We start from the raw sequence: 69,347 nt of genomic DNA, 5'->3' as shown, positions 1-69,347 counted from the left end.
TTCCATGCCGCCGTCGTGATGAGGTTACTCGACGTTCTGGAGCAACTTCGTAGTCCAAGGGACGAATTCGGCGAATTATCCTATACGGGCCAAAACAACGACGAAGAAGCTTTTAGGATAGGCCGCGCATTAATACGGGAGTCCACAACCAAACTTGGTGTCCTGGTGCATACTGGACGTCTTTTCGTCCCTAGTTGTATCGGTCCGCGTCGGTTTGCTGTTGCTGCTGAATGCGCTGTCGCGCCAGCTGCCGTTCTTCTTCAGCTGTTTGTGTGAAGTCGCTGACGTCATGGTCATTTTCGGAGATCTCATCTGCAGATAGCATTGCATCTGCAGTGCATCTAAGGTTGTGGGGACGGTTCGACGAAAAACTAGTTGGAAAGATGTCATCTTAGTCGTCTGTTGCACAGCGGTATTGTAGGCGAACGTTGCGTACGGTAGTATCCTTTCCCATGTTCGGTACTCCATGTCCACGCATATTGACAACATATCAGTCAGCGTTCTGTTTACCATTTCTCTGCGGATGATATGGGGTGGTTTTTCGGTGACTGGTGTGCGTCAGTTTCATAATGGACTGTGTCAAATGGTCATTAAATATGGTTCCTCGGTCCGTGATGAGAACTTCAGGAGCGCCATGCCGTAGTACTACGTTAGTGACCAAAAAAAATCAGCTACTTCAGTGGCCGTTCCCTTGAGAAGAGACCCTGTCTCGGCATATTGAGTTAGGTAGTTGCAACTACGATCCAACGATTTCTTGATGACGATGTGGGAAAGGGGCCAAGTCCATTCCCACTTGTGCGAATGGAGTTTCCGGTGACTGTATGGGTTTTAGGCGACCTGCTTGCTTGAATGGTGGTGTTTTACGTCTTTGGCCTGCCCGGCAGGTTTTTACGTAGTGTTGCATATAATTCAATAACTTTGCAAAGTAAGTACTTCATGCGAATGCGTGCGAATGTTCTGCTCACTCTTACATCTCATACTGATGGGCCGTCGTGGCAGGCTTCTAATATCTCGAGTCGTGACTTTGAAGGTACGACGAGCACAAATGTCTCTGCACTATGTTCAAAATTTCTTTTGTACAGGGCATTATTTCTCAGGACGACCGACGACAAGCTGCGGACAAAAGCTCATGGAATTCGACAGGATGTCCTTCTAGGTAGTCAATGAGCGGGCGTAACTCCGCGTCATACTGCTGATGCTGCGCCATTTGTGATGTGGCAGCTCCTAGGAACGGGTAATCCTGTCCATTTTTCGCAGGTCTATATTCCGTGAATTCAACCTGTGTGCGTGAAAAGCAATCAGCATCACTGTGCTTGCGACCGGACTCGTATACGACCGTTATGTCGTACTCCTGCAGCTACAGACTCCATCTTGACAGCCGTCCAGATGGGTATTTGAGATTCGCCAGCCAGCACAACGAATGATGGTCGCTGATAGCTCGAAACTGTCGGCCATATAAGTATGGTCTAAACTTGCTGATGGCCCATATCACTGCGAGGAATTCTTTTTCTGTCGCTGAGTAGTTCACCTCGGCCTTCGAAAGTGTTCGACTAGCATACGCAATGACTCGTTCCTCTCCATTTCGCCGCTGAATGAGGATGCCACCTAGGCCTAAATTGCTTGCCTCTCTGAATAGCCTCTCTGAATTGCTTGCCTCTCTCTTGTTGTATAGCATGTAATACGTTATTGCACTCATTCCTATCTTGGCCCTGTAAAGGGCTGATAGTACGTTCAAATAAAATGAATATCAGTTTCGGCTTCCTCGTCAAAATGAGCAAGACCTGAGTGGTTCGGAAGACGCTTTCGGAGCTAATTGAAAGCAATCTCCTGCTCATTCACCCAGACGAAAGGCACTTCTTTTTTTGTTAGCCGCGTTAGTGGCTCGGCGACCATTGAAAAATTTTGACGAAGCGTCTGTAGTAGGCGCAGAGTCCTAAGAATCGCCTGACAGCCTTCTTGTCGGTTGGCTTTGGAAATTTTTCCACTGCCGCATTCTTCTCAGGGTCCGGTGTGTAATGCCTTGTGAACTGACGACATGGCCGAGGGAAAAATGCTCGCGAAAGCCGAAATGACATTTCTGTGCTTTTATCGTAAGACCTGCTAATTTAATAGCTTTCATCACAACCCTCAGTCGTTCTACATGCTGCTCGAAGGTGACAGGAAAAAAAAACACATCGTCAAGATAAACGAGCCAGGTTTGCCATGTCAGACTGGTGAGCACAGCGTCCATCGTCCGCTGAAATGTGGAAGGTGCGGAACAAAAGGTTAACGGAAGCACATTGAAATCGTATGAGGTTTATATGAAGTGCGTAACTCGTATGTGTTTTTGTCTGTCTGGCGTCACAAACGCCGTATTTTCACGATCTCGTTCGTCCACTTCTATCTTCCAGCACCCACTTTCGAGGCCCAGAGAGGAAAAGAATTTGGCATCTCGTAGTCTATCTAGAGTGTCATGGATCCTTGGTGATGGGTACACATCCCACTTTGCGACGGCGTTCAGCTTTCGGTAATCAATGCAGAAGCGCAAGGTCTGGACCTTTTTCTTTACAAGTATCACAGGCGACAACCACGGGCTTGCCGATGGCTGAATTACGTCGTCTTCAATCATTTCCTTAAGTTGACTTCCGATGGCTTCTTTCTCTTTTGGTGACACTCGGTAGGGATGCTAGCAAATAGGCCTCACCGATTCGTCGACAATTATTCGATGTTTGTCAATAGATGTCCGTCGCACTTTGTATGACATTGAAAAACATTCGTCGAATTGTCGCGTGAGGTTCTCTATTTGCTCTGTTTGTCTGGGCGGTTGACCTGGTTCGATGTCGATGGCTGCAAGGACAGAATCCACATCTTGGAAATTTGATGGTGAAATCTCTGGAATGCTCAGGGCTGTAACTTGGACGAAGTTATTAAGGCTGGCAAGACTGTTTTCCTCTTCGACATGTTGCACCTCATTTCCAAAATTAGTGATGCAAACGTTGGCACATCCGCCACACAGCTGAACAAAGCCTCTTGCCATGCAGATCCCCTTTTCAAGTAGGAGACTGGTGTTGCTGTCTGAAATTCCTTCGTAGTCACAGAAGGCCTCACTCCTTACTGCGACGGCTACGCTGTATCTCGGAGGAAGCATCACGTCGTCATCGGCAATGCAAAGGGCATAGAATTTTTCTTCAGCGTTGAATGCTGCGACAGCGTGCTTTGTTGAAAAGCAAACAAATGACTCCCGCAAGTTGATTACAGCGCCATTATCCTGCAAGAAGCCCATGCCAATAACCAAGTCTCTTGAGCACTCGCAAAGCACGATAAACTAGCGACGTACGTGAAGCCTCGTTTTCCAATTCTAGCCGTGCAGTTGCCCGCCGAGTCACTGAGGTGTCCTCCTGCGGTACGAACTTGTGGCCTTTTCCAAGGAGTCAGCACTTCCTTCATTTTCCTTGCAAGCTCACTACTTACGACCGAGTAATCTGCACCTGTATCCACTAACGCGTTCACTTCGTAAGCGTCAACAAACACACGTAAATCTGAAGCAACGTCGCTCTTACAGTACTGGTTTCTGAGTCTCTCACCGTCGTTTGGAGTCATCGATGGACTTTATCTTTTCGCGTCGGCAGCGGCCTTACCTCCCGAGGTCGCTGACTCTAGTTTTCCCGACGCGGACTCTGTGAACAGTGTCTTGGGGAGCTTGATAACGGACGTGTGTTCGGTCACCGGTACCTCAACGGCGCTGTTGATCGAGGTTGGTGTGGCTGATAGGCGTGTTCGGAGCTTTTACGAGTAGACAGGTACTCTTAGAATTCAAATGAACGCTCCCCATTTCATGGGCAATGTGCGTTCACTGGAAAACCACGAAGTCCTGCCTGGCGATAGTGGCGCATTCTGCACAGGTGGCCAGCCTCACCACAGTGGTAGCAGAGAGGTATTCGGTCAGGAGTGCGCCATACATCAGCCTTCCTAAATCTTCTCTGGAGTGGCGGCAGCGTATTTCGAGGCATCACACTGTTCATAGAGGAAATGGCTGCGGCATCAGCACGCCCGGGAGTTTGCCGCAGCACACCGACATATGAGACGCTCGGCTGGCACACTAGTGGCGCTTGGGGCTGCGCACTAAGCTGTGGTCCCCTGACCGCCTGTCTGACCTCTTCGCGAACCACGTCTGCCAGCGAACAGAGCGTTGGAGCGTTCTGGTCAAGTCGTGCCCTCTGAAACTCTTATCGCACTACAGATCGCACGAGCTCCCGTATGGCCTCCAGGCTGTTTCGGAAGACGGCTGGAATAGCGTCTACAGAGGTGATGTTCATTCCTCCGTCGCACATCCTTGATCGCTGCTACAACGTGCTTTCCATTGTTGTCGGCTCAGAACGAAACTCCGCGACGGTGAGCGGCGGGCTAAGAGTCAATGACTTTGCAAACAGTTCCTGTTTTACGCCCCGCATTAGACGGCGTAGTTTATTGTCCTCGCTCATGTTCGCACCAACTTGGCGGAACAGGCAGGACATGTCTTCTACACACATGGCCACGCTATCATTGTTCCGCTTTTCTTGCTTGCAGGGCAGCTTCGGCCCTCTCCCGGCAGTCGGTACTCGGGTAAGTTCAAGCAACTCCCAGCCGGAAAGCATTCCACGACACAAGTGTTGCTTCGTGGTTTTCAAACCACGTTCGTGCGATGTCCTCTAACGTGAAGTAAAGCTTTAGCTTGCGCTCTCCGTTCCATCCATTGAACTCCGCGACGCACTCAAAGTGTTCCAGCCAGTCCTCTGCGTCTTCAAATGTGTCGCTGTGGAAAGGCTGTGGCGTCATTGGTGAGTTCACTACGATGTGAGTTGGCGTGATTTGAGTTGTCATCTTGGTAGCCTTTGCGTTGGCAGCTGCTGACGCTCCGATAGAATCTGGCAGATGGAAAAACTCGGGGGGCTAACCAGGTAGGCGACGACTGCTGCGTTGCTAGACAGGAGTCAAGTCGACGGGTCCGAGTCGCCGTGAGTCCGGGCTCCTTCCTCTGACTCGAGAAGGGCTTGAAATCATACCCCGCACCTCCACCAGAATTGGAACGCACCGTTTAGTGACGGCACTTTAATCACTTTACGTTGGGTGAACTTGCGCCCGACAAACAGCTAAGCGAGACTCTCACTACAACGGCCACAGTCTTTTCGCAAGAGTTCGGCACCTCTTCTTCTTCCCTCGTGTCCCGCGCTGATGACGCGTTGCTCCGACCGCACGTGCATCGTGAGCCCGTGTTGCCCGCTTCACTGCCGCTATCTTTCGCAGGTAGCAGTAAGAAATTGTACGGGCGCAGGAGGCAGCTGGCGCACGTAATTTGAAAACATCTTGTCTATCATGCAAGAAAGTGCTTAATCTTTCCTTTTTGCGTTCATCTAAGAGCTCCAAATATACAACAATTACTTAAATTACTTTTATAGATATCGAAGTATCATAAAACACTGTCAATAACAAAATACAAAGTGGTGTCCCCCAGGGCGTCTGTGAATGAGCCCAGTGAGCGCGCGGTGCAGCGCGTTTTTGTGGATGCAAGCCACCCCTCCTCGCGAGCCGCGGCAAGTGGAAGGCGCGTAGACGCGACCTTGCGCACGCCCGCAAGCGTGCGTACGGTCTCGGCTTAAGCACACCGAGTGTTTTCGCATTCCGCCCCCATCGAAATGCGGTCGCCATGGCCGGTATTTGATCCCGCGACCTCGTGATTAGCAAGCCCAACACCACAGCCACAATGGAACCACAGTGGGTTCGGAGCCACTTCCTATGCGAATCTCGAAATGCATTTGAAATTAAAGTAGGCTATTTCATAAATGTTTTGCCACAAAATCACTCCAATGCATTCAGCAGAGGCGAAGTTATTGGCAATCGAAGGTCGTCTATGATCCCGTTCGCGGTGCATCCGCTCCGTCTTCAATGCCTTCAATTGCGAAGGCTACGGCAGAGCGGGGCGTGCCTACAGGGCTCCCTCCGTCTACATAACGTCACCGTGGTGACCAGTCCAAATTACTTTTTGAATATTCACGTAGACGCCACTAAACTAACGATTTTGACGCCTACGACGTGCCAGACGCGGTTGCCCTCAGCGAGATGCAGTGCGCTCAACCAGCGGACTCATCGTGGCACCCAGCGGTGGCCGCGCTATCTGCGCCACGCAGCAGACCGCAGCTATGGGCACGCAACTGCAGTGCGCGTGCGCAGCGCTTGCTTTGTGCACGTCAGCGCTGGAGTGCCCATTCGCGCTCGTATGCTCCACTTTGCCCGTGCTACGTGGTGCGGACTGGCTTTCTCCTGCACCAGCTTGACCGAGGGATAGCAGCCGCATCACACTTGCGCATTTTGAAGCGCCATCAATACGGAGCGAGGTCTGCCGAGGAGTCTAACCAGAAGCGGTGAGAAGCGGAGCGCGCGCTGGCAAGTGCGCGTGCGGTCTGAATCTAAGTTTCGCGTGGTTCGAAGCTCGTCGAGTGTTCAAAACTAGTCGAAACTAGTCGAGACCGGACGGCTACGTCACCGATAAGCAGCGTGGCCACAGTTTAGCTCCTACGCGGGCGACCGAACTTGAGCTGACGATAGTCGGCTTCGTCTGGAAGCACGACATTATTATCGAAATTCGAAAGCATACGTTGGCTTACTTCAGCCTCTTAATTAGACTGCGTCAATAGATATACACAGTAGCAGTAGGAAGAAGTGCACCAATCTAAACGCCTGATGTCAGCTATCGGCCAATAGCAGCCACGTATGGGAATCTGCGATGTGACGAAATAAAGCGTCCTGAAGAGAGTGAGGAGCAGGCTTCTGTTGAAAAGATAGCGTTCGAGAAAAATTTGATTAAGCACAGCTCTTGTGAGTTGCACGCGTCGCGCACGACTACAAAATTTGGCTGACATGTTTCACAACAGCGTATGCTATCCGCCGACTATGCTTTTTCGCCAAGCGCGAGGGGAGGTGCAGGACGCCTTTAATATAGTAATATACGGTACTTCGCATTGCCCCATTGTTCTAACATTCACTCTAACAACAAAGCGAAGGCGAGCGACACCTCTGGCGGGAGAAATGTTCGTCCCAAAATTTATTTTAGATTTCTCGAGTACTCCTCAATGTAGCCACTTAGCGTTGATACAAGAGAGCGATTGTACTCATTCCCATTCGCTAAAAATTATGTAGAAATGTCGACGAATGTGTCAGGTGCGTAATTTTATTCGTAGCCGCTGCAGAATGCGTTACAATGTTAGCTTAAGTTAGGTTCAGTGCTAGACTCGAAATGCTCTGCGCATTTTCGAGGCACTCATTGTAATTACGGAGCAATTCATTGTCTCTTTATTGTGAAGTTAGGGGCGCTGGCTCTTCGCGCGAGAAAGTGTAACCGCTGGCTCGAAGAAGGTACAGAAGTTAAATATTGGCTGCACGAATTGCAATGAACAAAAAGCTAATCCTTTCTTAACTGCTTACGTAAGGTGGAACGTTGAAGAGCATGTCAAACGTCGTTTTGTCTTCAGTAACGTAAAAATTAATTGTAATGAATTCTACAAGTTTGCGTGCCACACCACGGCAGCAAAACTGTGGTTAACGAAACGAGCGTTTTATTGGGCGAATTTGTGCCCTCAAAAACAGGCTACACTCAAAGAAGGATGGTAGTGGCGAACACGATCGGCGGTCGTCGAAAATCTGATCAGCGGGTCAAGCGCGTCCGCTTTTATACAGCAGTCGTCGATTGTTCCAGACTAATCGTTCGGACCCGCGTGCCTTCCACAAAGTTCTACCCCATTCGCGTCACGCGATGAAATTAGATAACACAACGTTCGGCGACAACAGACAGCCGGATAGAAGCATCGATAACTTTCCAGAAACTTCGGATACATGCAGGCGTGTCCGGCGCTATGTGATTACATTCGTTAGGCGGCGAAACGTGGTCGCCCGATAAAGATAAGTACACGTGTCAATATGATTATGAAGCACACCAACTTGTAGGGCACTCCTGATAAATTTTGAGTACTTGGTGTTTTTAACGTGCACCTAATGCAGAGTACACCACTTCTTTTGCATTTCACCCCAATCGAAATGCGGTCGCCGCGACCGAGATTTGATCCCACGACCTCATTCATAGCAACGCAACACCACAGCCACTATGCCACCACGGTGCGTTTCAGTAACGTGGCTGCATGTAGCAGCACTCGGCTTAGTAAAACGATATTGCACCTCATTGAGTAGTGAGCGCGTTCAATTTACCCGAAGATATTATGCACGTGGTCTTTTTCTTGCTAATACAAGATGAAAGCAGCCGCAATGGGTTGAATACACTAATGTGAACACCAGGATTTACAGGGTTATCCGGGATATTGCAAGTGTCTCAAATGCAGAGTTGGACAGCGTAAAGTTCTGCTGCCTTCTACATGTAGCGAAACTGGCCCTTGGACGGTAAGCTGAACGATTTATCGAAGTATACGGTACACGAAAGAACTCATCAGGATGTTTGCAAACCCAAAAAACGAAAACAGGACATAGAACAGCTAAATAAAAGCTGCTGCCAAGCAAGACAGGGAGGCAGGAAATGCTTTCGTGGTCAATATTTTGTTCGTACGTGCCGGCACCGCTGGCAACAAGCGATCGCGCCAATTCCTCTAGACGCCTTGCTCTCGAGTACAGCTGGCGTGGTGCAAAAACTACAAAAATATGATCACGCAGGAAAACATAACCCGCAGCACAAGCTAGAGAAAAAAAAAGAACTACCTCTCTAGGGACATCGAGAGGACGATGAACACTCCTAGCACCAGCTCCCTAATTTATTAAAATGCTTTTCTGGACTCGCGCAGAAACGTTTCGCTCATTTGTATGCAGCGCAAATGCATCAGCCAGCAAACGCCCCTCTTCGCTGCCTCTTCTCAGACCTTATCGCTGTTCCCGCCGTTGGCGCAAGAACCTCAGTTTGCAGCTTCTCTACGGTAACGCCAACGCATTTGACATACCTGCATTACCACGTTACATCGCCATTATGGAATGATCTTTCAGATAAAATGCGAACGGTCAAGATGTCGAAATCCTTAAAAAAGATGCTGGATACGCTGCTTCTTCAGCACTGGAAATGCATTCTTGTCTAGGTATTGCTGTTTGTGCAGATCCATAACTTTATGGATCGTTTTCAACATTGTATAAAGCTAGATTTCGTTGTACATTTCTATGCATTTTTTTTACAACTAAAAGTTTGTCTTTCTTTATTGGATGCTGTTTTGACCGCTCCTTGAAGAAACAAATGTATATTCCCTACCTTCGCCCCATACAACATGTTCCCATGTCGGAACCATTGAGGTACCTGTATAAAACAAATAAATGAATAAGTTAACGTTTATACGCCACCTCCAAAGTGACGCGACCACCATCTCTTGATGCCTTATTTCTTTGGAGTAACTGCTGATCATTTCTGCAAGCAATAGGCAACGCCACAAACTTCACAACACATACAAGGTGTCTCAACTAATATTTGCTGTAGTTCAAAAATATACCAAAGCACTCTGGGAGAACACGACCAAATGCATGTTGATGGCTATTGTATGAAGCAAGTCACATTGTGTTCTGCTTAACTGCATATTTAGTCTAGATTACCTAACCAACTTCGCGAGTATTAACTTTAGGGCAAGACTTCCCATGCGAAAGTTGTAGAAAACTCCCAGAAACATCTAATTCAGCAACTCTGAACTTCCTATTTATTACGTAATTATTTTTGCTGCGTTTAAAGAAAGCTCCCTAAATATGAAAAAAAAGTTTTCGGGAGCTATCTTAGGATGAATGCTGACGTTAATGTGGTTAGCATTGAAGCACGATATTGACACACCTTATTCCAACCACCGAAACGAGCCATCTATCAGGAGTGTGGGACGCCGGACTGCTTTCTAAAAAAATTATGGGGCTTTACGTGCCAAAACCACTTTCTGAATATGAGGCACGCCGTAGTGGAGGACTCCAGAAATTTTGACCACCTGGGGTTCTTTAACGTGCACCTAAACCTAAGTACACGGGTGTTCTCGCATTTCGGCCCCATCGAAATGCGGCCGTCGTGGCCGTGATTCGATCCCGCGACCTCGTGCTCAGCAGCCCAACACCATAGCCACTGAGCAATCACGGCGGGTGGACTGTTTTCTCGCGCTTCCCCTTGGACACGCTGTGCCATCTAGCGTCGCCGCAGCAAAGCTGTGTCACGGCCATTTATTCGTAGAGTGAAAGTCTTTTTGCCGCGTGAAACCACTGGGTGCGAGCCGGTGTATCGCGCCTCAAGCGCACGACGGAGAAAAACGTGCCTGCTCACCCGGCTACTGCGGTGGAAAAATGGTAGTTTGGGCCGATGCGCTCTCGTAGGGGTGGCACGGATCTGCGACATGTTTGCCAGGTCGTCTACGTATGTGGCACGACAAATGCTATCAGACGTGTCTGTGGAACTGGGACAGATCATTTCGGCCAGGAGGCGAGATATGTGCAGTAGAGAAGGTGAAGATGCGCACACCCAACGTCTTTTTTGACAGCAGTTTCTAATCCCACAAGAAGCTGGAGAGGTGGCCTATTGCTCCAGGGCCCTGGGGGCCATGAGCGCAGCTTTGAGCTGGCGTTGAAAGCTCTCAACAAGACCGTTCCATTGAGAATGGCACGCCGTTGTTCTCATGCAGGACGTACGAGAAGTTGTGTCAGCTGTCGGAAGTAGGCTGCGTGGAATTTCCGACCGCGGTCGGTCACAGTTACAATCGGGGCTCCGAAGCTCGCAGTGCATGTAGGAATAAGTGCGGCAGCAATAGTTTCTCCCCGTCACATGGGTTCGCTTCGGGCCAGCGCGCCAATCTGTCAGCGATCGTCAAGATGTACCAGAACCCTTTAGAGGGCGACAGCGGTCTGAGCAAATAAATTAGGATCATCGCAAAACGTGAATCTGAGGGAGCAAATTTTCACAATGGGGTAGGGAAATGGCGAAGGATCTATTGACAAAGTAAGCAAGTGTCGGCGCTCATACCGGGCCACACCTAACGTCTCGCAACGATATGTTGAGATGCGTGAACACCGGTATGTGTTAAGGGATGCAGCTGGTTAAAGACCAGGTGATGCAGGGTGATACAAACGTATGATCGTGCGAGTACGGTAACTGTGTCTGCGTCGCATACGATAGTGCAATCATAATTAGGGATGTGACCGCCTTAGGTTTAGGGATGAGGACTGCGACGAGTGGAAAGTGCGAAGCTCGTGGTGTTGTTGCTACATGTCGGGCAAGTTATGGAAGGATGAAGCCATCGGTTTGTGTAATAGAAGCCGGCCGACTTATATAGTGTGAGCCAGGATGATGTGTGCGCCTCTGCCGTGTCGAGTACCAGTGCGAAATTCAGCACTAAATTCCAAATGTAGCACTTGTCGGGGAGAATAGATGGTTCTGGATGACTAAAATGCGCGAGTTAATGGCTAGTGATCAACTAAAATAACGAATTGGCGTCCTTCCCAGAGATGGCGGAAGTGATTCCCGTTAACGTAAGCGGCGAGCAGCTCTCCACCAAAGGCGATGTATCCCTATTTGATAGGGAAAGTTTTTCAGAGAAAGAAACAACTGTTTTCCTCTGGCCGTTAATTAGCTGTTCAAGCGTGCTTCCTACTGCACAACCCAAAGCATCTGCCATGACGCTCGTAGGAGGATCACTCCGGGTGGACCAGGAAGTGGCTGCAGAAAAGTACTCCTTTATGGCGACGAAGGCAGCGTCGGCAGATTAAAACCACTTGAGGGAGGTTCCATGCTTTAGGGGCTGTGGACCTGACAGTGCAGGACAGCGGCGCATTGAAGAATAAACCTTCGATAACAGTTGTCGAACCCGGGAAAATCACGCAGTGATTAGGGAACCGGAAAGCCTATGATGGCTTTCACTTTATCGGGAAGTAGACGAATGCCGTTGCTTTCGACCACATGACCAAATAATTTCCCAGAAGCGTACGACGATTTCGCACATTTTGGGCTTGATAAATAGGCTATGTTCGACAAAACCCTTGAAATTAAGGCCATGATGTTTCAGATGCTTGCATGAAGAAGAGCTGGCGACAAGAGCGTCATCAGCATAGTCCAAAACAAAGGGCACGTCGCGAAGACTGACGCCCAGAAAGCGCTGGAAGCGGCGCGCGCTGTTTCGTGGCCCGAAGGGCATGCGCGTGAATCGAAAAGGCGAAATAGTGTGACAATAGCTGCCTTATGAACATACTCCGGTGCCGCAGGGATGTGATGGTAGGCTTTCTAGATAAATGCACAGTTTCGAGAATATGGAGCATCGACGTACGTTGATGGCAGAGTCTTGTATTCAATAGTCGCCAACCACCGTTCGAATTCGACCCGCCACCAAGAGAACCAGCGCCCATTCGCTACATATCGCGCTGCAACATGAAGACCCAGGGTTGCCCTAACCACTGATTTTATATGTGCATGCTGCTTGCTATTTTACGTGTTTTATCCCTTCTCGGAGAAGCGCTTCGCATGCTCACTGTAAGATGCGCAGCACGACTTTCCGCATTCGTATCCCGCAGGAACGCAGCTGACAGCCCAACGCACCGAACGGTGCACTTGTTTGCATTGGCAGGTACACCGACCACTGCTCGTTCGCATGAGATATAACACTATAGCCACTCATCGGTGGCATCAAATATTGTCAGAACATATCAAAACAGATAGATTTTGTGCGTGTAAGCACCGTTGCATCACTCTGAATCGCAGTGATATGAGCGACCACACAACTTCGAAAACAGCAAGCGGAAGAGTAGTACGAGAGCGTTATGCTGCCTACTTAGCATTTTTTTGTATTCTCTTCATGCACACAATATATTCTGTAAGGTGGACACAGGTGATGACTTTGGGGGAACGCGCAGTTTTCTCGTGTAAACGCCGATGCCAGTATAGACACCGTTGGCAGCTGAACTACGCGATTGTTTACGCTGCTGTATGAAGGCGCGTACGCTTACTGCCCATTTCGGATACGAGGCAAGCAGTGCGCCTCGGAAGCTAAATAATGAGTCTGCATGACAATATGCAAAAATGCACCCATGTTTGTAGTCGCATTTAATTTAGGGAGGTGCCGGTGAGTGCGGCGGGCAGCTTAACGTCGAAAACAGCAACGTATTGATGTCGATACTGCTCCGTGTCGTGGCTGCTCGCTTTTCGTGTGTGCACTGTACGAAATGAGGAATGCTTTATTTAAAATCCGTATGGTCAAAACTGAAGTGCAGAAGTAGTTTTATACATCCTGATGGCTTAATTTGCTTCATTTCAGTCGCTCAGGCCCGCCAGCAGCATACGCATGAACTACGCGACTGTGACCTTAACCTAGGCGTAACCTTGGCTGAACGCGATCGGCATCGGCTCAAACTGTGTGTACGGATGGCGAGGGCTGAAATTCGTGCAGCCGACGTCTGCAGGGGACACAACTTCGCGCGACAGCAACTTCTCACGCCTTGCGCCAGCTCGCGATCGTCGATTCCTCGACGCCGCTCTCGTCACTGTCGTCTGCATAATCCCGGCATGCTCTGCATGCAACACTCCTGACGTCATACACAATGTGGCTTGTAACTGAGTAGCAGGCGAGGTAGGGTGTTGGAGGCAATTAATTAAATTCATTTGTAAAAACCTGTGCAACTCTCAAACCTAATTTTTTGAAGACATGACGGAAGTGTTCAGATGAACGTACCCAATGAATTTCATCGACATCAGTTGACATAGAAAAATCGCCGGAGTGGCCCTTTAAAGTTGCCTGGGACACACTGTATGATGGAAATCCACGGTTGTCGAGCAAGAAGGATGGATGGTGCTGGGAACAATACCAGCGAAGAGTCGACCATGTACACATCATTGTATTGCTACTATAGTCGACCTTGTAGTATTGGGTAGACGTTACTCAAAGGCCCGCGTTACATGGCCACCCCTCCTAAGTTGTATCCATAATCATAATTCTCGTGCGGGGACACCCTGGTGATCGAAGACGCTCCACCAGCTTCGGAATTTGTCTTTACCAGATTCAATAAATGTTTGGTAATACTAGTACTACAATTTCAAGTGGAGAAGACTGCCTCATTACCATCGGCACAGCAGCAGAGAAGCTAAACCACTGCATCATGCTGGTGGTGGTCTTCCGAATGATTGTGGTGCAAGTCTATCAGATGGAGCATTCGCGGTCTTCCACTTTGTTTCTTTCGTTTCGTTAACTAAACCTTTTGCCCAACAGCACAGGGGATGAGGTGCCCATCCCGACGCGCCACGGTGGCGCAGAGACTATAGCTTAGCACAACGTCTAGCTTTCCATTCTCGACCACGGCAGCACCATTACGACTGAAGCGGGATTCACGAACGCCCGTCCATATGGATTTGCGAGCCCACTCAAGGGCTCCAGGAGGACAAAATTAATCTGGGGCCTTCACGGTCACGTCTCCAGCAACCGACCATGTGCAAATTCGTGTGCTCTATAATTCTGAATGCGAATGAAATTGTTTGTGAACTGCACCCACTTCCCGGGAGAGATAGAAATAAACATTCGTCCACATTGAGGCGGGTCGTCTTCCTCGCAGCGCCCCGTTGGCTCGCGCCACTCCGCGTGTCCGCTGTGTCGGCTCGGCGTGATGCGTTCCTTTGTAACCTTTTCCACGCCAATGTTGTCCACTGGGTAGGTGGCACTAAACGCATTCCACTCTCCAAATTAACCAACATGATTTATAAAACATATCACCACGAATTACACACCCATCATAAGAAATAATGTTAATCGCAATAGCGAAACTTCTTTTTTATTTAGTTCTGCTACTTCTAGTGAAAACCCGCTTGACCTCGACTGCCTAATATTTGTGCAGCCTCACCGCGTCTATCTGTTCTTTCCCTCGGCAGTGATTATCACCCTTTACTGTCCGGATTATGCGCCAGGCTCATGGCGTTACGCAATTCGCATGCTCGAGAAGCAAGTCTCACGAAGCGTTCTTCATCCGCGCGTGCTTTCAAATACACCAAAGAAGAAGAAGAAGAAGAAGAAGCAGTTTTATCGGGACGAGCAGCACCACCGTGTCAGGGCAACAGCTTTTTCGCCTAAAAGAAAATCGACTAGCGTCTCGGCTGTGCCCTTAAGGAACGCATCTCAGGGACATCGGTGAGTGCTGGAAAATGCAAAGAACCGCATTTATAAGTGAAGAAACGTTTTCGTGGAACAAGTATTCGCGAAGCTCGGCGCTGGTATTCTTAAGCCTCGTTGTCACGCAGGTGTCTGCCGCACTCGCGTACTACTTTCAGCGGCAATGAAGGAAAGGCTGCGGGGGCGGAGCTTCTGCACATGTGTTACTGCGCTGGTCGGGCAGAAACGCTTTCGGTTTCTTGGAAACAGCTGTTGAATGAGCGTAGCCTACACGTGCGACAGTTTCACCATTACTGAATCGTGCGTTTTATACTTCATATTATTAGTACGTAAGATTTCTGTGTTTTCTGTTTCCTAGCTTAAAGCTCACGCGAATGAAAATGTGCGACTGTATTCAGAAGCGCCTTTACTTCTACACGCTACTGTGCCAGCCACTAGTGATGTATGACTATTGGCAAAGGCGATCAACCAATGAAAAACAGCACTTAGGAACGGAAAGCTTTGTGAATTCGACCCCAGGATTCCTGGCATCTGTGGGCGGCCGCCATGTTATTTAGGACGGCGCTGCCGACAGTGGGCCACCGTCCGGTATACTTCAACGGAGCTGCAACGTCGTGTAATGGGCCAAGCTATTTTTCTATGATGTCTGGCCATTTAAACGGGTTTTCTTTGGACGCCTCACAGCACCCTGCCCCTCCTCCCTCGGGAGCGCCATCGAGATTGGCCAGGTGGTTCCGGATGGCGTGGGTGCCGGAAACTCAGGTTATGCGCAAGCCGTCTCACCTCCGCTCCTCCTCCGTTTTCCGCCTCCAGGTCCCGCTGCACCCTGCTCCTGCGCTTTCGTCCTCTCTTCGCTATGGCCTTTCTTTTATCTACAGCTGCGCTCTGCGTTCGCTTTCAGTCTTCGCGGCGCTCGTTTGATCGGTTACGCCTTCACCGCCGACGCTCGCCGCAGGAATTGACTATCAAGAGCTGAGCTTTAAAAAAAAGAACAACAAATATGAGGGTGACAGCAGAAAGAATGGGAGGGGGGGGAGATATATTTAAGGAAAGGGCTCCCATGCTTTATATGTGCCGGAAAGCGTGGAAGTGAATAATAAAGTTAGTGTTAAGGGAGAGGCATGGAGCAAAGGAAAATGGAGAAATAAGTGAGGTTGAGAATTGAGCTTAGCTGCTGGCGTAACGTGTTTTGTGCCTTTGTTAGTGATATGGGAATTTCAGGTTCAAGTTACAGCTTTTAGCTGTTCTAAGTTGCCACGTGGCAAATTGGTTTCGGTCGAGGGCAGGCATCTAAACTTGCGTATGAGGTATGATTCTGAATATTTCCTTCCGCGAGGTAAACGGAAATTTGTTTGTAGTAGGTATATAGACTTGCTTTATCTAATATATCGCCATGTCCATTGAAGTGGCCGGCTGCTGCCTTACGTTAATTGTGTTTTGTATCTTCGCAACGGCCGTTGAATCTTGTAATTACTTGTTGTCCGGCCTCACCTATGTATTTTTGTTAAAGCGGCGCATTTTAGGCAGTAGACTATGTTGCTTGAGGTGCAGTTGAAACCCGAAGTCACCTTGAGAAGGTAATCCGACGCTGCACTTTTTACCGTAGCAGTAGATGGAATATGTTTGCATGTAGAGAACCTGGGGCTGTCACATGGACCGGATGTTTGTTTCGTTTTTGTATTCAGTTTGGCATATACAAGAATGTCCTTGAATCTAGTGTTGCGTCTGTAGACTACGCTGGGCGAGTCGGGAAAGATCTCAATAGTCTCGTTGCTGGTGGGAATTGGGTAGTATTAACTGAGAATGTTGTTCACGTTTGGGAGTGCGTTTGAGAATTTAATAGTAAGAAGAGGCGGTGTTGTTCTTGTGATTTTAGGGCGGTGTTTGAGTACTTCGGCTCGATCAAGTTTGGTTGCACCGGTGAAGGCTTTCTGAAGGGTAGTGTTCGAGTGGTTGCTGTGTGATAGGTGAAATGTTTCTTTAAGGTGATCGGCTCTATCTGTAAAATTGTTCTGGTTCGGGAGTCCAAGTGGATTGGGCTCTACGCGGTGTCGTTCCAGTGTCTGGTGCGTTGTCGTCTGCTGAAAAATGTCTGAGACGCATGCGCCGGGAAAATTCCGAAAGGTCCTTGTGAAACTCGAATTCATTTATTGTGTTATTCATGGGACAAAAGTTTAGGTAGGGCCTTGCTAAGCACCCCTATTTCTTCCGTACTTAATGTTTTTGAAATGTCTACAACATTAGACTGGTTTAATTTTAGACTTCAGCCACGTCTAGTATTCCTAGATTCGAGCTCCTTCTTGTTGGCGCGAGGTGGCTGTTTGCATGGAAGCTTCCTTTTTTATGAAAGTTCGTTTTTATTCTTCTGTTCCTGAACCAATTTCCTGCACTGCATTTCATGGTAATGTTATAAATCTTTCATCTGGTCCGGTGTCAGAGCAATGTTCTGAAGTCTGTAGCTAAAACTCTCGAGTTGTTCTTCGCAATGTTCCTTCGTTATATTCAAAAGTGAGAGTCCGGCATTGTTCAATGTTGTCAGCTAGTTTGATTGCTGGTGTGGTGGAGTGTTCCTATAGCTGGTACAGCCTTAAGTGTTAGTCCTTTACGGCTTATATTGTTCTGTGTGCAGTCTTTGTACGTTTCCAGATGGAAGGTGTAGCTCGCGCGTTTTTTGGTAAGTTTTCTATCCTGTACAAATTGGGCGCTTCGTTGCTGAGAAGGGTGATTAACTTGCAATGGCTATCACTTATTTCGCTTTTGGCGGGTAGATATGCACGAATGTGCTCCTATTGTCCAGGTTTCTTCCTGCATGCCTTGCTCAATTCCAGCTCTGTTTCTGTTTGACTCTGCGCGTGTGCAGGTGGGCGTGTGGATGTCTGTGTGAATACTTCCGTAGGGGATTTTGTGTTGTTTCTGATGGTTGTGTCTGCTTGCACTGCCGTCGATATCGCCCTTGGAGTAGTGTGTGTTCCCGAGGTGTGTGTGTTCCCGCGTGTTCCCGAGGTGACTGTCGCAGTTTGTTGTTCGGGGTGGCACGGTCGGCAGAATCGGTGGGGGTGGTCTCTGAGGTATATTTGAGGAGTGTTTCTTTTTGTACCTTTCATTAATAAAGGATTTGATGTGTTCGGAAACTAGCTGTATTCCTGTGCGGTTTAGCAGGAAGCCGTCCTCATCATTCAGGTTTCTGCAAACGCCTTCTTTCCACGCGCGCTGCTTCCACAAAACTTAGCATGCTGCTCGTGCAGCTGAGTGCGAGCATCGCAAAATTATACCAGTTCAAGCAGCCCAGCATTGCGCGAAAGCAAAAAAAAAAAAAAAGTCAACTGGGGCATTGAGACGTGCACCGCCACCTTTCTGTGCACGCTGGTCATACGCTGCTTTGTCATTGCGCGAACAAGAACCCTCTAATGCGGCTTATTCATGTGCATGAAAAAGACAAAACATAAAAAAACGATCAAGTTAATTCCATGCAGTCTCGTTGCACTTGTCATAACGGAATAATCGCTGCGTGAGTTGCGAAGTCCACATTTGAAGCCCATCGCCCACTGCTGTCTTTTCTTTCGTACCCAAAACACTCTTTGGGTTCGGGTTGACCTCCGTGGGCTTTCTGTCCGGGAAGTAAACCAAGCAGACCCTAAACAAAGGCACCGAATGGCCGTAAACGGCGCTGTTATCGCAAGCAGGGCACGCACCATCGCGCTGTTTGCTGCAGCAAAACGAATACCTACCTCATTTTTCCACTTGTGCCTAAACTTTCACTTTTTTTTAAGTTATGAAAAAAAATTTTCCTTAAAAACTGAAGCATTGGGTAATGATTCGTTATTTTCAAATGAAGGCATAAGAAGGTATACACAAGAGAGACCAAAAAAGCTAACATAATGAATGTGTTGTCCCTTTCGTGTGCATTATGCCTGCGCATTTTACGCCTGCCGTTTAAAACGAAACTACGAAATAGGATGGCTGCTCGCCCCAACAAGTGCCTTTAAAAAGCGACCCGAGTTACAATTTACTAAACTCTGGAGCTTCCTTTGCATCTGCTCACGTCGGTTGTCTTGCGAGGTTATACAGTAATGGCAGCAAGGTCACTTACTGTAGGAATTATGCAGGTGGCAGAGAAAGCGAACTGCGAAGTAGCACGTATTTGGTCCTTCCAGCTTCTAGTGCCCCGACCTTATCTTGAAAGAACGCTCTCATAAGAGCTCGGAATATGACGACAACATTTTTAAATGCACTTTTCCCAGCAAGCTATTCTAGATTCAGAAGCTTGTGATGTCGGTTACCTTCTTTAGTAGGCTGTAGTAGTCATGTGTTTGTTTACTTTAGACAAGGGACTGCTCCATCGCAAGGTATTCAAACACGTGATATGCTTACTGAGCAGAGTGGTAACGCGAATAAAAGAACAATTGAATGACGTCACAAATGGGGACGAGCGCGCGTCCTTGCTTGTCTCGTCATCCATTTGTTCTTTTGCTTCACGCTACCGCTCTCCCGAGTAATCATGACATGCTAACTAGCCCAAGCCGCTACCCTTTCTGGCGACGTAGAGTATAAATGTATGTTTTTGCATTTTCAACAAGAGTACCTGTGCTTACTATAATTGAGGGAGAAGTTACGGCCTTGCATCGCAATTTCTTTGGACGCGTAGCCATTGTAGAATTTCTGGGCATGAGGTCAGGCTCACCGTTGCTGATGTATACCTCCCCTTTCCTACTTCGTGCCAATATTGTCGAAATCTTGGGCGGAACTCATGCCCTTTCAGATTTTGCGTCACCATCGTTTTGTTTTTCTATCACAGACATGTCGCTTGAATCTTTAGGGCGTCTTATGAACATTCCGGCTTTCAGTAAGGCTGTCAATGGAACAATCTGTGCTTTTTTACTGCGTAAAAACTTTTCTGGTAACCATAAGCCCAATAGGCTCTCCCTTCTCTACTACTTGTGGTCGAAGGTACGAATTAACGCAATAGCGAGCACGGCTGGTGGGCCACTCAAGGACGTGCGGGTAAGGGTAAAGTACAGTACGGTGCCCATTCAGTGTGTACCGCACGCCCAGGTCCCCCAATTTCTTTCTGCTCTCCCTCAATGCACAATAAAGACTGCGCATGTCTTCAATAATCACATCCCTGAATGCGCTGCTGCGGGCAAAACTAGCTTCTTTACACTAGCTGCTCAATGGTGGCCATCGCACAGGGCGGCATGCAGACCTTCTAATCCTTATGTAATCGGTGTACCAGCGGCGCGGAAAACTAGGAGCACGACATTAAAGGACACGCACAAAACACACACGGTTGCCAACTGTTGATTCGTTTCTTCAAAACACGTCCATGAGAGGGATGAGGTAACTGACCCAGATTAAAGTTTTGACTCAGCATCTCTTCACTTCTTCTGTTGCTTCCACTTTCGCATTCACTCTACAATGTCTTCTCTGACATGGCTGAGAAGTACAACAATATTATACTTCGTAAAGCAGCTCTTTGCAGTTGGAAGGTCGTGGAGCACGAACTGCACGTGACCAGGAATGGAGACTGGGGGAACACTGTTTTTTCACCGTCTCTGGCATTGAAACAGGCATGAAGTTCGCAGCAGCGCTTGTCTGCGTGCGTGTCACGTCTATGCTCAGGATCACTTTCCTCGTGTTTCATTATCCTACAGCCGCGAACGGACGGCCCGCAAGTTCGCGTCGAGAGAGTCAGCCGAGCAACCACCACGGCGGACGAACTCCACGGGCGGCCAGGATACGCCGACGAACAACCTCGCGTGAGTGTGCGGTAACTCTGTTTCTCGTACTTTGTCTACTCCTTCGCCGCGTTTAACGCCTCAACTCGACGCATGGGTGCATTGACACAAGCTATGCTGGGCAGCTCCGAATGAATTTTGACAATTCCGGGCTCCGTAACATGCACCCGAACGCTCGATACAACAGCATTCTTGTATATGCGGCCACCGACACAGGGGGTCTCGTTGAGAAAGTTTGCTAACCATGTCGGAATTCACCGAGTGCGCTTCGCAGATACGGAAAGCCGGTATGCGCGGATTCGGCGAATAAGTGAGGAGCGAACGCTACGATAACCAAAGCAGTCACCAAAGGCGATCCTCCTTACGAAGCAACAACATTACGAATCAGGACGATCTGTTTTCTGAGACTTTATACAGCGCGAAGGCACACTTACCGTCGCCGTCCCCGGTGACAGGGCTGGACGGGGCTTTTCTCTTCCAGTCGTCTGCCCGAGAAGAGGTCGCGCCCCCAGAGTCCAACCGAGAAGGCGCCGACGCGGCAGCCGCGATGTCCGTCCACAAGAGACGGCGACATCGCGACGCCTCGGCGGTTGGCCGCGGAGGCGGCAAAGGTGGTGGGCACGGAAGGCGGCGCGGCCGCCACAAGAGCCCTCGGGAGCATCCCCTGCGCCAGCAGCAACGAAAGCAGAGCACAAAGGCTGACGACCTGGTCGAGATCACGACTACCAGCAGTGGCGGCGAGCTAGATCAGAGCAAGCTTCGCGCGGCCGCCTCCCGAAAGCGACAGCATTCTCCTGCTCCTCCCACCGGGGGCGCCCAGGCCGTGGCTTCTACACCGGGCGCCTGCTTGCCCACCTCCACGTCGCCGGATCCCACGAGGACATCGCGCTGTTCTAAAGGTGGGGCAAGTTCAGTGCGAGTTCAGCAATCACGATGATGATGATGATGGAGTTGCGCAGGCACAATGCAATGAGTTAAATTCCCGGGTTCCACGTGCCAAAACCACCATCTCACTACGAGGCACGCCACCGCACTGCGGGACTCCGGATTGATTTTCACCACGTGGTGTTCTTTAACGCGAACCCAACGTACTGTGGGTACGCGAGGTTACTCGTATTTCTTCCCGATGAGTATAAGGTCACCGCGACGGGGATCGAACCCGCGACCATGCGCTCAACAACGCGACGCCACAGCGACTCGGCTACCGCGGCTGTTTGCAAAAGCAAATTGAGCGCACTCGTAAAGCTCATTGATTGAGATGCAGCAAATACGGACGGTGGATGAACAGTCACATGTGGATTACATAGCTTTCTTTCTTTTTCTTTTTATTTATCAATGGGTCCCCCAGCGCCACTAAGGCCTTATCGGGGGTAACTGTTCGTAAAAGAAGTCAACCTTCTTGCAGTCCACCACTTCGTATGACAAATTATTCCGCTCTTCGATGGTCCGGGGAATGCACAAACAAGTCTGTCCTGGAAGGATATGACCTAACCTCCTAAAGATTCCGGAGTAGTTGTTCTGGAGTCTCCTGGAGTCTCCAGAACATTATAGGCGGCTTGCGACAATGCCGGTGTGTTAGATAGGACGGCATAGCTGAGAAACCTCGGGACAGCCCACGTATTCTTGCACGCTACCCGCGTTCACGAAGTGGAGCGTCACCATAATATTTTAGGTAGATATGTGGATGAGAAAAAATTAAAATGTGTTGCTTTTGCAGCGTCTTCGGTCAGAAGCTTACCCTCATGTAGTACATCTGGAAGGCCAAAATTAGCTATGCCGCATCCCGTCATAAACGCCCATAATTTATTTTTATGGAATTTAAAATCAGAAGCTCAGTTCTGAAAGGATGTATTACGACTTACCCGAGGTTATTCCTTGTATCACAATACTGAATCATATTGACTGTGGAAGGTAAATTTACTTTCACTCGAGCAATATTAAGAAAACGACCTGTGCCGCTTCTTCTTCACACAAATTACAGAGCTGTTTATCGGCGCTTTGACGCCACCCTATCGCTTTGTACATGAGATGCTAGGTGTGTGAGCGTTAACAAAATTACATATTCTTCCTTTAAATGCCACCCAAAGGTCATTGACATCTAGGTCATCACCATGCATTCGAACTACAAAAAAAAAGCATTACATTGGGTTACCACACAGTAGAACAGAGTCTTCAGAAAGGAACACGATATTATACACAACTGACGTGCTAAAGTAAAATCGTTGTTGGGGGCAGCGGGAGGTGAGGAGGAGTGGTAAAAGGCACTGACAGCAAATCTAGATTCATCGCTTCACACAGTGTGGCAGCAAACCAAATCTGCTGTATTTCCGGCTACTTAGATATCACTGCTTTGCAGCAGGCGCGACACAAGAACAACTGCGCCTCCACCGTGTATAAATCTATCCTTACGATGTACTTGGAAACAAGATGCAAAAAGTTTCGTTCTCAGCCATTGCTTCGCAAAGCCACGACTTGTTCCCAACGACACCATCCGCGCCAGTCGAACTGTTTAGTGCATCCAAAGGGTCCATTTAATTTTTGACGCTTCGACAATTTACATTATAAGAAGTGCCAGTTTATGAATTACCCGCAACTGGACATGCGTCACTGGCGCATAATTGGTGAAACATCCTGAGTAACACAATTCTATGCACATGCTATTTGGTTAATGGATAGTTCATCCTGAGACAACTTCATCATGAGCCACCTTGACCTCTCTTCACTTCTCTGTTTTCTCAGAGATACTTACGGTTTATTCGCTCTGTAGAAAATACATTCCCGAGTATATTATTATCGACAAAAAAAATGAGACAGACGGAAAAAGATAAGATAATAATACCGACAACAGTTTTGTCATCGGGAGTTGCAAATAAAGTTTTCATTCCTGTGCATGGGGCCCGATATGATCTAGTATACATTCCTGTGCGTATGACCCAGAGCATATAAATTTAGGGCACGGGTTCAATTGTGGTGTTAAATTTCGTACACGCAGGTATGAAATGATGTTCAAATTGCGAATTTGAAGCAGAGCCGCAGTGAAGACTTGCCTAATTGTAAGCATTACCGGGACTAACGCCATTCTCCTGGCTATCGCGGCGAATTCACGACGCTTCTCGTTCTAGAGGGCCCTTTGCCTTTTGCTGACCGCCTTTGCTAGTAATCTGCCTTGCATCAGAATTAGCTGAAAGTTTCTCTTACGAATGTTCGAAGCGTAAGAACTTTCTGTGAATACGGGTACTCATTTCTAGACGCCCTTAGAAGATTATTCCAATTAGACTACATAATGTGCAGGACAGATTATATGAACATGCAACTCATCGTGAGGTGGCCGTTATCAAATACAAGCACAGGAAATTGACGTTGCCATATTTTTCTGTGTAAGAGTACACCGTTAAAATAAATCAGCCAAACACACGAGAATTCCCTAAATCTTTCAGTGTGGCCGCCAAAGATCCGCCAAGAAAGGAAACGCGAGCACTTTCTTGCGAAGTTCGCAACACTGACATTCGTAGACGGCGACTGTTGTAGTTCCCAAGCAATGACACGCACGCGCGTGTGTGGGTAAATAACATATGAAGGAAATTGATAAATTGCGTCAATAAAGCATTTGTGCGCTTAATAGTGAGGCATTTTCCAATACTAAGGCGTTAGCTAAACCCTAAGGTAAATGAAGTGTTTTGAGGAAAAGCAATTTACGAAGTTCGAAAATTGTAATCTGGTAGTGGTTTCGTGTCACGAATAAAGTATAAATGACAATAGAAGTGTCCCTGTGACTGATTCCGATCGAAGACGCCCCAAGGGAGATAATGTCTGGCGAACATTTGATGGCGAAATTGAACTTCTAAACAACCTATTCGTAGTGCTGCAAATTCGCAACAGTATGCGCGAGGAATCTCCCTTTATGTGCCTGTTTTCGGCTGAACCTCTTGAATGAAGGACCTGCTGTTGAAGCGGCGCGATGTGCCAAAGATAGTCTTCCTCTTAATATGTCCACCGCTGCAGCCTTCGGGTCTTTCTTCGCTGCAATCTTTGTACACGACCTGAAGATCATGCGTCCGATCTGTAGTATGTGCGTGGGCGATTATCGTAGAACCCACGCATACAGAAGATCCGTCTGGCGATGAGGATTCACATGAGAATGTCATTCCAGTGCATTGGCATAGTCGCCAACAGTGCTTGGTTATTGGCTGCAAAAGCGGCTCAGGAATTACCATGAAATGTTAAAGCGTCCCTCACTACGTCTGGCCATATTGAGCGGACAAGCGCCGTGCATACAATGCACGCTAACAATCATGTCTGCTAAGTACTGTACATCGCTACGCGCCGTGGAAAGAACTGAAATTTCAAATCGAGCGCCGTTTGCAGCTCTCCTCGCCGGCGCCGCGCTCCCAACCGGAGAGTCGACGCATACCGCACAAGTGCGCCTACGTAGGTGGCAGGGCTGTGACGCCGCTCTTGGTGACACCTGACTTCGAGAATTATTCAAGGCAACATCTGTTATTCGCGTTATCTGCAGAACTGCTATTTGTGTTGCTTCAATAGACGGGTTAAAGTTTAGAGAACTAATAAAACACACAAACCGAATGTCTGCGTGCATTTGTTTTACTTCGCACCGCAGCAAGAAAGATGTACTTCTGTTTCGCCTGCTTGTTACCACGTCGAGCAGTCGCGCGCGGAGACAGTGAAAGTAGGCCATTTTCTACCGTGTTCCCGCGCGCGATCAAGCTCTGTGATCCACCTGTGTCTGCCCCAGTGTTCGTGTAGCACTCACTTATACCACTACTGAGGTATTGTCGTGCACAGCGCGCAAAATCGTGCGCTGCGCGAAACGAGACAAACGCAACAGCTTGCTCGACGCCGTCAGCGGAAGTGCGTCGCGCCGCAAGAAATCGAGGGGGAAAGAAAGAAGGCGGCGCCCGCAACGTCTGCGGCACGCGAGCTCCGGTATGGGAAACTTTCTCTTGCGGAGGCTAGAAGGGGGAAAGTGGAGAGAGTGTCTCTCATGGCAGCGGCGCTCGTCTCCTGCAGTCACGGGTTCGCGGCGCTGAAATATTTCCTTCTCGCCTAGAGGGTGCGTAACAACTTCCAGCGTATAACGGAAATTTAATATGAGACCTTACGAGGGGCCCTTGAAGGAAGAACCATTTACTCACTACCACTCACTTGGCCAATGGCCCCAGGCACTCGCCACAGTGCCTGGTTACGGAAAGGTCTTTCAGGAATATCACTTGCATTTTACGCAGTGACTACTTCGTTCAAGAAAAAGTTGCGCGTCTTGTTGCGCATGTTCTTTCATGTGGGTGTGAAACAGGATTTGGTGAAACGTGTATTCTTCGGCAAAATCACGAAAAGAACTGCACGTCTCTCTTTAGAAGCGCTTGTTATAAATAAGAAGCAGTGTGTCAGTGAAGCTTCCATTTGCCCTTTTTTCATCCAATTTCAGCTTCTTAGAGTCCCTATTGTTATAACTGTTCCGTAAGATAACACGGTGCAGTAGGTGGCCTTCATGGTGCATTGAGCATGCACGGCAATCATATATGCGGAAACGGTTGGTAGTGAGTGCTTGTGTGAAAAAGTAATTGTGTGCCGCTGGGGAGGGGGGAGGGGTCGTTCTTTCTTAGGTTGTTTGAGTGTATGTGAGCACGCGCGTGCGCGTACGTGAGTGTGTCCTCTTGTGCTTTGAAGCAAGTTAACGAAGTTGGACTAGCAATTAGTCCAGCTGCAAGTTCCATTTTTCCATTTGTTCCCAGGCCAGGGACTGCCGGACGCCGATCTCTTACACGCGAAACCATCGGAAGCCAAATTGGCCAGACCCGAGACTCCGCTAGCGTCGCCACCTGTTGCCCAGCATCTCGCCCAATCCGCGCCAGGGCGCGGATACGCCGAATTTCAGCTTCCGATAACAAAGCCCGTTGTCTCCTCGATCGAGTTTCCAGTCGCAGCTGCGCGACAGGGAGTCGACAAACCGGTGCCAGGGGACGCCGATCCGACACCGGAGTGGGTCAATCGATTGGACGGTGTGCCCAGCGTCTACAGGGAATTCGTGGAGCTGGCGCAGGCGGACACGCAGTCCGCCGACGGGAATGACGACGCCCGGCTGCCTGGCATCGAGGCGCTCGACAGCTACGAGTCGAAGGAAACCTCGGGGTCTCGCGCAGCCGCGCAGCAGCCGTACGCGCTGGTGTTCAGGACCGCGCACACGGCCCGGAAAAATGGACCGAGCGACACCAGCAGCGCCTTGGAAAAGCAGCACCAGGAGTGCGAGTCCGGGCAGTTGCCATCTACGGCGCTGCGCCGGTGGCGAAAGGCGCTGGCGGCGGCCAGAGTGGTGATGCTTCTGCCCAGCCGGCGAAAAAAGATCCAGCAGCAACAGGAGGAAGCCTATCGAGAGGAAGAGGTGAGGAACCAGCTGGAGTTCACGTCTGCATAGGCTCCGCTCGCCCGTCTTAGGACGCCACCAGGGCTACATTGAAGTGTGCCATCGAGGGCAGAGACTTCATCCTTGGCCGCTGATTCACGGTGACCAAGGATGCAGGGGCACATGCCATGCAGGGCGCATCCCATGCAGGGTGCATTCTGCAACGACGAGCATGTTTAGCTGTGGCGTTACGCATTCACACCTTTATTTTGCTCTTCCCACCCCCATGGGAGTGCTCGCTGCTGAGTCAGCAGCCACTGAGTATGTTAAGCTTGATGTGTACCACTGGATAAATATCCGAGCTGACAATTCGGGCTAAGGCGTTTGTGGGCATTATTGACCGCTCTTCCACACCACTGGGTAGCGGCTCGAATGGACAAGCAGAACAAGAAGCAACGAGCGAATCCCGCTACAGAAAACTGAAGCAGTAGAGACCCATTATGGCGTCAACAAAGGTTCACTGAAGACCGGCCCATAACCTGTGGCCCATAGTCGATGGCCCATATTGGACCTAAAATGGTTCAAAAACAGTGGCACATACCGAGTAACACAAGAAAGTCTGACGGTTGGTTTCAAACTTGGCTCCCTCGGGACAGCAGGCCGATCGACCCTTTGACGTTGGCGGGTAAACAGTTAGACACGGACAAACGCACACACAAACATATAGCACTCAGGGTTAGGTTCCCAAAAATTCCTAGTTCCATTAAAATACCTCGCCAAGGCTCATGGTTTCCGAGATCCAGTGACACTCGAGCCGGGGTCCTCAGAGGCCATGCAAAGATAGTTGAAATTGAACTTGGGTGCGCCACATGGGAGGTGAGCATTCTTCCGCGAGAGCGAAAGTAAGGTTACTTCTACTCCTAGTAATGAGCAACCCAAATCGCAATCGTAAAAGAATAGGAAGGGAAGAGGTCAGGAGTAACTATACGAGGATGCTAAAGCGAGCAAGTGGGAAATTATTCGTTGTCAGCAGCGTAGGTAGATGTACAAAGAATAAGGAGCAACATCTAATGTCTAGCATTGCACTCTTGCTGTCCCCTTTTTTGCTCTGAAATTACTTGTTTCCAGGATTCCCAATTTTCAGCACTAAGTACTAGCATATATCTGAACTCGACGGGGCTTATAATTATACCTGTGATGGTACCTTCCTGAGGAACACGTTCACCGTGGCTACTACTTTAGACACTGCCAAATTACACGGTATTGTCAAATTCGCCACCTGCTCAGTATATAGTTGAAAAAGAGTGCAGCGACGCCCTCACCAATTGGCTTAAGTCGCCGATGTGGTGGAACTCAGCAGTGCCTAGAATAGCATTCCTAATGCTACGGCTAGAATCAGTAGCTTTTCCTACGAACGCTACCAGAGGACACACTGGCACTACGATCCTTCAGCTGTCATGCGAACGACAGATAGGATTTGTCTAATCTTTGTGCATGTGTCTTCTGATGTTCTTGTGACGTTAGTTTTTCTTTCATTAATTTTTTTTTAGATTTCCGAGCAATTGCAGTTTTCTAAACACGGCAAGACAACAAGTCTACTGCGTCGGCAGCGTAATAATTTGTTGAAAAGTATCCAATGCCAAAGTTGCCAAGCTACTTGAAGTCAGGAGGATGAAATTTAGGCAAATCCGCGTACTCTAGAAGAGTATAGGCTTGGACTGGTCGGTAATGCATATTTACACTGGAAGCATAGCGCGGAAAGGACGATTGACTAGACAGGACAAGCGCTTGTCCTGTCTGGTCTTTGTCCATCGTCCTTTCGGCGCTATGCTTCCAGTGTAACCCGGTACTATGCCGTAATTTCCAAGCTTGTTGAACCGCTTCCTTACTTGCACATGCCCCAAAACAGTAGCAGCAGGGTTACCACTATAGGAATTGCTGCCGCAAACTCTGTTCTGGAGGCCAACCTCCACAGCGCCGTCCTGTAAACCTCGTGCAGGAAAGGAAGAAGAAAGAATTGAAGTCCAGCGCTGAACGGCGCACTCGGCTCGCGTTGGCATCCGCGGCCGCCTTGACGCTTCTCGCTTTTATCATCTGGCTCGGAGCAGACGACACGGCGACCGGCGCCCCGTCGATCCCGCTTTGCACAACCGAGGGCTGCCGATGGCATGGGTTCTGGCTCAACATCGCCGCGGACCCGGCGGCCAAACCCTGCGAGGACTTCTTCGCCTACGCTTGCGGCAAATGGAAGCGTTCGTTTGAGCTGCCGTTCGACCAGCACATGCACCGGCTCGCAGCCACCGCCGTACAGAGGCAGGCAGACTCGAACCATCAGCTCTCGTACAAAGAGCTTGCAACGACGCCTAAGCTTCGCCTTTTAGATGAAGCTTGAGCTCGGGCGCAACTCCGATGTCGCCTATTTGAAATACAAGTAAAACACGGAAACGCTTTTCTGTGATAACCACAGGGCCGATTTTAATGAAATTTGTTACATTTGCGATAGGAGGTTAAATTCTAGTGACTGTTGGGAGCAGAATTCCGGCTGAAGACCTGAAATCTCAAAACAAATTTTCTATAATTGGTAAGTTTGAAAAAATAAAAGCAGGAAGTTTACAAATTCGTAGCTCTCCACCCAGAACAGATATCGCAGTTCGGTAAACTGCATCCACTAGAACATTCAAAGCGGACACATTTGATATGTCAGTTCTCGTCCTAACGTGAATTTGTTACATCGTCTACGCGGTTTTTACAATATTCCCACTCACATATTAGTGATAAACTTGAAAGTTATGTTAATACAGCAATGTTGTCAGCTTTCGATGTATTATTAGATGATATTTATAGAATTGTTTTCATTGCTGAATTACAGAGTTGTAAGCTTTATAGTTTCGTTCTCTGAAGATTTGCGATTTTTAACAATTTTTATTGAAACATTGACGGCGTAAGTCGAAAATTCGGCACCATTGGTCACTCGATTTTAACATTTTGCTGCAGATGCAACAAACCCCATCAAATTTGGTGCAGTGGTTGCCGAGAAAACGATTTCTCCCCGTGTATTTAGATAGGAGGCCTCGAGCTCAAGCTTCCTCTTAAGAGTGGCACACGATAGCGTCATCGGGCCCCGTTGACGCCGACCCCGACACCGTATATTCTGCGAGGCGGGGCCCGATACAAAGCCATGGTTTGAAGATCCCGGCGGCAGTGCATAGGGCAGAGCAATGCCTCGTACTCCCTTGAGGCAGAGGCTGCATGCAGTCATTTATCAGTGGCTCATACGCCCGTTAGCAAGGAAAAAGGGGCTTGTGTTTGAGTTTCCGGGTAACAAAATCATGTTTTCTCGAATATTCAAATTATTTTCTCCGATATTCTAATTACAGTGCGACGCTATCATGTCTGTAGCTTGCGTTCAAGTCGGACTTAGCCAATTTTCTGACGTTTACTTTGATAAATTCAATTAATTCAGTAGTGCCTCTGCGCTACGCTGAGGGCCTGAGTAGTTGTGGTTCGGGAAGATTTTTGGGTCTGACGGACAGCGCCGCGGACGCCGTATATTGTGCGACGCGGGGCCCTTAACGCTATCGCGAGTTAAAAGTTGCGAGAAGAAACTACTGCGTATTGGAGCTGCAAGTGCGGCGGTTCAGCCAGCATGGAAGGGTGACCAGCACGTGGATTTACCTAAAGTTCATCCTTTAGGCTTTAAACCCATCTGCGGCTTTTCGAGTTCAACATATTCAACACAACTTTCGGTGTAAGAGCAGCCATTCCCGATAATTCGACACCTTCGGTCCTCTATTTTCGCAGCGTCACCACTGCGAACGCCAGAGTCGTCGGCGACTGGCCAGCCAGCAAAATAAGACGTGGTCGCAGCCACAACGTGTTATTATTCATTTGTCTGTGGCAGCCGTTGTTTCACAGTGCTCGGTGTCGGGGCAGTTAAGCACAATGTTTCGTAGCACAGTCTGAGTATCAGGGATGAAGGACGTTATTCTGAACGGGAATGAGTACACATGCGTGTGAGTAGACGAGAGTATTAACGTGAATGAGTGCCGTTGAGTGACCTGACACGAGTATGAGCGCGATGTAGGCGATCGTAACTTTGAGTGGAAGCCAGTGAGAACATGAGTGAACGCCGGTAAGTATGAATGGGTGTGAGTAGCAATGTGAGTGAGCGCCAATGGGTGGGAGCGGACATTGAGCCGAGTGGTTGCACAGCCTGCACCCCCGCCCCCCTCCCCGCAAGAAAAGAACATTGATGAGCGATTGAAAGTCTGCTGATTCTGCCGAGCTCCCACTACGTCCAAATAGGAGAGGTACTTTGAAATCTGTGACGTCCCACTGACGTGCCGGCGGTGTGCTGTTGGGGAAGTTTTTTTGTTTATTGAAGCTTCGCCGTTGAATTGCTCTTCTAATAATTAACCTATTATTGCGAAATTATCGCAAGAAGAGTTTTGAACGAGTCCTTTATGCGTCTAAAGTTAGTTCACTATAGTGTCCCTCAATATAAGTGGTATTAAGCCACGAACAGGAAGTGGCAATGCCTTCCCTTAGTACTTATCCGTCAAACGGCTGTTATATGCATGGACGCTGCTAACGAGGAGGCTTCGACAATCCGGCCTAATTTATTGCTTCGGCGCGTCACTTTGCTTCCTCCTCGCATCAGGGAGTCGAGCAGCAAGGAGTTCGAGAGCACAGCCAACAGCTTTTACTTCACCTGCCTGAGTTCCGGACCGAGCAACGTCAGCCACAAAGTGCGGCAGTTCCTGGCCTGGAAGAAGTCCCTGCGACTGCCGTGGCCCGGCAGTGCCACCTGGGAGAAACCGCCGCACCCGCTCGACGTGCTGCTCGATCTGGCCATCCGCTGGAACATCAACGTGCTCTTCAAGGTGCGGGAACCTTCGCTTGCAGAGCGGAGCTTTCTTTCCGAGCCCTTCCGCGTTCTCTTGGCGGAGGCCGCTGGACGCTCTCTTGACGAATAGATCTTACTTTAAAAAACATGTTCGCTCATGCACTCGATGGTGGGATCGCACTACTGCCCCCAAGCAGAGCAGCTCGATGCTCTATCCATTAGGCCACAATCGCACGTGCGCTCCTGTCGTGCCATCGCCAACTACTTTGTTGCCAACGCCAATCCGTTGCTTTTACGCGAGAGACGCAAATGGTCAAAGTTGTAGCATTTGATGAGGCGCTTCCCGAAAGCTTCGCTTCTCACAGATTTCAAGGTGTGGGTTGGATCTGCTCAATTATTCTTTGGGAAAATGCCTACGTAACAATGCATTTCTCTAGTACGTATCTCCTGCTTGGGTAGCGAAGACTGTCTTCGGTACCTCGTTGCGACGGGCCATACACGTTTGGATTGTGGAGAACGCTGGCACTGGTCATTAATTAAATTCCTGCTTGGGCCAAGCAATGGCCTGCAGTATTCTGAAATAAATAAATAAATAAATTAATTAATTATTTCTGCCATAACAAATGTCAGCTTGCAATGCTTGCATCATGCCCAGTTGTTTTTTTTTTTTTTTTGAACCACCGTAACCACAGCTGAAAACAATATCAGCTGGCTTTTTTTAAACTAAATGCGAGAGGAATGGTCCAGATAAAGTGTCATAATCAAGTGCACCCAACGATTATCTGCGCCACGGCAAGAAATCGCTGGATTACCAAGTACAGGAACTATTGAATCTATGTCCAGAGTGTGTACATAGCGTTGCAGTCTGTCTTCTATCACCACAAAATAACAACAACAATAATAATAATAATAATAATAATAATAATAATAATAATAATAATAATAATAATAATAATAATAATAATAATAATAATACCTCTTATAGGTCTGGCAGCCACATTTCTTTGTGTAATCACGATTGATCCTAGATTTATCTACCTTCATAGAAACCGTCACCAATCACCTTTCACGATAGATTAACGCGTGGTTTCTGCTTATTTCTGTGTAACCCACCCCTTATGTAATACCCCGTCACGGGGTCTTTAAGGAATAAAAATGAAATTAAATGTTGGCGAAAACGCCCTTGTCGAGCGTGAAGTGCCATTACTATACCAATATAGCGCCGACTTGAATTTCTTTAATGGCACGTGTCACTTGTGGAGCTGCCCATTTCATTTTAGGCAGTTTCTACACAGGAGTTAGACTAGCACTTGTTTCATTGCAGGAGCAAGAACAGCAGCAATTTCTCATTTTGTGGAAATGGGGCCGACCTTTTGGTGACGTGTACCGAAAGTTCGAACTGTGCAGGTTATTTACTTACTTCGAAAATAGTCACTGAATACCCTCTTTCTCTCAATTTTTATGCGTTATGCATCGCATTTAGCTATTTTCCCGGCATTCTTGGTAAACTAGGCGAGGCACGGTGCTTATTTTTCGTTGAAGTAGGAAGCATGTTCTGAGTGACGAGCGATAAATGTTTACTCTGTGCAGCTTCATTATATCCTTTGTAGAAAGTTACTCATTGAAGTGTTTTAAGGTGCGATACAGCCATTATTCAAAATATTTCCCAGATTCCTGAAGAAAGAGAAAAAAAGATACCAAATTCAAATTATTCAAAAATAGGGAGCAATGTAAACGTAATGCGTTGTCAAATTGTCACGTTCCCGACTTTAATGGAAGTGTTCCAGATAAGTACTAAACCCTCATTCCTTCCCTTTATTTTCAGGCGTCATACTAGGTTTGTAGACAGTTTCTCCAGTGTGCTCGTTGAACTAAACAATGTATCTTTTCTATATGTGGGAAAACTTAGGGCATGGTTATTGTTCTTTCGAAGTATCATGTGTGTTGATGAGTAACTAGCTTTCTTAAGAATTCTCAACAATAAGTGCTGGAAAGCTTTACATGTGGACAATGACTCAAAGGGAAAAGCCATACAAGCAACTTTTTAATTCAAGTATATCTGATATAGTTAGAGCAAACTGAAACTATTATTGGAATTGCTCCAAAGAAACAGCCTTGGTGGAGACTGCACTGTAATTGGGCAAGGTCGCACACACCTGCAGTATTTGGGGTGAATATTGAAAGTTCTTTATGTTATTTGTATTCTATTGTGTATAACCTCGGCAATGACTACTACGGCTTTAACTAGCGCTAAACTTCTGCTATAGACTTAAACCCCTAGTACAATTCTTCGTTTAATTATTAAAATTGTTTCTAGCGAATGTGCATTTTTATATACGCTGCACTGCTTCTCGTGTGAGGTGTCAGGGACCTCTGTAAGGCACCGATTGCCTATTGTCCTTCCGTCAACTTGAGATTTTATATAACTTCAAGGAAGAAATTCAAATACAAATAATTTTCCGGTTCCACATGGTTCACAATGTGTCATTGATAATGATGCCTATGTCTGTTAATAATTAAAACAACTGACAGCTGCATTTACAAGCTCTCACTCTTAATGTAACGGTATATATATATATATATATATATATATATATATATATATATATATATATGTATATATATATATATATATATATATATATATACCGTTACATTAAGAGTGAGAGCTTGTAAATGCATCGGCCAGTTATTTTTAATTATTCAGAGACATAGGCATCATTATCAATGACACATTGTGAACCATGTGGAACCGGAAAATTATTTGTATTTGAATTTCTTCCTTGAAGTTATATAAAATCTCAAGTTGACGGAAGGACTATATTCACACGTGTACTTATCTTTAGCGGGCGACCACGTTTCGCCGCCTAACAAATGTTATGCACAGCGCGGGACGCGCCTGCATTTATCCGAAGTTTCTGGAAAGTTATCGATGCTTCTATCCACTGTCTGTTGTCGCCGAACCTTGTGTTATGTGATTTCATCGCGTGACGCGAATTGTGTAGAACTTTGTGGAAGGCACGCGGGTCCCAACGATTAGTCTGGAACATTCGACGATTGCTGTATAAAAGCCGACGTGCTTGACCCGCTGATCAGATTTTCGACGATCGCCGACCGTGTTCGCCGCTATCGTCGTGCTATAAGCGTAGCCTCTTTTGTGGGCACAGGTTCGCCCAATAAAAGTTATTTTTGTCGTTCACAGTATTGTTACTGTGTTCTTCAACGTCACCACCACGTGACAACATATATATATATATATATATATATATATATATATATATATATATATATATATATATATATATATATATATATATATATATATATATGTGTGTGTGTGTGTGTGTGTGTGTGTGTGTGTGTGTGTGTGTGTGTGTGTGTGTGTGTAAAAGAGAGGGTGGCGGGTCAGATAGGTTGTGGTTTGCCCTCCCCGCCCCCACCCGAAAAATAGTTGGTAAGTCACTGACGTTAAAGAACCCCAGATGGTTGAAATTATTCCCAAGTCCCCCGTCGGGGCGTGCCTCATAATCAAATCGTGGTTTAGGCAAGTAAAACCGCAGACTTTATTATCGTTATTCAAGATGCTCTCACGCCGCTCACGCACGTGTAAACACGTAGTGCCAAGCAGGCGGCGCGCGGCGCAATCCACACTCCTCCTGGTTCAACCAGATCACGTGGTTAGCCTGCATAGGAACCGACCACTTTTGTTACAATTGTACTATTCCCCACGTCTCTAGTACCACTATATATGTTAGGTCTTTCCTCTTCTCTGTCTCTGTCTCTCTCCCTCTGTCTTTCTCTCTCTCTCTCTCTCTCTCTATATATATATATATATATATATATATATATATATATATATATATATATATATAGAACTTGAGTGGTGCTACAAGGTAAACAGAACAAGTATTTAATTTCGACAGTTTCGATCGGTGGACCGATCTTCATCAGGGTTTACAAAAAAATGGCAGTTCAGCCCTGGTAGTGAAGACACCAGACCGGGTGCCCGGTCGTTCTTACATACATCAAACCATGTATGTAAGAACGACCGGGCACCCGGTCTGGTGTCTTCACTACCAGGGCCGAACTGCCATTTTTTTGTAAACCCTGATGAAGATCGGTCCACCGATCGAAACTGTCGAAATTAAATACTTGTTCTGTTTACCTTGTAGCACCACTCAAGTTCTTTACGTTTGAAAGGTAGCCTGAAGAATCCCTCTTTGCCTACTATATATATATATATATATATATATATATATATATATATTGTGTATTTGTCTTTAAAAGTAATCCCGGGAGTTTCACTTCAGGTATATGCAATGTCATTTTGCCACGTGGACCAATAAATTTACCTGGAGCCGACCTCCTAAAGGTTCTTTTTCATAAGTGCTATTTCTCACCGGTTCTTTCCGGGTCACTCTGACAAGCTTTTTTTTTTTATCATGCCTTCGTGGCAGTCCATAAAATTGTAACCTAAACGGTCTCCATTGAGGCCACCAGCAGCACTTCATATGAGTCGTAAAACTAAATCTCGCTTGAAAATCATGTGGAACAAATCTAAGCCTGCCGGCAGAAATTTCTAAGCATATTTTCACCCATGCAGCAGTTGCTATTTTTCACATAATAGCTCCAGAACACTTTTTTCGTGCGGGAGCATTAATGGGGTACATAATGCTCCCGCATGATAAAAGTATGTACCGCATTACGCCAAGATCCGTCGGTGTCGCCGTGACCGCGGGAGATGCTATAAAAGATTGCCAACAGCGCGAAGAGTAAAAACATATAAGTGCTAGGAGTAGCGCCAAATTTCTCAGGGGAGTTCCTGTAAGCAAAGTAGATGAATGGCATTGAAAACAAAATTTGGTACATTTGGGTCAGGGTAGGGATCGAACCAAGGTCTCCGGGTGCGAGATAAGCACGCTTCCCCGATGCCAAGGCGGCTGCGCTGTTCCGGCGAACTAAAGGGGTGCCTAGTGCGTGTGTTCATGGGCGCCTTCATGACGTTGCGAGCTCTAAGAGCGGTGTTATGCTTTCGCGTTCCCACATGTAAGCAGTCTTAAGAGGTCTCTGCCGATTTTCTTGCGTGTTTTTGTCTTTCGCACTTGGTAACCTGGACATCGCTGCATATGCCGCTATGCACGCCTCTCCTTGCAGGTACACGTGTACGCCGCCACCAGCCCCAGCGCGATCACTGTGCTGGCACTGTCTCTCGGTGATATGGACGCTACCTGGCAGCATTTGCGCGAGGAGCTGATGCGGCAGAACGTGTACGAAGACTACTTGGGCGACCAGCTCGAGCTGCTCGGCGCACAGCATTTCCGAGGAGACGACCGGAGCTTTCGCGAGCTTTTCGACACCGAGGAACGACTGCTGCAAGTGCTCCTGGCGGGCGTCTCCGGCATCCAGATGGGCTTCAGGCTGTCTCATTTAGAGAAGGTCAGTGCTGGATGAAGAAGAGAGACCGTTTGAGAGCGATCGCGCACTTACCGTGCCGCACGTCTTGTTGTTGGGAAGGAACGCAAGCGACGCCGTTGCCGAAATTTGCGCTCTGTAAGCTGCGCTACGCGCTATTCAGGTGCCACATAGGCCTGCTTTGAAAAGTCTGTATACCCTCTCCCTCGGCTCTTTTTCGGTGAAGGTGACCCCGTCACTGCGGCCCTCTGACCTGTGGCTCCAGCTGCTGCACAAGCACCTGGCGGGCCACGTGCTCTTAACCCGCGATGACTTCATGGTGGCGCACAGCCTTCAGATGCTCACGGAACTTGACACCTTGCTGAAGGACTACGCAAACAGGGCGGAAAAGCTCCTGGACGCCATATCGTGGATCCTGGTGCAGAAGTACCTGTGGGCCATGGCTGCATCGCCGCGCAGGGTGTTCGGCAATCGCAGCGCCGACATCGGCGCCATCGTTTACGCACCCGAGGCCTGCCAACAGCTGGTCGACTCGCGCCTCGGACTCCTGCTCGCGGCTCCGCATGTGGTAGCGCGATACACGAGCGAGGTGAGGGAGTGCACTCACGCTATTAGGGTTTCCGCCATGACTAACAACTGTACCTTCGAGGCCCGAGCTTAAGAAATGTCTTGCTGGCGTTATTAGCGACAAAGCCGCAGAGGGTTATGTGAAACTTGCGCTCTAGGGCACATAAATGGGTGACCAGAAAAAAAAAGTGATTCGAAAATGCATGTCGCCGAAGCTGTTGCAAAACCACCTCTACAACTGCTTAGGGGGCTATTCAATGCTTAATTTATGGTTCGGATGCTTGTTTCAAAACGTATGCTATTCTCTGTGCTGTATGGGTGATTTCAATGAATGTATGCACACTTCACTTTTCTGAGCGCATGTAGGTTCTCCCTTAAGGGGGTATGACCCATCGCAGTTTTGCTTCCTTACGCGGCTATGAGCTATTGGTGATGGTGACAGATGCTTGTTTTGAGCTTGTTATTTATACCAACGTACGCTGTCCTGTACGTCGTATGCGTGATTTTAATGAATGTATGCGCTGTTCGCTTCGTTTTGCTGAGTGCTTGTAGCGTCTCCATTACGAAGGGAATAAGCCGTTGAATTTTTCTTGCTTAGGGAGGAATGAGCCATTGCTGCTGATGATAATTTTTTTCACGGTCAGCCACGAAAAGTGCCGACCACGTAGAGGCTAACGGCTTCGCTGTAATGCACAACTCGTTGTCGATGAAGATGGATTTCAACCGTGCCGTAGCCAATTCATAGCATCTGTGGTACTCGGCGAACGCTACAACCTGCTCTGGATGTACAGACCACAACTGCGCTGTTGGGCTGTACCCTGGCTCCTCCATGTGGATACTTACAGGCTGGTCTCGTCGTCTACCTCCACTGCCTAGTTTTTTTCTGCATTGCAAAAAAAAGTAAAAAGAAATTTGCGGGTAGGCCGGCACCACCATGAATGTATAACAGGTATTAAAGGTATCACAGGTATCACTCATAAAATAAACGAAAAGGGTTTGTCAATACCGAGAACCGAAAAGAAATATAGTGACACAAGTCAATTAATGAAAAAAAAGAAACAATTTCGGATTTGAAGCCTATGAACCAAGACAGGGTAGAGTGGGAAGAGAAGTAAACTGGGGCGGCAGGGTACAGCAGCGATGAGGAGCCTAGTTTCGATCTCCGGTAATAGATAATATGCTGGGGAGCGGCAGTGATGCGCGTTTACTGCGATGCCGCGCGTTTATTAAAAGATAATCGGGATGAGCAGCAGTTGGCTCCAGCAGAAGAGGCCTGTGGTCATTCACGAGACAGCGAAGTCAATTGAAGGGTGAGGATACAGGAATCGCGGGAAGCAGGCCTGCTACTACTACTAAGTGCAACCTCATAGAGGTTGGCGCGGGGTAGGCCCCGCTATACTTGGCTTGATCAGTGCAGATGGCGAATAACAAACATGCAAAAGTAACATGAGAAATGTGAGAAAAGGCAAGGCAGGACAGAGGAAGAAAGGGCCATGGAGGAGTGACAGGAAAGCTAATGAGATGTAGTCACGTGTACCAGCTGCCGAAGGAGAGCTCGCCACCGTTTGCTCTCAAGAAAAGCGGAATACATTAATGGTGACACGGTTTCGATGCGGCAGGCCGCGCAAAATCGAGTCACATTGTGCGCGGTGCGCGGGCACGCAGTGCATGCCGCGACAATGGCGTCATTTATTATTTTCGCACGCGACACGTTCATGATCGACTAATGGCTACTTCCTTCGATGCAACGACACCAACGTAAAGCACGTTTTAACGTGATACGTTAGCGTTCTGAGATGGAAAGGGAACTTGTCACCCGGAGGTGCCGCGTCTCAGAGCTTACATGTAGTCATCAACCCAGCATCATTATGTACATTGATGGCGGCAAACCCCCTCTACCATGCTTGACTGGGCCGGGGGCTCACGTTCGGGCCAACGGTCCTTCCCGGACAAGGAGGCTGCTGTGGAGCGGCTCGAACTGAGCTACTGTACTCAACACAAAAACAGACGTGTTGGTCTTGCGGGACTCAAGCACGATAGACCCTCGGATTGCCTTAACACAAAAGAGGTCAAGGCAAACAAACATGGACACCAGCAAATCCGTCCGCGGTGCATCGCGACTGCACGAGGGTGCGCAAGGGCCGGCTCTGGATCTGGGTTCCACTCAGGCGAACAAAAACACGTGGATCGACTGGTTCACACGGCCAAGTCCAGCTACCTTAGACGCATACTTCATAAATAAATGGAGAGCTAACACTTGACTCGGTACAAAGTTATGCGTGGCTCTGTTATCGCAGACACCAGAGACCAGCGGAGCTGAGGGAAGGCCAGCAATGTAGTGCCAAACCGCACACTCAGTCTAACTTTTGCTGCGCTTCCCCCAGCTCCGCTGCTATCTTGAGTCTGCGATGGCAGAGCCACGCATAATTTTTTTCCACTTCGACTAAGGGCTGATTCACACCGGCGACTGACAGTGGTCGCAAAGCGACCAGTCGCAAATGGTCGCGAACGGTCGACTTTCTTGAAAAGCGACCATTTTGGGCCAGTCGCTCTCTGCGCGATTTTTCAGTCGCGCGACCGCGGTCGCAAAACTGATAAACCAATCAGCGGCGCACCGGAAGTGATCTTTCGTGTGTCTACATCCGGCCTCCTCCAGCGTCGCGTTCAAATTCCGCGTAGATTCCGAGAGTTCTCGCTGAGAACGATAATCTCCGGGATCGCGACTTGCGGGTCGCGCTCAGCCGGGCTTGCCGGTGTGAACATCAGTCGCCTTCAGTCACTTTTATTGAGAGTCGCAAATGGTCGCGCGACCTCCTCAAGTCGCCGGTGTGAATGTGCCCTAAGAGGACCGCCGAAGCGAGCGCGCGAGTTTCTATCGGAGAGCAATAACTTCATACCACCTATGTCTCCGCCTCGCCGCTCCTTCTCCCCCGCTAGGCTCCACCCACCCTCGCCGCGTCGCTATGCGGCACCGATGCTATTCTTATACTCTGCTTTCACTCTTTCTCAGCTCTCTCTCCCCCAGCTCCGGGAAGCTGCGGACGTTAAGAGAAACCCAGCGAGGTTCTAACAGCTCCACTGTAAAATTATGGCAGGGCGCGCCCACACTTCGAGAAACCTTGCCTCAGTGATGCCGTTCCCGGGTGGGATGAAACCGCAGCTCCTTTCGTGCTTTCGCAGGCACTTCGTGAAGGCCCGGCGCCCGCCCACCAAAAACTGTATTACAGCCTGCTAACCAAACTTCGTATCAGCAATCGACAAGAAGTAGCAGGAACTGGCTGATCGCCTGCTTCTGCAAAGGGTGCAAAAACTAACTTTCTGCAACAGAACGCCCGGAATGCTAAAGCAGCTATCTGTTTAAGAAGACCTGCGGGAAGCAAACACTGCTAAAAGACGCGGAGCGTATCCTCCCTACCACCAATAAAAGGGCACATCCCTCGAGTCGGGATAGCTGCGAAGGGTCTGTAGCTCACCGGCAGACAGCCCCGCGCCAGGCGGTACATCAACGTAGGTCGCCTTGCGTCAACGGAGCTGGCCATAATGAGCTTCCAGCTTGGCCTGTGGAAGGACAGGTCGTACCTTTGGAAGTGCGGGTGGAGACTTGGGGTGAGGATACCGACAAGTTCTTGAATTCGATTTTAAACTTCATCGATGCCGGGGTGAACCTTACGGAGGCGTACCAGAGAAATGGCAGCCACCGCATAAATGGTGGACGGGGAACCTGAGCGAGGCACGCAGTGAGAGAATGTGCTTTGCGAAAACAAACGGAGTTATGCAGGCATGTCAGAGCAACTACCTTTCTCACCAGCTTCGCGCGAGCCGACAGAAACGGCAACAGGCGTTTCTGTTGCCGTTTCTGTCGGCTCACGCAGAGGTGGTAAAAGGGGTAATCGCTTAGGTGTGCCTGCATAATGGGCTTAAGAAGTCATGCGTGCATCGTGTAAACGAAAGCTTCGAAATACAAATACAGCGCTCAGCTTCAGCAGGTGATCCTAAACCCTTGACAGTTGCGGCAGCTAAGGCTCTTCTGCACAAGAAGAAGCAAGTACGCGTGTCTAATAAGGTGCATGGAAATTAAAAGTATGATCGAAAGCTGGCCGTCATTCTATATCTACCCACGACGTCATATCGTCTCAAGAAGATTGGGGAAAATGCAGGCGTAAAAGTCGTCATGCCATCCCCGGAAAAATTGACCATGTTGTGCAGAATGATATCGCCGGTGAAAAGCGAAATTCAGGGGGGGGGGGGGGGGCAAAGTAAAGCACAAGAAATAATTCGTCACATGTGCTGTTGTCTATCGGGTACCACTATCATGTTCCAAAACATACGCAAGGCAGACGGAACGATGCCTAAACGAGCGGTTAAGGGAACATGGCAGGAACGTGACAAAGGGAGGACGAGGACATCTGGCGTTGCACTGACGAGACCGTAAGTGCAAGCTATATTTTGACAACACTGCATCCTTGTTTAGCGACAGAGATCGGGGCACGCGCGAGACCGTGGAAGCTGCAGTAACGAGTGGTGATGTTTATGAGTCCGTCAGCCAAGCGCCTCTTTTGTTATTCTGCCAAAGAAATAACTTTTCTTGAGGGCAGTTGGTGACAATTGCTTAGTAACGCACGCATGTTAGACGGTACGAACAAATGCTTAGTTATGTTCTCTCTTGTCTTTTCTGTTCTTTCTGTCTGTACTTACTCAAATCCAGCATTAAACCTTAGTTGGAAGTTAGCACCAGTCCCGTTCCTGCCTCTTTGTGGTTTTCGGAAATTCTGCGCTTCAACTGTATTAAGTATGGGTTACTAACTAGTGCGAACCAACGCTTTTCACGGCTTCAGACGTAGTTAGTGGGACAATCATTCCGAACTACAACCATGCAGGCTCTCCACGTGGCCCAGGGCCTTACTGAAATAATTAAGTTCCTCAAAGTGAGATGCGTCAGAAAAATCGTAAATTACAACCTAAACACAACCTACAGACACGATAGCGTCGGATTGTAATTTTAATATACGAGAAAACGTAATTATGTTACGCAGAAGCTCAAACATAAACCCATTTTCCAGCGTTTCTACCATTCATAGAGCGCTCGTTTACCTTGCAACAACAGGTGGCGCTCTCCTCCGCGAACCACGCACGAGGCCGCGTTTCTGCCAGAAAGCTTGCCCGCTCGCCTTGAGAAGCGTGAGAAGCAGTCAGGGATCTTTGAATGCTCTCGCATTCCACTCTTAAAGGCGAAGCTTAAACGTCCTCCAAATTTTATTGACGCATTACAAAGCGTACATGCTTAGCTTATGATACAGCTGGTTGGGGTCCTATAGTCTAATCTTGAAAACCTATTGGTGGTGGGCCTACCGTGGTCAACAATGGTGGGTGGGAATCGGCAACCTTTCATCTTGCTGTCCAAGTCTCTTCGCGTTAACTCTGGATCTTTCATGCCGAACGCGAGGGGAGCCATTGCCGTGCAAACGTCAACTTTCTGCAAGAAGTTGCACACTTGTACGCCTTATAACTCCTGATGAGCACAGGTTTGATTTGATGAATTATACTTACTATGGCTGAGGTCGCTCGCTCTAACGCCACCACTGCCGCGCGGCTCGAAAAACGCACCGCCGAGCTAATGCCTCCAGCCAATGCCTCCAGAACTAATCTCCCTGACATTTCGCTGAGCGAGCGCCTAAATTTATCGCCCGTTGCGTCATGAATTGCGCGACAACCGCTCCATCTGTGCAAACGGCCCATAGATAATCGAGTAATGGCGTCTTCCCTCTACACGATGCCCAGGGAAGGCGTGTGGATACTACGGTTGAATACACACGCTCATAATGTTACCTGTTTTCGCTACAGGCGATTTTACCAAGCCACTCTTTAACCTAATAGAACAGAGATACGTACGTTTCACGTAAAAAGATTATGGGAATGTACGACCACCATTGATTGCGGAGTGGACAAAACTGCGCAACATCGCAACACTTCGCAACCTGGCAACCTCTTGGCACATTTCATTCCGATAGCAACTATATGGACATTCCAGGCACACTTCAGCCGTCGCCGTGATGTTCCGTATAAAGTCCAAGGGCGAAAAATCGTCGCCGCGCGCCGTATGCTGGATGTGCGAGTGAAAGCTTGCGAGGGTGAGCCGGCGAACGCGGCTCAATCTCGCTTGCGCGAGTGACGAAAGTGGGGCGGAAGCGCGCCCTGCTCTCGCACGCGCGAGGCACGGGGGTGAGACGAGGGAAAGGGGGGATTCTTTGAAAGCGATCTGCGACGTTACAAAGCGCGCCCGCGCGGGCCTCATGTTCAAAGCGATCTGCGATGTTTGCCGAGTGCGCGTTGTGCCGGTAGCTTCGTATGAGCTGTGCTTTGGAGGTTTTGTTTCTGTCGAAGCGTGAGATGCACGAAGGTGAATTTGCTCGCTGCTGCTGCAGCGATTCCTCACTCCACTGTTTTACAGGTAGTTTCGCCGGTCATTGAGTGAGATGTGTTCATGTTTACCTGTGGGTGCGTGACACACTCTTTGTTAATTTAGTAAGTGATTGTTCACAAGCTTATACGGCCGATAAAACTACTATCCTTATTTCGTGCAGCTATCTACTAATTTGCTATCGCAGTCGATTATGGGCCTTACTGGGGAAACCGCGACCTTTTTTCTTCTCTTTACCCCTTCGCCATAGTATGGTAGAAAATCAAGAGCAACGTGATTACCATCCCAATATTTTCTTTTTTCTACCTGTGCCTCTCCAAAATTGAGCACTAAATAAAACAAGCGTAATTATTCCAGTAAAATGCGTCGCCAGCACGGTGCCGGGTGTGCTGGCATGGTGAGCAGCAGATTAAACAACGGCAAGTTGCTTCAGAAACGAGCTTCGCTGCACCGCTGGTCTACAAAGCACCTCTTGGGAAATGTGCTTTAGCCAACTGGTGCACTGCAGGTGCCACCCAATATTTAAGGTAAAAAATGCTGGAAAATGAAATGAATCGCTACGAATTGCAGCCTCTGACTGGCATTCCCTGCCAACTTGTCATGTGCTAGTGTGGCAGCCTTCAGAGTGACGTTGGTGACGTGGCTATCGGGCTCATGTTGGGCCAGTACAATACAGCGACTCCGTTCAGCCGAACCTATTCATGTCTTATCATCCATCGCTTACAGCCGCACGATCCTTCTGCTATGGGCAACCAGCGCTGAAACTTCGCTCACCAACAGCCGCGCCTTAGCACATAGCCCAGCGAGTGGTAGAAACAATTTTCATAGCCCATTTATTTATTTATTTATTTATTTATTTATTTATTTATTTATTTATTTATTTATTTATTTATTTCATTTATTTATATAATTTTCTTTATCCTCAAGGCCCGAGGGCATTACAGAGGTGAGCGGTAAAAACGGGAAGTATAGCAATGACCTACGAAAAATAAACAATGTAGCATATTAGTAATTCCTAATCATACAATGTTAAGTAATGTCTTGCCGCATAGTTTGCAAGTACGGCAGATAATGTAAACAAAATAGCATCTGGATAATTACTGTTCACTAGTGTCGTCCTTAGTCGTTTGCAATTATGGAATATATAGGAAATAACATGTTAATAATTTCTAATTATACAATGTTAGCTAATCCCTTACGAAAGAGTTTGTTGTCGTCGATACAGACAATTTTGTGGAGAATGTGGTTCCACTGCCGTGATGATCTGGGAAAAGAAAGATCGCCTGAAAGTGTTAGTGTTGCCTGTTTAAAGCCTGACCTTAAGGGGATGATCGATGCGACTCCAGAAGTAATGAGTCTGAAAAATAAAGTTACTGTAAAGGGAGGAATAGTCATAAAATTTGTGAAACAGTGTCAAACGTGCTATTGTTATACGAGATGCAAGTGACGGAAGAGATAGATTGTCTTTCATTGATTTTATGCTAGCGGTAAGGTTATAATTTCAAATTATGAACCGGACTGAATTATTTCGAACAAGCTCGAGTGAACAAATAAGGCTTTCATGGTACGGGTCTCACACAGCTGCAGCGTATTGCCGCGAGACAGAAGTCTGTCGCATTAGGCCAGCATCGATGAAGAAGACGTAGAGGTGGCTCCTCGCCTGCTGTAACTCCTGTGCTGCTCGCCTTACTTGTAAATATTTGTAAATATACGTTTTTGTGCAAAATTTGTGGTGGAAGTGCCGGGTGCGCTGCCTGTTACCATCACAGCACGGAACTCCGAAGTGGCCACCGCGTTGTTCTCTCGGCGATGGCTACTGAAGCACCCGCCGCGCCGGGACTCACCGCGCCGCCGCCATCCCCACCGTCTGTCATCTTATCGCTTCCAAAATATCCAGGCACCTTCTGTGGCACAGATGACGTGGACATTGAAGATTGGATTTCATGGTACGAGCGTGTCAGCAAACAGGTGCGACGATACCCTTATGCTGGCAAATGTGGTATTTTACTTAAGGGAACTGCACGCGTCTAGTACGAGACGCATGAGCACGATCTTACCAGCTGGGACCTATGCAAAGAACTGGACGACTTGTTCGGCAAGTCCTTGGGTCGTCAGCTAGCCGTTAAAAAACAACTTGGCTCTCGCGCGCCCAGTCATCTACTGAATCACAGACATAATATATTCAGGATATTGTAGCGCTTTGCCGCAAAGTTGATGGTAACATGTCCGGAGCGGACAAGATCGGGCACATACTCAAAGGTATCGCCGATGACGCATTCAACCTATTGGTATTCAGGAACTGTGCTACCGTGGATACCATTGTCAAAGAGTGTCGGCGATTCGAACAAACAAAATCTCGCCGTATTGTCCAGCAACTCACCAGGCTCCCCAATACTGCCGCATCATCATCATGCGAAGAACCGCCGCAGTCTTTATAATCGCCTGTTTCGGACAGTTTGACACGTGTCGTTCGTCGCGAAATAGAAGCAATGTCACCATCCCCTCTTGTACCCGATGTCTCGACTGCTAACCAGCCTATAGTTTCTTTGATTCAAGCCGTGGTTCGACAGGACGTCGCTTATTTGGGACTCTCCTCTGTCTGCACCGTGCACGTTCCACCAGTTACACCAGTCACACCATCAGTTCCACCAGTCGCACCGAGGGACCAGCCCTTTTATTCGCGATACCGCAATCCCGCTGAGCGGAGGACGCCAGATGATCGCCCAATACGTTTCGCGTGCTCGTAGTTGGGCATAATGCGCGGCACTGCTGGAGCCGTCGGACGTCGCCGACTGGCTGGAGCACTCAGAACCCTCGTCCTGAAGGCTACACCCGTACAACATCGTCGCGCGCTCTACCGACTGACAAGTCGACACTCGCGCCACTGTGTATAGCAGGTCACTATCACCGCGTGACTGCCGATCGCGCTCGCCGCAAGCCCACCGTTTCCCGTCGCCTGCCAACCCTGGACACTACACACCGGAAAACTAACGAGTGCAGCGCCCGGAGGTGACGCTGCATTCTTGACCCGGCTTCGAAATCCTCGCCCTACTGTCCCTACTCGCTCTAATTTGCTTGAAGTCAAAGTCGACGGTGTTACTGTTACGGCCCTTATTGACACCGGTGCACAAATCTCGGAGATGAGCGGTAGTCTTAGTGAGAAGCTGAATACAGTCCTGACACCTGTCATGCAACGTGAAGTAAGAGTCGCCGATGGAAGCACACCTACCGTTGTTAGAACTTGTATTGCCCTTGTCACTACATCTGGCCATCGGACAAGTGCTCTGTTTCTTGTGCTTCAGCAGTGCCCATATGACGTGATCTTGGGCGTTGACGTTTTATCCACACATTCAGGCCTTGTAGACTGTGGCGCCGGTGTCCTTCAACTGGAACTCCCTTCTGACCCCGAGACTATTGCTGCTCGGCATACGTAACTGTGCGACTGACGCCTCAATCTACCACTTATGTTGTTTCGACGCCCTCTCCTTCTGTCGCTGACAAGGATTACGTTGCATCCCCTATTATTGACGTTGCCTAGGCACACAATGTGACCCTACTACACACGGTTGTCGAAATTGTCAACAATGAAGCTTATCTCCCTGTGCTCAACTTCGGCTTATCCACCCAAGTTCTACCTTCCGGAATCGCGCTTGCAACGTTGTCATCCCTAAATGACTGTCAGATTTCCACACTACCATCTGAAGCTCCTTTACGTCCTACGAGCGCAGCAGGATCCATCAGCCTGCCCACCAGTGAATTCGCCAAAATGATCGATTCGGACCTTTACATGCACACGCTGCTGAACTTTGCCGTTTGTTAGCGTCGTATCTGGATGTTTTTGACTTCGACAACCACCCGCTAGGTCAGACAACAGTTGTCATGCATCGAATCGACACCGGCGACGCAAACCCTATTCATCGTCGTCCGTATCGCGTTTCTGCTGCTGAACGGGTGATTATACAAAAGGCAGTCGACAAGATGACAGAAAAAGACATTATAGAGCCCTCGAGTAGCCCATGGGCATCTCCAGTTCTGCTCGTCAAGAAAAAATACGGCACCTGGCGTTTCTGTGTCGATTACAGACACCTAAACAAGATCACTAAGAAGGACGTATATCCGTTGCCTACTATAGATGACGCCCTCGACTGCCTCCACGGAGCAAGTTATTTTTCGTCCATCGATCTGCGGTGTCACTATTGGCAAGTTGCCGTGGACCCCATGGACCGCGAAAAGACCGCATTTGTAACACCTGACGGGCTATACCAATTTAACCTTATTCCCTTCGATCTGTGCAATGCGCCAGCCACATTTGAGCGCATGATGGATTCGCTTCTTCGAAGCTTCAAATGGTCGACCTGCTTATGCTACCAGGATGACGTTATTGTTTTTTCAACCTCATTTTCCAGCCATACTCAGCGCCTGTCGGACATTCTCCAAGTGTTCCGTAGCGCCGGTCTTCAGCTCAATTCATCCAAGTGCGCCTTTGGTCCCGCGAAATAACACTGCTCGGACACCTTGCGTAGAAATCCGACCTGACCCTCAACACATTCGCGCCGTGAATAATTTCCCCGTACCTTCATCTACCAAAGACTACGCTCCTTCATTGGCTTATGTTCCTACTTGCGTCATTTTGTCAAAAAATTCCCTTACATTGCCCGTCCACTAACTAAACTTCTCATGAAATATACGCCTTTCTCATGGGGCCGTAGCGAAGCCCATGCATTTTCTGTGCTCATACGCCTTCTCAGCACTTCTCCTCTGTTGGCGCACTTCGACCCTTCTGCTCCTACGGAAGTTCGGATGGACGCCAGTGGATACGGCATCGGAGCCGTACTTGCCCAGCATCAGCATGGTCCTGACTGCGTCATAGCGTACATTAGCCGCCTATCTGCCCTAGAGCAATTATTAATTTACCGAGCGTGAATGCCTTGCCCTTGTTTCTGCCATCTCCAAATTTCGGCCGTACCTCTTTGGCCGTCAATTCACGGTAGTGACAGACCCCCATTCGCTCTGCTGGCTTTCCTCGCTGAGAGATCTTACAGGCCGTATGGGACGCTAGGCTTCGCTGTTACAAGAGTGTTCGTTTTCCGTCGTGCACAAGTCTGACCAATTACATCAGGACGCGGACTGCCTGTCCCGATATCCCGTTGATCCGCCCGTTGATCGTTGATCCGTTGAACCTGGACACCGATGCTTGTGTTCTTTCTATCTCGGACTTTCTTCATGTCGGCGATGAACAACGGCGTGATCCGGCGTTACGTTCCATCATCAACCGTCTCAGCTCCGGTGCTTCTGAAGAGTTGCTTCGGATGTTTACCTTACATAGTAGAACTTTATACCGCCACAATGCATACTCCGAAGGCCCTGAGCACTTGCTGGTGGTATCCTCCCGTATGCGGTCCACTGTCCTCCAGCAGCTTCACGACGAACTCGCAGCAGGTCACCTGGGTGTAATGCGCACTTGTGATGGTGTGCGGCGTCGTTTCTTTTGGCCTGGGCTTTATCGCTTCCTGCAGAAGTATGTTGGCAGCTGCGAGGTGTGTCAACGACGCAAGAGGCCACAGACGTTTCCTGCCGGCCTTATTCAGCATATCGATGTCCCAGTAGAGCCGTTCTTCCGCGTCGACCTCGACCTCATCGGACTTTTCCCTACATCAGTATCAGGGAACAAATGGGTCGCTGTCGCGGCAGACTGTGCCACGCGCTACGCTATTACACGTGCGCTTCCAACCAGCCGTGTAACCGATATTGGCGACTTACTTCTCCGCGATGTGATTCTGCATCACGGAGCTCCATGACAGCTGCTCAACGATCGCGGAGCTTACTTCTTATCCCGTGTAATCGATGACCTCCTCCGCTCATGTTTCACAAAACACAAGGTCACCACCGCCTATCATCCTCAGACAAACGGTCTCACCGAACGACGGAATCGCACCATAACCGACATGTTCTCCATGTACGTTGGCACCGACAACCGCAATTGGGATATTACATTAATTACCCTTTGTTACATTCGCCTATAATACGTTACGCCACGTTACTGCAGGTTTTCCGTTTTATCTTCTTTTTGGGCGTCAACCGACGCTCCCCATGGATGCAATACCCCCATCTTCTCCACAACAATCATCGGTGTACGCACAAGATGCCATCGCAAGGGCGAATGCTGCACATCATATCGCGCGTGACCGCCTTATGATGTCGCAGGCATGAGCGAAGTTGCGTTACAACTGTCGTCATAAGGATGTATATTACGTTCCAGGATCCTTAGTGCTCCTCTGTTCACCAACTCGACGAGTTGCTCTATCAGCGAAGCTTCTACCACGTTACCACGGTCCTTATCACGTTCTGCGCCAAGTTACCGATGTCACGCATGAGACTGCACTAGGAAAGTCACTGCTGCCTTCTACGCCGGCCCACACTGATGTAGTTCATGTTGCTCGGCTAAAGGCGTATACCCCTCCGTTGATGCTGCACTCTACAGCCTACACGGAGGGTGCGAGTGTTTCCGCCCAAGGGGTAATGCCGCGAGAAAGAATGTATGTTGCATTAGGCCAGCATCGATGAAGAAGACGTAGAGGTGGCTCCTCGCCTTATTGGCTGCTGTGACTCCTGTGCTGCTCGCCTTGCTTGTAGATATTCGTAACTATACGTTTTTTGTGCAACAGTATCCTAACTTAGGACGCACTAATCACTGGTAATAGTTTTAATGCTGATGGTGTCTTGGAAAACAGGTGACGTAAGCAACCAAGCATGCTATTAGCTTTACTTATTATGTACTCAGCGTGAAGGCTCCAGGTTAGATTTGCATTTATATGAATTCCTAAGTATTTGTACGAGTTGACGAGTTCTAGAGGAATTTTGTTCAGAGAGTAAGTAGGAAGGGTACTGGTGTTCCTGTTCACGCACATAACTTTACATTTATTAATATTAATTTGCATTAGTCAAGCTGTATACCAATCAATCACGTAGTCCATGTCAAACTGAAGAGCATTAGTCCTTATTAGCAATTATTTCACGATATATCACGCAGTCATCAGCAAACAAATGAATATGAGATGTCAATGAAGTAGGTAGGTCATTAACATAAATCAGGAAAAGTAGGGGCCCCATTACTTATCCCTGAGGCACACCAGAGCGAACCTCAGCCTATGATTAATCATAAGTATTCGTAGTAAGAAACTGATAACTGTTAGTAAAGAAACGCTGGATACATTTCAGCAGGTTATTGACAAGGCTTGGAAGACTCAGCTTTAGAAGCAGCAGCTTGTGACAAACCGTGTCTAACGCTTTGCTAAAGTTTAAAAATACACAGTCAGCACAGGAAGCACGATCTAAAGTACAGCGTGTATCTGATATTAGTGGCATTTTACATGAGAATGCTTTGCGAAAAACCATCTTGAACTGAGGTGAAAAAGGAGTGCGAGCCAAGTTAACGAGATTTGTAAATATCACATGTTCAAAGAGTTTGCTACAGGTGCTGGTAAGCGAAATCGGGCGCTAATTCAGGGGTGAGCTTTTATTACTAGACTTATGCAACGGAACCACCTTCCCTATTTCTATTGAGCAGGCAAAGTACAAGTGTTTATTGGTTGTTGAAAAATATTAGCAAGTATTACAGAACTGCTTTTCGAAACTTCGCTGTAAATACTATCATAACCGGGAGCTGAGTTTAAAGGCAAATCATCAATGAACTTAGCAACACCAGAAAAGTGAAGAGCTATGGGTTGCATAATAAGATAGTTGTAGTGCTCTATGTGTGGTGGATCAATGTTGAATGAAACGGAAAAAATTATTTGCAATTGATTCATTCAGAATGACTACGGCAAGCGTCACTTGAAATGACGTCACCTGACCCATTTCTCAAGGTGATAGAGCTATCGGAAGACGGGTTAATGACGCGCGAGAACTTTCAGACATCTGTTTTAAGCATTTCGGGTAATGTATGGGATTACCAATTGTCTTTAGCATTTTTTAGTGCCGTTAAGTACACTTCATTAGCAGCGTTATAATTTTCGCAAGGTGTTTGATTCGCAGATGATTAAGCTAAGCGATAGAGATGCGTTTTTCTGACATGATACAATTTCACGTCGTCAATTTCCCACTCATATTGAGGTGCATGCGTTCAGATTCTGGCTCGACTGGGAACCGGCGTGCTAGATTGTATGAGCGCATAGAATGTATGCGCGTGGGTATGGCCAGAGCTTGGCTGGACGTATAGAGCAATATCAAACGTTCATACAAACGCGCGTATGTTATCATCCAAAACAACGTACTAGTTTACTGGCCTCCCTATCGGATGCTGTATAGGAACTTATTTCAGCTGCACACTCAAGCTATTGCAGCGTCTCCTGACCGGTGCAGGTTGCCCATAGGGCAGGCCTTTCGCACCACTGACGAAGCGCGGAATAAGGGTGAAGAAATCGTATGCAAGTGTTATATCCTGTCGCGGCCCGGAGGATGGCCATGCACGATCTTTTTTTTATTTTTGCGATGGGTGTTGTTTTCTCGAATCACTACTGTGAGTGACGCACCGTAGTCGGGTGACTCTAGCAGGCAGTGTACAAGTGTTACTAGACTAGCACGCCCCGCCTCTGCATTCCAGGTTCGCGGCCATATAGAAGACATGTTCACCACGCTCACAACAACGGCCAAGGAGAGCATCGGTGGCCTCCGCTGGGCAGGCGACGGCGCCAAGGAGGAGGCCGTCCGCAAGCTGGACTCGATGACGCACGACGTCTTCCCCACGGACGACTTCTTCGACGAGCGAAAACGGCACTCACTGTACGAAGCGTTCGCTCCCAAGAACCCAGAGTCGAGCTTCATCGTGCGCTTCCTCGAGGCCAGCGCCGTCCTGCGCGGCTTCCTGGCAACCGACGCCTACGAGGACGTTTACCGGCGGCGGATGGGCGAAGGAGGCGCGCAGCTGTTGTTCTACGAATACTACAGAAACATCTTGCGCGTGTCGTTGGACGCACTCGAACGCCCGATGTTCACCGTAGACGGCACGGACGCTATGAACTACGGCGGCCTCGGGTCTTACGCCGCCCGCGAGTTGACCCGCTCATTCGATCCCATCGGCAGCACGGTTGACTCGACGAGTACTCACCGGCTCTGGTGGGGTCCCAAGGTGTCAAGCGGGTACTTGAGGAAAATATCGTGCATGAATAATTGGACGCGACAAGGCGTCCTCGACGGCACGACACCCTCGAGCAACCGTCCGGTGTTCAGCCTGTTCCCGCACGTGCCGGCTGTGGAGACGGCCTACCGCGCGTACAAGCACGCCTCGGAAAAGAACAAGACGGCGGAGGGGCTGCAGTTGGCCTTGCTCGGGCAGCTGTCGGGCGACCAGGTCTTCTTCCTCACCTACTGTCACGTGCTATGCGCAGCCCAGGAGGCAGCAGGCGACGCCGCGCACGCCTGCAACGTGCCACTAGCGAACTTCGCGGCGTTCGCGAACGCGTTCCACTGTCCGGTTGGCTCGCGGATGAACCCGGGCGCCAAGTGCACCTTCTTCGAGGACGACAGTTGACGGTTTTCGACCGCGCGTCGTAGCCACACTGCGGCACGCTAACGGCCCACGTGATCCTCATCGTGTGGGCTGCAACTTTTCCCGTTCCCTTACGACGACACTCAAATGACATGTCGTGTTGTTGCGCAAAATGTGGCGCCTTTTTTAGTTACCGCGCACCTGCGTATTATGCGCAAGCTCGCGTGACGAGCCATCGAACGATGTATCGAAACTTGCTGATTTACTTCGAGTTCCTTGTAGTTTGTTGTCCTCATTTTGTTCGTTCGACGCTTCACCTGGTGCCACTGACTGACAAGCTCCGTCTTGCCGTCTTTAGTCCTACAGCATTGTGTGAGACATTCCCAGATGTGTTAGTCTAATTCGTGTAACCGACGCGCTATTTGCGTCTCATCACTCACTTTTTCTTTGTTTCACAACGCAATATTATAGTTTCTATAAACCATAGATCAAACGACACGTCTGAACATGCCGGTGATGGATGAAAAGAAACATTTTCTGTGTGGCTCAAGTGATTTGAGTTTCATGTGTGCTAAGTCTCAAGGTTACATTAAGTTGATACTCTAATGTTCGGGCCGTGGATCGACCCGAACTGGCTGCTTCCACTATAACAACAAGCGGTGCGCGAACGGTACCTTTTGCGACAATAAGTGCTTGTCCCATGCAACGCGGGAATGCGCTCTACCCCTTTCCTTCACAAATAAAGAGGGACCATCGATATGTATGTCAGTAACACAATTTTGTTTCAAGGCGCGGGATAAATCATTACGCGAAAGTTTAGCTGTCTTAGTATGAGCCTTTCAGCAATTTCCAACGAACCATAGCAAATATGCGGCAATTATTGAACTGTTATCTTTATTTTCTATCGTTTTATTCATACTGCCACTCCGTCCGTGTATTTTAACGGGTAGATTAGAAAACAATATTAAAGAAATCTTACATGAGTAATAAAGCAATACAGGTTGCAAGCAAGCATGACAACATGACAAAATACGTAAAGAACTTGAACCAGATACAACTGATGTCGGCATCAGAGCCAGCGGTGAACTATTAGGTTACTTCACTTAGTAACAGGGAAAAGTTACAGAAATTCTGAGAATTGTCTACTTATGCGTAAGCATTGTATGGCTCGGCTGTGACTACGTTCTTGCTTGGTTTTGCTTGCTTGCTTTTTGAAGCGGAAAGTTTCACTGCGCTAGTCAACACCGCGCTTCGCGCGAGCCGGCGTATATCTGAATTGGCTCCATGAGCGTGTTCGGAGTCTGAATTGGCTCCGTAAGCGTGTTCGGAGTCGGCGCAGGTGGCCACTGCCGCGCGCTATGCGTCATCGTTTGACGTTCGCCGCAAGCGCGTGTTTATCGCGGACGCCGACTATATAACCGCTTGCCAGAGAATAGGCGTGCGCATTTAACATGGAAGGAGAATAGAGTGATACTACGAATACAGAGAGCTGTGTTTATGGCTGTACAGAAATCGCAAGACAACGTGCCCAACAATGATGAACAAAGAAGTTTAATAATGCTGCATAACTTGTGGTATATATCATTGATAAGCAATTTGCATAACCACACAACGCACACGTGTAGCATAACCATAACCTAACCAAAGCATATGCATAAGTGAAACCGTAAGCATGACCATAGGCTAAATCATAAAGCATAACCATAAGCTAAACCGTAAGCATATCTATAGGCTAAATCATAAAGCATAACCATAAGCTGAACCGTAAACATAACCATAGGCTAAATCAAAAAGCATAACCATAAGGTAAACCATAAGCATTACCCGCCGTGGTTGCTCAGTGGCTATGGTGTTGGGCTGCTGAGCACGAGGTCGCGGGATCGAATCCCGGCCACGGCGGCCGCATTTCGATGGGGGCGAAATGCGAAAACAGCCGTGTGCTTAGATTTAGGTGCACGTTAAAGAACCCCAGGTGGTCAAAATTTCCGGAGTCCTCCACTACGGCGTGCCTCATAATCAGAAAGTGGTTTTGGCACGTAAAACCCCAAATATTATTATTAACCATAAGCATCACCGAAACTTTTCGCTTCTAGATATCTAGGCTTAACCTTAGCTAAACCTCAGCCAATTTTTCTGGCTTATGCGTGCCTACGCCTGGCCTTTCCGGTGCCAAAGCATGCTTAGGGTTTAGTAGACAATTTCCAGACTTTCTCGCCGCATACTGCGCCCTCTTCAATGCAACCGTACCAATTGAGCCGGAACGCCGAGCACAAGCGCTCCTCAACTTAGACCCAGAGGAGCAGCTCTGGGCCGTCCGGATGGCCGAAGACGCCGCCAGAAGGCAAGGACTGGCCGCCGTCGGAGAAAGGGGGGGATTGGGGGTTAGTTTGGTTAGATAAAGTTTTATCTCTCAATATTGTCAGGAAAGGGCGGACCTGGATCACATTATCTGGGCCTGCCCTCGGGGGCCCCGACAGGGCCAAAAAATTAAGGATGGGAAGCAGTGGGAGACCGTGTTGCTCAGCTCGGTCCCCGAAGACCAACTTTTGGCCGTCCAGCAGGCCGAGGATGCCGCTAGAGCTCAAGGACCTCCGTCCTCCATGTAGGCGGGGTTGCCCCCCCCCCCAACCAATCTGCCGGCTATATAAATAAAAGTTATTTCTCTCTCTCTCTCTCTCTCGACAGAGCAAAGCGGCCGAAAGGGAACACCAGCTGGACGCTGTAGCGCGAGAGACTTTTCAAAAATCCTTGTAAACAATGTAACCTCATTAATTAATGCCTCATATTTTTAATTAATGCCTCATATTTGTCCACTTTGGTTATCTTAACGGATGAAATTTACAACACTGCGATATCTGTTCTTGATGCAGAGTTACAGATAAACTTCACGCGTAGTTTCTTTCTTCAAACGTAGAACTCTTCAAACTAACCTGATGTCTCTTCTTCCGGCTAAAGGGCCCCTGGAACGGTTCGGACAAATTTTGTAAACGCGTAGGGTACAGCTTAAGTAGAACATTCGCACCACAATTTAAGTGAAGCGTTACGTATTAATGGAGCTACAAGCGATTAGAAGCTACCCTCCTCCCTAGCCATGCTTTTCCTCCTCAACTCGTTCGCCGAGCGAGTGGGGCTAAGCTCCGCCTTCACTGGTTCAGCGTCACGATGCGACGTCACACCGTCCACTTCCGGTTGTTTTGGAGCCCGCCCCCGCCCGCGCGAGACCGCTCCACTAGCCGCTTGGCCGTCGACCCCAAGCGAGAGCTATCGAAGCAGCGTGCGTTGCGAGCATTCTGTCGTAGCGCCGAACGTGTCTTGTATTCCGGTAACCACAAGCAAGCGGGTCATTTCGGCAAATGACTGTAGGCATAAACTCAAGCTGATGAAGGAACTTTAGCGTAGACGTACGTGAGCGGCCTGATCGGTCAGCACGGTCCATACACTTGTTGGTGCAGCGTTTAACCAGCCAAACAAAGCGCTAATATTGCTCTAACCAAGTGTAAAACATTTTAAACATTTATAAAAACAACGCGTTCATGATTACACTCCTACGAAAAATACACACCAGCAGCAAAGAAGAATACACTTCGTTGCTGCTACTGTGTATGGTTGAGCTCTGTGCCAGCAGGTGGCTGCACCGTGCAGACCATTCGCATTTGCCCTTCTGCTCTCATGGCTCATCCCGTTACGGCAAAGTCAAGCGGCCAGACTCTGTCCCCTTGCGCTTGCGTTTTCCCTAATACCGGACTCGGGAAACGCTATTGCGTTAGTAATCTTCCGGTGTAAAGTGACGGCCACAAACGCGCAAATCCTGGCGCCGATCGGATAGCGGCAGTCCGATGCGCAGCAGCCAGTTCGCTCGTACGCTGCCTTGCAGAGGGACACGATGTCGCAGCTTGACATATTGCCAATCGCTACGTTTGCAGTCCACAAAGCAACAAAGTCAAATCATAGTGCTCGCGAAAAGACTGAGACCTACTCTGACCGCGGAGCTCTCTTCAAAATGGAGTACGTTGTAACACAAGCAGACGACACTTGCTGTGCGCCGGAAGTGCTTAAGTGTACTGAAAAATTATTCTTGTGCATTCTCTTTATGTTACTTTCTTTTCATAAAAACAAATTAACTAACACTCCAACTATTACGAAGATCATTTGTTTACAATAAAGTTGGAAAAATTATCGATCACGCGCCCTTGTCAGCCAATCGGATAGCTCGCCCCACTGATGTCGTATGGGTGATTTCGGTCATATGGGTAGGGGCGGCTTAAAATTCCGCCGAGCAGTGCGCTGCGATCGGCAGCGATGTGCATATTTAAAACCTTATAATAAATTACACGCTTTACGCGGAGCACTTAGATGTGTCAATTAATGATCAGAAGGACCTACTCTAACGACTCAATACGTTTGTAGAAAATCGTCAAAAGCGTTTCAGGGTCCCTTTAAGGGCATTCCCCTTGGTTAGCTTCCATCCCTGTCATAGAGTGACCGATCGACTCATTTTTACGCACTAGCATCAATAGTGTCTCGGTGGCTCTCGTGCCTACCAATGGGGGGTCAATACAGATGAAGCGATTCAGCGGGAGCTTCGAAAGGTCACTTCGCGGTACCATATCACCGAGGTCCGCAAGTTTTCTCGCGGTGGTATTCGTTGCTGTTCACGAGACCAGGAGTGCGTTCGAGACCGCCTCAACTGTTCTGAGTTTGCATCGAATCCGGTGAGCCCGCTTATTCTAGGACACCTTGCTTGCTCGATAGGCACAGACCGCGGGGTAGACGCGAGCCTGCACCCCTAAGACGTGCTAGACTTGTTTTACAGTGGAGCTGTTAGAACCTCGCTGCGTGTCTCTTGACGTCCGCAGCTGCGCCGAGCTGGGGGGAGAGAGTTGAGAGAGAGCAAAAGCAGAGTGTAAATATAGCATCGCGCAGTATAGCAACGCAGTGAGGATGGGTGGAGCCTAGCGGAAGAGAAGGAGCGGCGCGGCGGGTAGACAGGGGGTGTGACGTCATTGCCAGTTGAATTTGCGTTATGGATGTATTGACAAAAAGACGTAACTTAAAAAGTTGCAAAATGATCAGTTGAGTGATTCATCGATTGATTGATTGATTGATTGATTGATTGATTGATTGATTGATTGATTGATTGATTGATTGATTGATTGATTGATTGATTGATTGATTGATATATCTTGTCTACCAAAGCAACCGTGTGACAATAAGAAAAGCCACGGTGTTGAACTATGGATTGATTTTAGCTGCCTCATGTCTTAATTTGTACCCCAATATAACGCATGAGTGCTTACGAATACCGATGACCATGATGTCGTTCCCATGCAAGTTAAGAAAAGGTGGAAGCGCAATGGCACCCTTGCCGCGCAATGCTATTACTTTCAATGTTACTGCAGTGGTCGCAAGCCTCAGCTTCTTCGGTCATCTAGGTTTGATTCAGAAATCAAATAGCCCGAAAATTTTCTAATGACCCGCAAGCTCAATTTCTTCAATCGACCTCGCAGAGCGCTCAACGCTAGCCCATGCACTGGTACCCTGGCAGAACTAAAAGCGGTCGAAGACCCTTTGTACAGCGTGGTCCGGAAAGTGCAGTTCTCGCACGTCCACACCAACCAGACCTCGTTCCGGCTACATGGTTTCGAAGGCCACATGTCCACGGTCAGCTGTGACCTCTAGTACGAACTGTTCGTCAAACGCGTTGCCGGTAGCACAATTCACTTGGATGTCAACGACGCGGTCGTGGCATACACCCGCCGCCTTCTCTTGGCTCTCTACACTCTTCGACGCGTACGCTCAGGTACTAGAGAAGCTCATGGAAGGCATAGCGTAGCTTATCTATGAGCCGCCGGCGAGACGCCATGCCTGTGGTTCAAAAGCAGTCCCGTAGAGCTCTTACTAGGCGGTCAAGCTACGACGACGACCTCGTCGCCTCTCACCTCGGTCTGCGCAACGTGGCGGGCCGGTAGCGCCGGAGCTTCAACGCCACCAACCACGCCGCTAGCGGCGCCTTCTTCGGCGTGCTCGAGCAGACACTGCGAGAGAGCCTGACGAATCTGTCGTGGATCGACGAAGGCTCCTCGCGCCAAGCGCGGCTGGAGCTGTCAAATTTTACCTTCGACATGCTCCCCGCTGACGGCTCCTTCGACGTCGACGGAGCGACGCATCTCTTCCACGACTTCGATGCGGGGCCCGACGACGTCGGCAGAGGCGAACTTCGTACACTGCTTCATCCGGTTCTCCGAGATGCGCCGAAGCCACCTCGGCAGCGACTGCTACGAAAACGTCTACTGTGGGCGACTCGAAGATCCGGACACCAGGGTGGCGAGTACGGAGTACGGAGTACGGAGTGGCCGCTATACAGACCGGACGGGATGCACTCAATAAATTACGGTGACCTGGGCACCCACGTGTCACACGAGCTGACACGCGTTTTCGATGTCGCCGGCACTCTCGTCGACTCTGAAGGACTGCATTGCACCTCGGGCCCCCCAAGTCGGCAGAATAGGAGGAGAAACTCTCGCGCGAGTTCGAACGCCTGAAGTACGCCGCCTGTGATATGCTATAAAGTCTGGTATTGAAAAGTGATGTAAAATTCGGCATGCTATCTTAACTTCAAGTGGAATTTTGCCGACTGTAGACACATACCGCGTACATTTAATGGAAACACCCTTCTCTAAAACGCCTTATATTGTACCTTCCCGTAATCCTTATTTAGCTTTAAAATAAAAGAAAATATAGCTCTCTTATTTAAAAATTTTGTTATCCTTTAGTTAGGCGATGTGTAAGTATAAAATGTACAGAGGAACTGCAGCTTTACTTTGTCTTTCCTTTTGTTTATTTTTATTAACGACGGTCTATTGAGTAAACTTGCTACTATCGATGTAAGTAGTTTTGTTATGTAAACATAATCATCATCGTTGAGCCCCAAATATTGATCCTCTGTACGAGCGCACTTCACACGTGTAACAAGTAATTATATGAGAATTTGAGGTGGCAAAACGAAAATAACAAGAAATCAATGTCCCCAAGCGTATTGCGCCAGTCCTACGGACGACATTGCAAGTGGGTTGTGGGTTAACGTTCTTCATTATGGTCGCCCCGGACAGCCACAGAGCTCGTTAATGATACGAAAAAGTTGCAGTTTCGGCCAAAAGGCCAAGCATCGATTGCGATCGCAAATTAGTAGATAGCTATACGAACTAAGGATAGTAGTTTTATCGGCCGTATAAACTTGTAAACATTCGCTTACTAACTAAATTAGCAAGCAAGGTGTCACGCGCGCACAGCTAAACATGAATACATCTCGGTCGATAACCGCGGAAACTCGCTGTCAAAACGCTCTCGCTTCAACGCGAACGAAACGTCGAAAGCGCACCGCATACGAAGCTATCGGCACTACGCGCACTCTGCAAACATCGCAGATCGTTTTGGAGATGAGGCCCGTGCGCACGCGCGCTTTAGCCACGTCGCAGATCGCATTCAAAATTCGGCGCCCGCGCGGCCGCGCGGGCGCCGACTACACTCGTCTTTTTCCCATCTTCTGTACGGCGTTCGTCTTTCACTGCGTAACTATTCACCACCACTTGCGCAAGAATTGCGCGGTAAGCCTACTGCATTGCCGGCTTGCATAGCGCTTGTCTTAGTACTAAGCGGCCCGAATCGTGGTTGAACACTTCGAGACAGAAGTCAAATGTCTCAGAACCGCAGCCGCGACGACACCGTTGGCAGGCAACGTCTCTGCTCAAGAGGTCGCGCGGCGAGTTGTTCCCTCACATGCCCGCCCTGGAGGTTGCCGCCTGTACAACGCCTACAAGCGCGCCGCCGCCACAGACGTGGCGATCAACGTCGACGTGGTGCACCCACCCAACCTGGAGGACCATGCGCCGACAGCCACGTGTTGTTCCTCAGCTACTGCCACGCGTTGAGCGCGCCTAAAGGCGACCGCCACGCGCAAAGTCTCTGCAACGCGCCTCTCGGTGGCTTCCGATCATTCTCCAAGGCCTTCCAGTGCCCAGTCAGTTCGCCCATGACCCCGAAGAAAAGTGCGCCTGCCTGCTTTGACTCATCGGGATCAATGGAAAAAGCTCAGCCGGACTTCGCAAGTTGCGAAATACGCGCGCCATGCTAATGACTTGAGTTCTTGCGGGACCTGCATATTTCTTTCTCTTTCTCTCCTCTCTTAAATAAGTTCTCTTCGGCAAGTTGATGATTCGCTCGGCCAGACTTACTATGCAACGATCTGTCGACCAAAAGCTGCGCAGATCGCTCGTTTCACAGACACCCCCTCGAGTTCACCGCATCGTTATGCAAGGATCGCCGATAGATATCGAACGTTTTATTTCTTTCAGCGCTCGAAACCTGTTGTGCGGCCGGTGCAGTGAGAGGCGACCTTGCCCACGTGAGCGCAGGCACGCGTTATACCTTTGTAATAGGAATAATAGCTCTGCGCACAATCGTTTCTTTAGCATACGCGGTCGCCACACTTTTGTTCGTTGACCTCAGGAGCGCAGTGATCTTTTTGTGCGGCCCCTAACATTGTTCGCTTTATTTCTGACAACCGGTATCGCGTAGAGCTTTTCGATTCCTGTCCAGCTGTTTCGGCATATTTATTTTGTCCATGAAGTGTAATAGCAATGCATCATTTCGGCCGCAATTACATTGTGTCCTACCGGTGCCAGGCAACGTATACACGGGAGATGATCAAACCACCAGTCACATTGCAGATTCTTCCCACTCGGTGAAAACGATGTTGCTTTATTTGCCCATTATTATTCGATTCTGACAATCGTATCGAAAACGATTTCCAGAGGAGCAGGAACGCAGACGTCTTCTTATTGTACGCTGTGTGCTTCCTATGTTGAGTGCTTGCTAAGTGTTCGCTGATATGTGTGCCAAATATCTCTACTATTTTCGATACAGACCGTTGTAGAAATATTTTTGGTCTAAACAGCACTTAACCCATTCAGCCCGTACGCAGCTATGTTCGGGAGAGCGTTTCCTTCTACGCCCTCTTCGAGCAAGCTGTTGGGAACGCTTAAAGTCTTCTTCACTATTTGTCATGTTTAACGACTTGTCTGACCACACATACCCAGTCGACACACCAAAACAGAATTGATAGCCCCTGATCATGCAAGTACGTCTTTTTCTCGTATATATTTATTTCGCGTTAATTTATGCAACTGCAATGCCCGGTCATTGTCTTTTGTTGCCTTGCAGATGCTTGCGCAGTTGAAGAGCACATTAACTCGTCTCCTCAATAAGTTTTCCAGTTGATACTCACCGCTTGTGCTGTGTCTATGCACTTGTTCTCGTTTTCAGTGCGCTGTTATAATAGTACACTTATTAACTCAGTTTAAGATTATTCTTCACTTTCCCTTTAAGACTATTGGGCTTTTCATTTTCTTTCGCTGCGATTCTTCAACCGAAAAATTTATTGAGTGAATCACATGTGAGTCCTTGGCTTCGACAACGCTAGATCCGACAGCAATTGCAAGATGTCGGGGAGATAAATGCTGTAAAAAAGAGCTGTATGTAACATAATTGTGATGAAAACGACAAAAATAAAGTGTATATAACATGTAGGGGCAGAAAAATGTTTGCAATACTAAACGAAAAGATAATTTTATTTTTAATTCAATTATGGGCAATTATGCAATTACGTGCCAAAACAACTTTCTGATTATGATGCACGCCGTAGTGGGGGACTCCGGAAATTTGAACCACCTGGGATTCTTTAACGTGCACCTAAGTCTATGTACACGGGTGTTTTCACCCCCATCGAAATGCGGTCGCCGTGGCCGGGATTCGATCCCGCGACCTCGTGTTTAGCAGCCCAACACCATATCCAGTAAGCAACCACGGCGGGTAATGAAAAGATAAACGAATGAATGTAGGTGTGACATTGAAACTTGGAGAAACTGTTACTTGCGGCAATTACGCGTGGAAGAGTTCTTTTGTGATTTCTTTAAACTTAGTTCCAGAAATTGACGGAGACATACGTCAGTATAATGGCCTGGCTGGAGTTGCGATTTATAATTATCATCATGATCATGAACACCATCATAACATTATTCATTTTTTTATGTACTCTGGAGCCCGAATGCCTATCGCAGCGGTCTCCAATTACTCCTGCAATGCGCTAGCTGATTTCAAGTGGTGGCTGCAAATTTCCTTATTTCCTCAAAACCCCTACTTCTCTGCCGACCTCGATTGTGCTTCCATTCCCTTGGTGCCCATTCTGTAACTCCAATGGTCCACCGGTTATCTACCCTACGTATTACTTGGACGGCCCAGGTCTATTTTTTTTTCTCTTAATGTCAACTAGAATATCGGCTATCCCCGTTTGCTCCCTAATCCACACCGCTGTCTTCATGTTACTTTACGTTACGTCTAACATTCTTTGTACCGTCTCTCGGTGGGTGGTCCTTAACTTCGCAAGCTTCTTCGTTAACCTTCAAGTTTCTGCCCCATATGTTAGCGCCGCTAGAAAGCAGTGATTGCACACGTTTCTTTTCGAGAATAGGGGTGCCCCGTTTAGTACAAATAAAGGCGTAACATTGACCAGTTTTATTCGTGTTTAGGCACTCTGGAACAAATAACCAGAAAACGCCATTCTACAGCAGAGCAGAGGGGCCCAAGAAGGTTTGACGCTATTTTGACGGAGCTTAGCTCACGCGGCTGCCCTCGCTCCTGGCAACAAAGTGAATTGCCATGTACGATGCCACAAAAGCATTATACCCGCTAAATATCTTGAGGAACCTAACTGATGCAAAGGAAGCCGAATCTGACGTGAAATATTCAACTCTTGCACGAAAATCACCTACACCAAGCATGTTTTTGTCGGGCGTAGAAACATTCTGCGGTACCAACTCTGTTATATATGCACCTACATACCGTTAAGCCCTTCCTTGCTATAAGTGTGAAGACATTTCCGCAGAAGGAACGGAGACCAGGAGAGAGGATAACAGTTGAGGCACACGCATAGCTGTCCATTGCACCTGAACAGAAGTGTATATAATATTTACTTGAGAACACATTAACAGAGGGGCCTCAAAAAGCTGCTACCACGAGCAGCTGAGTGGTGCCGCCACCCCGACTGTGGCAGCACGGGCGGTCACCACGAAATTCAAAAAGTGTGTACGTTGCAGTCCTGCGCTGTCCTGTATGTTTCCTGCCTTCTGTCTTTGTTTTCTTGCGCTGCCCCTTCAGGATGGTCAAGCAGCACCAACGTGCCCAAATGTCGATTCTTCTACCATTGATGAACTTAGTTTCAGCCAAACGAGGGAATATGCTATTCTATAAGCATATTTACCGGTCCAAACTGATGTTCTTGCTCTTTGGGCCCTATTTATTGGTCCTTCTGATGGAAGTGGCCCGACAAGTGCCTGACAACAGCCATGAAAAAACGCTTTTCAGTTGCTTCTGCAATGCAGCTCCTTGTAAATCCCTGCATTTTCTTTTTTAACGAAATGAACAGTCCTCCATCTTGTCGAGCTCAGCGAATGGCAGACCTCCCTACTCGCAGGAAAATATATGCGGGCGACCGGTGACAGTACCCGAATCTAAGGGGTCGTTCTCTGATTCTAGGGCAAATGCGCGAAGCCGAGAAGAAACGTCTTAGAAAATAGATCAATTACGTCTATAATTTACGGTAAGATACCGTTACGGAGGAACGGAGGAAGCCTAAAAGCAGTGAAGAAGAAACTAGGAATTGGCAAGAATCAGACGTATGCGTTAAGAGACAAAGCCGGCAATATCATTACTAATATGGATGAGATAGTTCAAGTGGCTGAGGAGTTCTATAGAGATTTATACAGTACCAGTGGCACCCACGACGATAATGGAAGAGAGAATAATCTAGAGGAATTTGAAATCCCACAAGTAATGCCGGAAGAAGTAAAGAAAGCCTTGGGAGCTATGCAAAGGGGGAAGGCAGCTGGGGAGGATCAGGTCACAGCAGATTTGTTGAAGGATGGTGGGCAGGTTGTTCTAGGAAAACTGGCCACCCTGTATACGCAATGCCTCATGACCTCGAGCGTGCCGGAATCTTGGAAGAACGCTAACGTAATCCTAATACATAAAAAAGGGGACGCCGAAGACTTGAAAAATTATAGACCGATCAGCTTACTGTCCGTTGCCTACAAAGTATTTACTAAGGTAATCGCAAATAGAATCGGGAACACCTGAGACTTCTGTCAACCAAAGGATCAGGCAGGATTCCGTAAAGGCTACTCAACAATAGACCATATTCACACTGTAAACCAGGTGATAGAGATATGTGCGGAATATAACCAACCCTTATATATAGCTTTCATTGATTACGAAAAAGCGTTTGATTCAGTCGAAACCTCAGCAGTCATGGAGGCATTACGGAATCAGGTTGTAGACTAGCCGTATGTAAAAATACTGAAAGATATCTATAGCGGCTCCACAGCCACCGTAGTCCTCCATAAAGAAAGCAACAAAATCCCAATAAAGAAAGGCGTCAGATAGGGAGATACGATCTCTCCAATACTATTCACAGCGTGCTTACAGGAGGTATTCAGAGACCTGGATTGGGAAGAATTGGGGATAAGAATGAATGGAAAATACCTTAGTAACTTGCGATTCGCTGATGATATTGCCTTGCTTATTAACTACCAGCCGTGGGTGCTCAGTGGCTATGGTGTTGGGCTGCTACGCACGAGGTCGCGGGATCGGATCCCGGCCACGGCGGTCGCATTTCGATGGGGGCGAAATGCGAAAACACCCGTCTACTTAGATTTAGGTGCACGTTAAAGAACCCCAGGCGGTCGAAATTTCCGGAGTCCCCCACTACGGCGTGCCTCATAATCATAAAGTGGTTTTGGCACGTAAAAGCTCATAATTTAATTTTTTTGCTTAGTAACTCAGGGGACCAATTGCAATGTATGGTCACTGACCTGGAGAGGCAAAGCAGAAGGGTGGGTCTAAAAATTAATCTGCCGAAAACTAAAGTAATGTTTAACAGCCTCGGAAGAGAACAGCAGTGTACGATAGGTAGCGAGGCACTGGAAGTGGTAAGGGAATACATATACTTAGGGCAGGTGGTGACCACGGATCCGGATCATGAGACTGAAATAACCAGAACAATAAGAATGGGCTGGGGTGCGTTTGGCAGGCATTCTCAGATCATGAATAACAGGTTGCCATTATCCCTCAAGAGAAAAGTGTATAACAGCTGTATCTTACCAGAACTCACGTTCGGGGCAGAAACCTGGAGGCTTACAAAAAGGGTTCTAGTCAAATTGAGGACGATGCAACGAGCTATGGAAAGAAAAATGATAAGTGTAACGTTAAGGGATAAGAAAAGAGCAGATGGGGTGAGGGAACAAACGCGAGTTAGTGATATCTTAGTTGAAATCAAGAAAAGGAAATGGGGGCCTGGGCGGGACATGTAATGAGGAGGGAAGATAACCGATGGTCATTAAGGTTTACGGACTGGATTCCAAGGGAAGGGAAGCGTAGCAGGTGGAGACAGAAAGTTAGGTGGGCGGATGAGATTAAGAAGTTTGCAGGGACGACATGGCCACAATTAGTACATGACCGGGGTAGTTGGAGAAGTATGGGAGAGGTCTTTGCCCTGCAGGGGGCGTAACCAGGCTGATGATGATGATGACCGTTATGTCTGCCCCATTATTGCGAAAAATGGAAGGAACAGACGTTAAAAGTCTGAGCGAATATGGGCACCGGATTATGATGCCTCTCTACGTGCTTCCTTTCTGAGTCGAGGCCAGTTCTGCATACCAAGAATAAATGAGCGCATAAAGAAAGAAATGACGCAACACGTGTTGTGTTAGCGTTTTTTTTTATTTATTTATTTATGTATGCTGTAATCTCATTAAGAGACATTGCAGCATGTGTCCAGTACATGTATAATAAATAACACAAGAGCAAAATAAGTAACGTTACGTGTGAAACAGTTAACTTTACTTAACTTTACTATAACTTACTTAACTTACTTACTTAACTTTACTAAACAGGTCTGGTAGATACGAAGCGACAAGAGCAACAGCAAAGAGCGTTGGGGCGGGGCTCTTCGTAGCCCCGAACCAGAAAGAACAGACATGGGCAGTCCATCGGGCCCGCGATGCGGCCGAGAGGCTATAGGCCTTGCGGTCCCGACGTGGGAGCGGCCCGCTTCGGGCTAGTAATATAGCGCGACCTGAAGGACGTGAATAAAGTTTTTGACACCGTGCCATGCCGATTTAGGTGCCTAGTAGCGGCGCCACCATCGCCTCCAAATCCGGCGAAGAAGCGGAGTGCTCGCGTGCTGGTGGCGCGAGGATCGAACGCGCCAACGCGCTCGACCTGCTCTGCCGCGGAGTCGGCCGAGATTCCGCTGCATCGTGGCTGGACGGCCTGCATAAAGCGCGGCCACGGCGGCTACCGCTTCGCGCCGCCTCCCACAAGGGTATTGAAAGACGCGCACCTGGAGCAAGGCTAACAATACATTTCATGTAACAGTAAGAATATTGATACGTAATACACACCATACTGTTCTCAAACACATAAGTGGTTAAACAGCTGTGCAGCTCTATACAGAAAAACGTGTAGAACAATGCAGGCAGATTAAATAATTAATCACGCAAGATCTTTATTTTTTATTTATTTATCCAATACTGCCAGCGGTCTTGTGGCAGCCAAGGCTGGAGTGGTACACTGTAAAATAATTTACGCCTTGAAAAGTGAACAAGGGCGTTAATGTGTCCTAACTCACACCTTTAGGGTGTGAATAATGTAACGGACAGCTTAAGGATGTGAGTTATAGACACATCTACACCCTTTTTTCACTTTTATGAGTGTACATTATTTTGCATTGTACAGGGAGAAATGGTATAACAAATACAAGGCAACAAAAATCGGCGAAGATAGGTAATAAAACGTCTAATTCTTTCACTCGTCATTGTCTGCTTTGCGCATCCACCTCGTCCTCTTTCGCAAGCTTTCATTCTTTTTTTTTTTTTTTTTTGCAGTATAATGTACTGTAAAGTAAAGCCGAATAGCTTGGGTGTTATCAAGCGTCGGCTACGACTTCCTACTATTTTGCTGGAGTTTTAATCGTGGGCGTTATAGTAGTGGACGTATACGGTAATGCGGCTGCCGCCCACTTTGTTTCACCGGACAGAAATACTTCACCGAAGGCAACGCGGTGCGCTCAAACTCCCCGTCATAAACCCGAAACCTTACTGCCAGCGCGCTTTCCTGCCGTCGATGTCCGCAGCCTCTTGCGCCGGGAATCGAAATCACGAGGTATACGCCGTGTCCTACGTTACTCACGTCACTGGTCCAGCCGAGCCGTTCACAGCGGAGCGGCAGAGCGATACGCAGAGTGATCCACAATTATACACGGCGCGCGTCTTGGGAAAGGGTGAGGCCGTTGTTAAGGTGCGCGCGCGCACGCAC

The 69,347-nt window shown here is 48.3% G+C and overlaps 2 protein-coding genes across 2 annotated transcripts; both read left to right on the top strand.

Moving 5' to 3' along the window:
• Positions 1 to 20,755: 20,755 nt before the first annotated feature.
• On the top strand, positions 20,756 to 27,509 carry LOC142574330 (uncharacterized). Its single transcript, XM_075683442.1, has 3 exons — positions 20,756 to 20,854; positions 21,315 to 21,732; positions 26,584 to 27,509. Exons 2-3 carry the CDS (start codon positions 21,381 to 21,383, stop codon positions 27,261 to 27,263), a joined length of 1,032 nt encoding a protein of 343 aa, XP_075539557.1. The 5' UTR covers positions 20,756 to 20,854; positions 21,315 to 21,380; the 3' UTR covers positions 27,264 to 27,509.
• Positions 27,510 to 31,309: 3,800 nt separating this feature from the next.
• On the top strand, positions 31,310 to 53,963 carry LOC142574915 (endothelin-converting enzyme 2-like). Its single transcript, XM_075683908.1, has 5 exons — positions 31,310 to 31,323; positions 31,852 to 32,074; positions 37,192 to 37,473; positions 37,676 to 38,038; positions 53,037 to 53,963. The coding sequence occupies exons 1-5, from the start codon at positions 31,310 to 31,312 to the stop codon at positions 53,961 to 53,963; spliced, it is 1,809 nt and encodes a 602-aa protein (XP_075540023.1).
• The last annotated feature ends 15,384 nt before the right edge of the window (positions 53,964 to 69,347 follow it).

This window comes from Dermacentor variabilis, chromosome 3, assembly GCF_050947875.1.
Source record: "Dermacentor variabilis isolate Ectoservices chromosome 3, ASM5094787v1, whole genome shotgun sequence".
NCBI lineage: Eukaryota > Metazoa > Arthropoda > Arachnida > Ixodida > Ixodidae > Dermacentor > Dermacentor variabilis.
This window is presented reverse-complemented; position numbering and strand designations above follow the sequence as displayed.

Excerpts from the sequence above, each read along its gene's own strand:
- LOC142574915 (XM_075683908.1), top strand. Across the intron at positions 37,474-37,675 it reads GGCTGTCTCATTTAGAGAAG|GTGACCCCGTCACTGCGGCC; the intron begins GTCAGTGCTGGA and ends TTTTCGGTGAAG. Across the intron at positions 38,039-53,036 it reads TAGCGCGATACACGAGCGAG|GTTCGCGGCCATATAGAAGA; the intron begins GTGAGGGAGTGC and ends TCTGCATTCCAG.
- LOC142574330 (XM_075683442.1), top strand. The coding sequence starts at position 21,381 with ATGTCCGTCCACAAGAGACGGCGACATCGCGACGCCTCGGCGGTTGGC. Across the intron at positions 21,733-26,583 it reads GACATCGCGCTGTTCTAAAG|GCCAGGGACTGCCGGACGCC; the intron begins GTGGGGCAAGTT and ends ATTTGTTCCCAG.